Genomic DNA, 72,089 nt, shown 5'->3' with positions numbered 1-72,089 from the left:
CCATCCCCAGGTGCACCCGCCCTGGTTTTACAGAGCCAAAATAGTAGAAAACCATCTAAGGTTTTGTTGAAGTTGGGCCCTAATACTTTGCATATGCAAGTGATAATGAGAATTGGCTATTCTTTAGGTTGTGTATGTACTGATATCTAGGTACTAAGCCTTTTGTCGCCTAGTAGTTTTAGTACTGTTAACATCAAAATAAAACACCAACATGGTGGAAACTGAAATGATTGGAATGCATAAAGAACTCCTAAAGGATATGCATGTTGTTAATCCTATAGGTATCCTATAGTTCGAAGATGACAACATGGACTCAGAAGTCTTAACAATTTTTTTTGATGATGCTATGACAAGAATTAGGGACAACGACACACCTACTTTTGGAGACTTCACTGCTATGGGAAAAAATGAGTCAATGTTATATCTGAACAAAAATCTCAGTGAAGACAAAGCTACCAAATTAAAGAGCTTAAGTGGCAAAATGATGGTTGTAGGTCAAAACTACTCAGTCTAAAAAATCCTCATTCCCATGCAATGTAGGAATTCAAAATGCCTTCAAGAGCTAGAAACTAGTGAAGCAAACCATGGCAAATGGAGAGATGGTTGGCAGAGGCATCTAGTTGAAAATAGTTACTTCCTATTTTGTTTTTGAAATAGCTTTCAAAATTGTTTCTTGTTCTTGTAACTGTTTCTCATCGAAAGGTTGGGCTTTAATGGAGTTCTTTCCGGGTTTTTTAAAACTATAAATGTTGGAGCATTTAGCTAGTTAGGGTTTAGATTTTTAGTAGCCTAGATATACTTTGATAAAGTTAATACTATTTTAAGTTGATTATATGGAAATATCAATAGACAAATAGAAGTATATGTGGAAGTGCTCTTTTAAATGACTTTGTGCTAAGGAAATCTTATATATATCATATTTTGTTGTGCTCTAAAACTTGGTGTTTGAGGTGGATTCAATCATGGTTACTTTGTAAGCTGTGATGATTAGTTTTGTATGACATTTACTATATTCCTTTGTGGTTCATTTTCATTTATCTTTCTCTAAAATTAGTTTGAGCGTTGTAATGTTTAAATTCCTTGTTAAATCTTACTTGCTTGTGGAAAGACTATGAGCTTTTCATTCATTGAATCTTTGAATATGTAAATTATTACCTCAGTACCCAAGAGTACATGAGTGTCCCTTATGCACTTTCTGGAAAAAGTGTGCATTTAGTTAGTTTTGATCTTTGAACTTATTGATAAATCTTTTGTAAAGGGAGTTGTACCTATAAAATTTAGAGGGAAATGAATAACACAATGTTTACCCAAGTGTTATGAACTTTATTGGATTTTCCAAGCCTTGGGCATAGATTGCATTATTGTTTTAGTAGGAAAAAACAATCTATTCGCTAACAGATTTATATAGATCATTAGTGTCATTAATAATATCAATTAATCAAAAATAAATATTTAACTATTTATTTTTTGTTGTTATTTTTTAGTGATTATTTATTTCTAATTTTTAAATTTCCTCTACTATTACTCTTTTATATGGAATTTTGTGTTTATTTGTAGTACTTTTGAATTCTTGTTGAACTTCTATTGTTCCTTTGTCAATAGTCTTGTATTTATTTAAATTTAAATTTTGAATTGTCTTGGAGCTTCTAAGATTAGGAGAATATTTTTGCATTTCCTTTAGATTTATTTCTTGAAACATTAGACTTCCATAAATAGTTTCATCCCAAGCCATTGACTTGTATTTTCCTTTAATTCATTTCAAACCTCATTAAAGGGAGAATACTTCATTTATTAATATAGCAAGAAAAAAAAAGATCATATATAACGGGTGTGGAATATTAACTACTATGTGCTTGATTACTCTCAATATTTGTATTCAACCATCATGCTTTCTATCTCATTTTTCTTCAACTTCACTTTTACCTTGGTGATGCTCATGTGGTTAAGTTATCCCTTCATTGGTAGTTGCACAACCACTAAGAGAAATTGCTTGTTAGATTTCAAAGTAGGCCTCTCTGATCCAGTTGGTCGATTGTCATCATGGTAGGGTTACCATTACTGGCAGTAGATGAGTGTTCATTGTGACTCCCACTTATTATAGTTATACATTAAAAGTATTTACCTCATCATACCAATTCAAATAATGAATGCCCCATGATAAGACATAATTCAATTATGTTGTACATATTAATCTACATTGTCAAGGGAGTGTATTAGAGGTATTTAGTGATTATTTTGGAAAGTTCATGGTGTTACTAAATGATTTTCAAGAACTAAATGCAGTAAACACTGATAGGATTGTACCCAATTTGCACTATAGTATTGTTTCGCTTTTTAAGCATATTAGTGTTGAGATTAATTAAGTAGTCCATAGATTTTGGGGCACTAGAAAAATATAATACTTATAAGGTGTAAATCAAAGATGACTTTATAATAATTATTATATTTTCATTGATTAATATATGTAAATTAAATAATAAATGATTTTGATCACTTTATACAGCTACTAATGCAATAAATTAATTAAATTATCTCATTTGCCTTTAATAATAAAATGACATTTTAAAGTATGTTTTGATTTTGAAAAATAAAATATTAATGTATTAAATTAATAGAAATATGAAAATTAGATTTAACGTATTAACCTAGAATATCAAGGTCTACTCTATTGAAACATCTTATAATACTTTACAATAATTAAATAAAAAATATAAAAATAGGAATACTTATTTTTCATATATATGAAGAATTAACTCAAAAAAACGTCATTGTATATTTGTTCATTTTAAAATAGACCACAGACTTTGATATAACATATATAGACCACTAAGCCACAACATAACAATAACCTTTGCAGTAGGAATTTTGTCCAAATTTATGCATAAACCATGTGAGGGGCATTGGATTGTACCACAACAAGTTTTGAAATATTTAAAGGGAACTCAAACTGTTGGCGTAAAATATTCAAGAGTTTCAGATTTCCCTCTTACTGGCTATGCTGGTTCAGATTTTGATGGTGACAAAGAGCATGGGTTATCTACATCTAGTTATTTGATGACCCTAGGATTAGCAGCTATTACTTGGAGATCAAAGAAACAAACAATTCCTGTTGACTCTACAACTAAAGCAGAATATGTAGCAGCAGCTCAAGCTATAAAGGAAATTGTATGGCTGAGAAAAATTCTTGATGACTTGCAAGAGGCACAGACAGCTTCAACAACTTTATTTGTTGATAATAATTTTGCAATACAATTGGCAAAGAATCCTAAATTTCATGATTGAACCAAGCATATCAACACCAAATATCACTTGATTTGATATCATGTTGAGGCAAAAACTATACAGCTGAAACATTGTTCCACTGAAAAACAAATTGCTGATATTTTTACTAAAGCACTGGGACATGTTAAATTTGAACAATTTCGAATGCTACTTGGCATGAGAAATATCCCTTCAGATTAAGGGGGGAATGCTAAATAATCATTCGGGATATGTTGTTTAGTTCAAGAAGTAGTCCGGCAGTTTGATTATGCAATGATTAATTTAGTTTTCTCAACTGCCCGAATAGTTTTTAGGTTGTATATATTCTTTTGTTATTTTAATAAAATCTGCTCGTGTGTGTGTGCATTTTATTTCATTTCATTTTCTTTGGGCTTGTTACAATATCTAGATGTGATAAGTGGGTAGAATTTGAGAGATCTAGAATCTTACCAGAGAATTGACTGTCAGACAGATGAGTCTATGTAAGATTAATATGACTGTTGAGGCTCTCACCCCACTACTCAGATATAGCCATTGATAGGTTCACATCATCAATTACTAAGACTTCCAGGCTTTTCAGATTTCTGACCCATACATCAAATTTACTACTCTTCAACATTATCCGTGACTCATAATCTGAACCATCAGGTTCATAGTAATTTCCTGAGATATTCAAATGCCGGAAGCTCGAAAAATTTGCCAACTCTAGAGGGACTTGCCCGCAAAACCTAGCATTCGACAAGCTAAGAAAAGAGAGCTTCTGCAATTTGGAAAAGTGGGGAGGAGTAGAAATACATTGAAAGTCATTTCCAGTGAGATCCAGATGCTGTAGATGCTCCAGCTTAAATGGGGATGGATGAAGCTCCTTCTTGCTATCACTAATCCATTCACCATTTCTGTAAATTTCAGAAGATGTAGTACTCAGATAAAGATGGATGACATAGGATGTGTGACAATCGCAGCCAACACCCTCCCACTCCCAACAATTGAATCCCCGCCAAGATGATAAATTGCGAATTAAGGATGAGGAAACATTAAGACCATCCTTCAAATCCAACAAGTAACTTCTCTCATGTTGTAAACATGCATCTCTTAACAATGGCAAATGAATTATTAGGCAAAGCAGTAAGAATGCAGAGCGTAGAGACATCTTGAATGAAAGTGGATACAATATTGCATTCCTATTTTGCACTTCGCAAGTTTTCCTGTCATGGCAAGCTATAAATAATATTAACTGGATAATAAACAACTCAAGATATTTCCGCAGGGGTGAGGAAAAGGGTTCATAAATTTGAAGTCTTCTCTAACGTATGACAGACGGCTCTTTTGCAACAAGAATAAAAGTTTTATGCTGAATTAGGGTGCTGTTCTAATGAAAAATTCAGTGGGTATTGTAGAGATTTTTAGGATTATTTTAAAGTGGGAGGTCTCTTGAATTTTGTAGTGGAGTTACTTTAAAAAAGTTAAAGCTCCATAATTGATGGAAGCGGGTGGTCTCTTGATTTTTAAAATTTTAACATATCCAATTCGCTTACTCAATAAATAAATATGTTTAAAAAATTTGATTGATAAAAATTAGAAATTGGTATATGATTGACAAGTGACATAAGAAAAACCTAAGCTGGTGGGGCAATTTCTAGCCCACCATCTTTTTCCATCCGTTTAAATTTATACCTTAAAAGTACTAGAAGCTACTACTTTTGAGGAGAAGATTCCAATTAATTCCATAGGGAACTTTTATTTTATTTCATAGGACCGCCCACTCCACAAAAATAGATCATGCAGCCCCCATCATGGGACCGCACCCTTAATAAGACTAGAAAAGTCTGATGAGATTATTTCACATGTATAAAAGTTTGGTATTTAGGTTAGGGGAGAGGCTAATCTCCATCCAAAATGCACTAAAGACAAAACAAAGTCAATTTTTTTTTCTAGATTCATGAAAATGTAGTGTTTTTTTTTCCATTTTTTTGTTACTTTGGACTACAAAGTATGCAAATCATGAAGATCAAATGCTAAAATTTTCAGGAAAACTCCATGATGCTTTCGATTTTTTGAAAATTGGTCAACTGTACAGTTTGGATGGAGGATAGTCACATCCTTTAGGTTAGTATGTGTATAGAAGTAGAGGAGTCTAGTCAATAAACAACCACATGTGTGCTCGACCTTCCTTTAATGAGTGATTTTGTACATCTACTTTGTAAGACTAGAAAAGTCTGTAAAAATAGTCCACTAGTTATTTCTAAGACTAGAAAAGTCTCATTAGCTAATCTCATACCTTATATGCATTGGATTGGAATGAAAATTTAAAGGAAAAATAAAAAACTTCGACTAATAGCTCTACCAATAGGTGCATATAAGTTGCCATGTATCCACTAGCCATTTCAATCCTTAATTCTGATGCAGGAGCATCCAGAGGTATAAGGGCAATCCTGTGTCACCCAAAAAAATGTACTTAGGCTTAGTTTCTGTTTCATGTCTTTACATTTTTGGATACCCATTTGGATCAAATAAAGGTTCCAACTCTCATAGTTCAACTATCAATGCATTTGAAAATTTTGAAAAAATAGGAGCATGTATTTGGGCCATCATTTCGGTAAACTAGAAGGTGTGAATTGGCTAGATGAATGAAATCATGATTTAGAGCATTCCAGAAAAAGAATCAGGTCAATAGGCCCCACGGTTTGAAAGTTATTGCAGTTTTTCAGATTTTGGAGACCTCCTAAGAATGCTTCAAAGTCAGGTTTGGGGCATTAAATGACTTTGAAAAGGGCCAAAAAATGGGGGACGAGCAAAGCTGGTCCATAGGTCTATAGAGCGCTTCACGACCTTTCCAAAAATGTAAACAGTTCGTCAATCGGAGCTACGGTTCAAAAGTTATGCCTCCCGAAAGTTCAACTACCGTTTCTGGATTCTTCTAAATTTGCACCGACTTCTAACGCAGCTTCCAGAACCTTCTATTCCATTGGTGGATGCCTACTAGCACTTTCTAGAATGTACTCCTAGTCCTTAACCCTCCGGGTCTATTTAAGGAGATTTCTGGCATTGTAAAAGGCAATTCGGATTGGAGCTTGAGAGGAGGTGCTAAAAGGAGAAATATTCTCCAGATTTATGCTATTGTAAGCCCGTAGGGCATGTTTAGAAGTTTATTTTCTCTGCACTGTTTGTACTAGCCTCTTTTCTCAGTTAATATAATTTCCCTTTTCTATTGTGTCCATTCTGTTGTTGTTTTGTGTCCCCATCAAGTGGTATCAGAGTGGGTTTTCCTGAGTGTGTAGACAGAGCGCCGACTGTGAGGCTGTTTGCACCAGGACTGTGTGGTTGTGGGTTCGAGTTAGAAGATGCCTCCACGAAGAGAGTGTGGCGGAAGGGCCAGAGCTATTGATCCTGAGGAGGTTAGATCCCTCCAGAGACAGGTACAAGCATTGCAAGAGGAGCTTCGTAGAGGAGCAAATGTTGCCGCAGATGACAATAGTGAGGATGACAATGAAGAGGAAGTAATGGAAGTTGACGGGGAAGTTCTAAATCCTGTAGAGGAAAGGCTTTTTAGGGCCATTACTAGGTTTTGGAAAAGACCTACAATTTAAGTGGGTATATTTTTGGGAAATTTGAAACCAGATGAGTTGATCGATTGGATCAATGAACTCGAAGAATACTTTGAGTATGAGGATATAAGGGACCCAGATAGGGTTAAGTTTGCAAAGGCCAAACTGAAAGGCCATGCCAAAATCTGGTGGCAAGAGATTCAACTGGAAAGACTTAGAAGAGGAAAGGAGAAGATCACAAGATGGGATCGCATGGTGGACAAATTGAAGAAGCAGTTCATTCCTGTGGACTACGAGCTTGATCTGTTTAAGAAGATGCATGGGTTAAAGCAAGCAGGAAGATCAGTCCAAGAATATACAGAGGAGTTTTATCGACTCCTGATTAGAGCGGGGCATGCAGAAGCAAATAAGGAGAAGGTTGCTCGTTATATCAGTGGGTTGCGACCTAGCATCCAGGAGGAATTAAGTCTGGTAAGAATGACCAGCGTTGAAGATGCATACCAGTTTGCCCTATGAGTTGAAGAGAAGATGAGTAAAAGGTTTGAAGGAAGACAAAGAGGGCGTGGTCAAGGAGGAAGGGGAAGCGGTAGATCATCTGGAGGCCGCAATGAAACTCAAAAGAAAAATGAAGATGAGGGTACTAGCAGGAACCAGAGGAATGAGGGTTTCAACCTCTCCCGTGATCAAGACTTTGGAAATCAAAGAGGAAGAGGTAGAGGACGTGGACAAGGAAGAGGAGGCTTCCGTGGTACCTGTTTCCATTGCAATGAAGAAGGTCATCATGCCTTTGAATGCTCTCAACGACAAGGAAGGATAGATAGGAGAGCTGAGGGCCAAGCTAGGGTTGCTCATGTGGATGAGGATGCACAATCATCACATTCAGAGGATGCAGAAAGAGGAGAGGCCTTGGTAAATGAAAGAGTCCTACTAAGTGGTGAGAATGAACCAGGACAACGGAGGAGTTTGTTTCGTACTAGATGCAAGTGTGAGGATAAATGTTGTGATGTGATCATTGATGGTGGTAGCACTGATAACCTGGTATCTAAAGAGATGGTCTCTAAGCTGAAGCTCAAGAGGGAGAAACATCCCCAGCCCTATCGGATTTCTTGGGTAAAAGATGATCATAAGGTCCTAGTAAGTGAACAATGTTTAGTAAAATTCAAAATTGGGAGTTACCATGATGAAGTTCTCTGTGATGTTATTTCGATGGATGTTTTCCATCTATTGTTGGGTAGACCATGGTAGTTTGATAGACATGCAATACATGATGGACATGCAAACACATACTCTCTGACAAAGGATGGAGTTCGCCACAAATTGAAGCCCATGAAAAAGGAAGGTGAAAAGGTATGTAGCAGTGCTAGGATTTGTCTTGTTGATGGAAGGAAGTTTTTAGATGGCATGAAACATCAGCGTATGTGCTATGCTTTGATTCCTAGGAAAGATAAAGAAGGTAGTAGTGAAATACCATTTGAAGTTTCAGATTTACTAGGGGAATTTGGAGATATTATCTCTGATAATGTTCCAGATGGATTGCCACCAGTAAGGCAAATCAGTCATCAAATAGATCTGATTCCAAGAGCTAGCTTGCCTAACAAGGCTGCTCACAGGATGACTCCTACTGAAATAGAGGAGCTAAATAGATAGGTTTAGGAGCTGTTGAGGAAGGGCTTGATTCGAGAGAGCCTAAGTCCATGTGCAGTACCTGCAGTACTCGCACCAAAGAAGGATGGAGAGTGGAGGATGTGTACAGATTCTCGAGCTATAAATAGGATAACCATCAAGTACCAGTTTCCTTTGCCAAGGATGGATGATCTTATGGACTGCTTGAGTGGAGCTCAATACTTCACAAAGATAGATCTAAAGAGTGGTTATCATCAGATACGAATTCAAGAAGGAGATGAGTGGAAAAAAACCTTCAAGACCAAGGAGAGTCTTTATGAGTGGTTAGTCATGCCCTTTGGATTGACGAACGCCCCACGCACCTTCATGCGGCTCATGAATGAGGTACTTAAGAAGTTCTTGGGAAAATTTGTTATTGTCTATTTGGATGATATTTTAATTTTCAGCAAGACTTTGGAAGAACATTTAGTGCATATTCGTAGCGTCCTTGAAAGGCTAAGGGAAGAGAAACTGTTAATTAATCTAAAGAAGTGTGTCTTTGCAAAAAGCGAGTTAGTCTATTTGGGATTTGTTATATCACCTGAAGGTCTCAAAATGGATCCAGAGAAGGTAAAATCCATCTTGGAATGGCCTACTCCAAGGTCTGCTACTGAGGTAAGATCATTTCATGGTCTGGTTAGTTTTTACAAGAAGTTTATTAAGAATTTCAGTGGCATATGTGCACCTCTAACTGATACAATAAGAGGGGATAGAAAAGAGTTCAAATGGACTGTAGCAGCTGCAAGAAGTTTTGAATTGTTGAAGAAGAAGGTGACTGAACAGCCTGTGTTGGCACTTCCATATTTTAGAAAAGTATTCCAGGTGGACTGTGATGCTAGTGGTAGCGCTATTGGGGCTGTATTAAGCCAAGAAGGTAAGCCTATTGCATATTTTAGTGAAAAATTGAATGATGCAAAGAAGAAGTATTCTGTTTATGATCAAGAGTTATATGCAATAGTTCAGGCCTTAAAGAAATGGAGGCATTATTTATTGCCAAAGGAATTTGTTTTGTATACTGATCATCAGGCATTACAGTACCTAAATAGCCAAGGTAAATTGAATCAGAGGCATATGAAGTGGGTAGAATTCTTGCAGAGTTATACATTTGTGTTGAAGCATAGAAGTGGAAAATCTAACAGGGTTGCAGATGCATTAAGTAGGAGACAGCTGTTGCTTACAACAATGCAGGTTGAAGTAGTTGGGTTTGATGAACTCAAGAATTTGTACCCCGAAGATCCTGATTTTGCTGAAGCATGGAAAGCTTGTAAAGAACCTATTGCTATAGATAGAACCAAGTGGTTAGACTATTTGATTTAGGATGGCATGTTGTTCAAAGGTAGTCAATTGTGCATTCCAAGGAGTTCCATGAGGGAGAATCTGATTAAGGAGAAACACAGTGGAGGGATGGCAGGACATTTTGGTCGGGATAAGACCATTGCCATTCTTAGAGAACATTATTTTTGGCCTCAAATTACACAGGATGTGAAGAAGTTTGTATAGAGTTGCCAGGTTTGTCAAGTTGCCAAGGGGTTTAGTCAAAATACTGGCCTATATCATCCATTGCCTGTTCCATCAAGGCCATGGGAGGACATAAGTATGGATTTTGTTCTTGGATTGCCAAGGACACAAAGGGGTAATGACTCAGTATTCGTGGTGGTTGATAGGTTCTCCAAAATGGCACATTTCATTCCATGCCACAAAACTCATGATGCTGTCCATATTGCAGACTTGTTTTTCAAAGAGGTGGTAAGACTACATGGTCTTCCAAGGAGTATAGTTTCTGACAGAGACACTAAATTTGTGGGGTATTTCTGGAGGACATTGTGGAAGAAGTTGAGAACAGACTTGAAATTCAGTTCCACGCATCACCCACAAACTGATGGCCAAACAGAAGTGGTAAATAGAAGTCTGGGCAATTTGCTGAGATGTTTAGTTGGAGATAAGCCCAAGGGATGGGATTTGATTCTACCACAGGCAGAGTTTTCTTATAATAACTCTGTAAATAGGAGTACTGGAAAATCACCATTTCAAATTGTATATGGAAATAGCCCAAGGACTGCACCAGAATTGAGGAAGATAGAACAAGGGGAGAGAACAAGTGCTGAAGCTGAGGAATTTGCTGAACACATCAAGCGTCTACATGAGGAGGTTCAAGCACACATTATCAAGATGAATCAAGAGTATAAAGCTAGGGCTGATGCAAGGAGAAGACATAAGGAATTCCAAGTAGGGGATCTTGTCATGGTGCACTTAGGAAAAGAAATATTTCCAGTTGGTACTTACAACAAGCTAAAAATGAAGAAATCTGGCCCCTGCAAAATTTTGAAGAAACATAACTCAGGAAATGCATATGAGGTGGAGCTGCTAGATGGTATTCACATTTCTCCCATTTTCAACATTGCAGATTTAACAGAGTATCATGATGATGGTGCAGATGAGGAGCTGGTTTTAGAGCCATGTCCAATTCCTACTTCTAAGAAGGAGGAGATAGAAGACATTCTAGATCATCGTGTGGGTAAGAGTACCAGAAACAGGCAGTATGAAGAGTATTTGGTCAAATGGAAAGGACAGCCGATCGAGGACTCAACTTGGATTTCAGCAGCTGAGGTTTCCCATTTGGGATTTCCTCTACCATCCATAAAGTAACAGGGTCACTTTTCAATCTACCCTGGGTGTCTGATGCAGGAGCATCCAGAGGTATAAGGGCAATCCTGTGTCACCCAAAAAAATGTACTTAGGCTTAGTTTATGTTTCATGTCTTTACATTTTTGGATACCCATTTGGCTCAAATAAAGGTTCCAACTCTCATAGTTCAACTATCAATGCATTTGAAAATCTTGAAAAAATAGGAGCATGTATTTGGGCCATCATTTCAGTAAACTAGAAGGTGTGAATTGGCTAGATGAATGTAATCATGATTTAGAGCATTCTAGAAAAAGAATCAGGTCAATAGGCCCCACGGTTTGAAAGTTATTGCAGTTTTTCGAGTTTTGGAGACCTCCTAAGAATGCTTCAAAGTCAGGTTTGGGGCATTAAATGACCTCAAAAAGGGCCAAAAAATAGGGGACAAGCAAAGCTGGTCTATAAGGCTATAGAGCGCTTTGCGACCTTTTCAAAAATGTAAACGGTTCGTCAATTGGAGCTACGGTTCAAAAGTTATGCCTCCTGAAAGTTCAGCTACCGTTTCTGGATTCTTCTAGATTTGCACTGACTTCTAACGCAGATTCCGGAACCTTCTATTTCATCAGTGGATGCCTACTAGCACTTTCTAGAATGTACTCCTAGTCCTTAACCCTCCGGGTCTATTTAAGGAGATTTCTGGCATTGTAAAAGGCAGTTCGGATTGGAGCTTGAGAGGAGGTGCTAAAAGGAGAAATATTCTCCAGTTTATGCTATTGTAAGCCCGTAGGGCATGTTTAGAAGTTTATTTTCTCTGCACTGTTTGTACTAGCCTCTTTTCTCAGTTAATATAATTTCCCTTTTCTATTGTGTCCATTCTGTTGTTGTTTTGTGTCCCCATCAAATTCATTAACGACGAAGAAGATAGTGCACTTTCTACATTGTAATCAATTTAGTAATTCCACTTTGATGTGCAATGGGTAGTCAAATCTATATCAAAGATTAATTAAATACACACACACACACACACAGATCTATATACATATATATATACATACATATATACATATGTATGTATAGATATGTATATATATATATATATATATATATATATATATATATATGTATATAGATATACATATCTATACATACATATGTATATATATGTATGTATGTGTATATATATATATATGTATATAGATATACATATCTATACATACATATGTATATATATATATATATATATATATATATATATATATATATATATATATATATATATATATATATATATATATATATATATATAAAAGAGGGAGTTGATAAAAAATATTAGCATTACTCTTGATGAGGGCAATTATTAATTAATATTGCATATTTGGCAATACTACTTCCATTTATAGTTGCGCACTTGTATCATTGTCTAGAAATACCTTTCCTAATCTCTCTACCTCTATTGTCTCACTACATCACCTTTTCCTTTCACTCATGCTTGTTAAGTTTGTAATTGCAGTCGGATTGATTTAATCATGAGATACATTGTTGATGGTAAATCATCATTAGATAACTTCACACACACACAAAGCTTATGCTATTGAAATATATAAATATATTGACAACCTTATTATACAAATATATAAGTTTCCACATTATTGTAAAAAAAAAAAACTAAAATGTCCAAACTAGTTGATGTTATTTGTAAGCATTATAAAAAGAGTCCAAAATATGGATTGGGAGCTCCTTTGCCTTCAAAACTTTGATGTCCATCATTTTAACACTCCATCGTTTCTTTTTATTGTCACCATCCAAAGAGGCACCGCATAAGATGTAATGGACCTAAGCTAAAAGAACAAAATATTATGTTTTAATGAAATATCACATAATAATAAATTTATTTATTTATTAATGAAGTGTTTTTCTTATCACATCGCAATAAAATTTATTATGAATTTAGTTTTTCAATTATTTAATCAAATACATAAGGATATTCATTTATTATTTAATTTTAATAACAATATTCATTTGTTAAAAGATGGAAAAAGGCATTTTGATCATTAATTAATTCCTTATTAAAAATGGGGGAGGGAATAATTAAGAGACCCACCGATGTAACCTACGACCCCTCTACTATTGCTTTTCACACATTATAAATGGGCATACACGATGACAAGGAGGGACAAAATAGAGTCAAGACAAAATGGGCAGTCAGGAAAAAGGATAGTTGACCATTCCTAACATAGGGTGACATCACTTCAACGAAACAACACACATTCTTCGTTAAGTGGAATAAGATTGAGTTTAAGTGGTTTATACCACATTGACCCTGAGCATAAGTGAGTATGGATTATAATGGTTATAATTCATAAATTATGTTTAATTAAGGTATGGTTGTTTTTCTTAAGTTTAAAAATATAGACACTTAAATTCATAGTCTTTGATAGATAAGCCATGAATTATTTTAATGATAAATATGAAAATCAACTAAATTATTAATTGAAAACTATATGAGAAATAAAAAGGTTTGGGTGTTAATCTATGAACATATAATATTTAGAGCATGGAGCAAGCGAGATATTTAAGATCTCTACTACCTTCCATGGCTGAGTGTTGATATCGTAGCATGGAGCATGCGAGATATTTAAGACCTCCATAGTTGCTATGGCTGATAATCAACATCCATAATATTTTGAAGTTGTTAACATATGTATATGTGAGTAGCCTTGGATAGAGGATGCTTGTCCAAGAAGAATCTTAAGGGGTGTGCTCCCAGGATGATGGTGAAGTAGATATGAGCTATGAAGCTTGATCTAGAGACGTCTTTAAGATTGGTAATTAAAATAGAGGGTAGAATAATATAGTTAATATTATTTTTATTATGTTTCTAACATTTATTTTTGTATGTATTACTTGTCCTTAAAAAACCCTATTTAGTAGAGACATTACATATGACTATCTAGAAAACTGAAATATTCGTACCTCCATCTAATTTTAAAATACAACAAAGCAATTACAGTGGAAAATCCCACACCATCCTTCAATCCTACTACTATTGCTCACCATTTCTCTATTTCTTCATCTTCTTCCTCTTCCTTTGTTCCAATCTCTGTCTCTTCGTTCATCTCAACTTTCTTTTGTTCTATTTTCTAATGGAGGTCCATGTAGCTTTGCATTTCCTACAAAAGAAGAAGTCTCAAATGTTGAAAACTTCTTTCCTTGCATTATCAAACTGTAAAGCATGTTGTTTGAAACATCCTAAACATTAAGGAAAGTGAGGTTCAGAAGCTCAAGTGGAATTTTTCCAAACAATTTGTTCTTTGAGAGATCTAGGGACTCTAGTTTAGCCAAAGCTCCTATTAATTGTGGAATGAAACCACTCAAATTGTTTCTTGAAAAATTGAAAGCATTTAGACTCTTGAGAAGACCCACTTGTGGAGGAATATACCCTGATAGCTTGGTATTAGAGAGATCCATAAATCTAAATACCTTGAATATCTTTGCAGATGGAGTTGTCCGCCCTTTAACCCAAAGAGTAACTTGATCAGAGATTAGGACGTAATAGTACTGAGAGGCATAACCAGCTCTAACATGTGTACTGATTTAAGATTCTTCATCATCTAGTTTATTGGCCATAGCATCTAGTTTTCCTTTTTTTTTCAGGAATTAGTCCTATTAAACGATTGTTAGATAAATCTAGAATTTGTAAAGACTTTTGCTTAAGTAGGAAGGTAGGAACAACACCTTCAAATTTTTTTGAAGCCAAGCCTAGAATTCATAGACTTCTCAGCTCTCCAATGAAAACTGGGATGTTTCTATCAATTTGGTTGCTTCCCACATCAAGTACTTCTAGGTATTTACAATTTATGATAGATGAAGGAATGGTACTATGAAAATAGTTTCCATAGAGATGCATCTAACGAAAGCTCAGATTTCATAGTTTCTCTGGTATGTCTCCTGACAAATCATTCTCAGCCAAATTTAGAAACGTCATACCATTACATTTCCCCAAATTTGGAGGAATGGTACCCCTCAAATTGTTCTTTGACAAGTCTAAAATTAGAGGCTGACTTGCATCTATGTAGAATGGTGGAATTTCTCTAGTTAAATTGTTGCTTAACAAAACTAAATTTTCAGCATACATTGTGGCAAGAATGGAACCTATTAAATTATTATGTGACACATCAAATGAATATATTGTGTTAAAAAAAAATGGAAGATTGCCCCACAACTTGTTTCTTTTGAAGTCTACCATGGAGAAGCCCTTGCATATTATCGAGGATAGAGGACCTTATAGCTGGTTATTTGAAAGAATGAGCATATCAAGAGCTGGAAGATCCCATAACTTTTGAGAGTGACAAGCATGTACGATGATTGTTCATCGTGTGGTGAAATAGAACCACCTTACATTGAGGCACTGTACAATGAAACAAGACCACCATACGTTGAGGGACCGTACGATTACATCAACTACTTTGACAAGTCTCAGTGAGTACAAGGACAGGTACGTGAGTATGAGCATGGCAAGATTGGTGAGTATGGAGTGTGGGGACAGAGAGATTGGTAGCATCTATGTCATTGAGGGCTAAAACATCTGTGTGACTAAGGCATCCATGTAACTAAGGCATCTGCATGTCTAAAGGCCGAAGGGAGTGTCCAAAGGCCGAAGGAAGTACCTAATACCTAGAGGAGTGACTGTTGGATGGATGAGTTTCAAGGTTGCTAGTAATCATTTTGTTCTTGATAGTTAATGCACCAGATTAACGAATTACAAAATATATAAATGTTTCTAGAATTCATGGGGGCTGAAGTAGGGCTATGAAAGTCAGGTTGATTGTAATACAATTTGAGCTTGTGATCCTATCCAAAAACTAGAGTTTTTTGTATGTAATTTGTTTACTGTAATACAAAGTTTCTTGAGGGTTTTTGGGTGGTGGGTTTTTTCCAAAAGGGTTTCCACCCACATAAATCTGATTTCTCTGTATATCTTGTGTGCTTATTATTTTCTATGTATTATTGTTTCTTCTTCTTATCTCAATATGTTGAAGTATAAACGAGCTTTTATATTTCCCCTATAAATTGACATTTAAAAGGTATTTTCCGTAAATAACTTTCCTAACAATAACCAACTGGAATTTCCCCTTTTATTTTGTTATCTGATGGATGCAGATGTACTAGTGAATATTGAGTGGATAGAAAGGCAGAAAATCACCTTCAATATTGCACGAGCTTAAACCCCAGGGATTCCAGGTGGGAAAAAGTTTGAACCAACTTGGAGAGTTGCTAACTGTAAAGCTATTCTTAGAAAGGCTCACCTGTCGAAGCTGAGTTAAATCATCCATCAGGGAAAGGGGAAATCTCCCTGTTAAATTATTGGAAGAAAGTAACAGATATTCTAATCTAGCTGACTTTAAGAGGGTATCTGGTATTTCTCCCAAGAGATGATTATTTTTGTAGATTGAGTCTTTTCAATAGAGGTAGGTAACCAATTGAGGGTGATATATTGCCCCTCAATTTGTTTCCGGAAAGATCAATTAGTGAAAGTTGAGAAACATTCTCAAGGGCAGATCCAAACAGAGGTATATACCCTGTTAAGTAGTTATTTGCGAGAGCCAAATTATGAAGCTCAGTAAGGTTTACAAAGAAAGGTTGTATCTCCCCTGTTAAGAGGTTTCATGAAAGTTCCAAATTCTCAGTGTTTTCACAGAAAGCAGGGATATACCCTGTTAAGTGGTTATCTGAAAGAAGAAAACTCTTAAGTTGAGTAAAGTTTACAAAGAAAAGAGGAATTATTCCATCTAATCTTTTCTCCTAGAGGTAAAGGTTGGCTATTGAAGAGGATTGGTATTGAAAGAAAGAAAGGTTCCCTTCCAACTAGTTATTTGACAAGTCAAGATATCTGAGACTTGAACGATGCAAAAAATTCAGTGGGATGGAATTGGAACTATTGAAATTAGAGGAAATACTATAGGACAGATCAACGGAAACTAGGGACGTGACATTCTGAAACCAAGCTGGCAATGGGGAATCAACTCCATTCAATGAAAGATGGAGATGGGATAAGCGAGTGAGGTTCAGGAGAGAAGGTATTGCACCTGAAAGCCAATAATGATCTAATTTATCTCCCTAAGGTTAGAGAGGTTGCTAAGGGCATTACCCCATGAATCCTCAAATGCCATCGACAGATTCACACCATTCATAGATAGGTACTCCAATCTTCTTAGATTTTGTATCCACTCTATAAACCTCCGACTTTCCAAGGGGAAAACATCACCTCCTGCAAGATCGAGATGGCGCAGGGTTATAATATTCCCCAAATCCAGAGGGACTCCACCTACAAATCTAGCATTTCCCAAACTAAGTAAATTAAGCTTCTGGAGCTTTGCCAACTGTGGAGGTATGAAAGTACTACTGAAATCATTGTATCCGAGATCCAGATATCGAAGGTTCTGCAGATTAAACATTGACGGATGTATCGCTCCACTCAAAAAGTTGTTTTTGAAATGAAGGTTGATGAAAGTTATCACAATGAACACCCTTCCACTCGCAACAATTGTATCCCTTCCACGGGGACAAGCGACCAGAGGGATCGCTGAAAGCATCTTTGAAATCTAACAAGTACTTTCCCTCATCAGCTGGGCACCCATTGATGAAGGGATAAGTACTAATGGCCATGGCTAAAGTGAGATTCAGCCAGAATGAAATTGAAAGAGAAGCCAAGACGACTGTATGCAAGTTTATACTAGTGTACCAACATAAGCTTTATAATCTGTCAGTCGCACAAAATATTTTTTTGTATGATGCATTAAATTGTGTGTATATATATATATTTTGAAGTTCAAACAGGTGAATTCCTATGAAGCCTTCATTTTTCTTCTCTATAATTACCATTTAAACTCATCACTAGTTTTTTATTATTTTGTTAATTTATTCATGTGTGTATATATATATATATATTAGTTTGTTAATAATTATTTTGTTAATTTATTCAAGTGTGAATTGAGGATTATCTAATTTATAAAAAATAATTTATTTATTTATTTAGTTCAACTTTAAGTCAACTTAAATGCATATTATTAGTTTTTTAATGATATTTAAATAAACTGTTAGAAATATTTGATATGATATCACAAATTTACAATATCTTTTTATTTTATTTTATTGAATAAATAATCATATTTTAATATCTAAGTTAATTTTTCTTTTGAATAATTTTGTAAAAAAATTATTTAATAAGTAAGATGATTTTATATTCTAATTTTAAATTATTATTTTTTATTGTTATGTTCATCAACTTTTATTTTAAAACATATAAATATGGTGAACAAGTCTTTGTTTTTGAGTTTTTTTCTCTAATGATTATTATTTGCATTTAGAATTGATTGCATTATTATTATTTTATTATATTGATGTGTACATTGAAGATGATGTATTTTATAATATATTTTCTTAAATTATTTTATTTATATAAATTTGAAGTTCAATTCAACTTTGTGTGTGTGTGTGTGTGTGTGTGTGTGTTTCATTTCTTTATATTGATGTAATATGACCAATCGAATTTTGATTAGTATTTGTAAAATCAGTTTTTCCAAAAAAATCATGTACATCATTGCAATAGAAAATTCTCTACTAGAATTGAACAAGTTAAAAATAGAATGTTGTAAAATGACTAAATTATAAAATATTAAGATGATTCTCAATTCATAAGTTAATAATAAATATAATATATTACATTGAAGACTATCCAATTAAAGCTATATTAAAAGATAAAATTAATTTCTGTCAAGTTGATCTTAGTTTTGTTGGATACACATTTAACGAGCAATTACTTTGAATATATACTATATATTGTTTTATGAAAGACCTTGTCTAAATGACATAACAATAATAATTTTTGTATTCAGACTTTTAAGAAAGGATATAAGTTGTTTTAATCTCATCTACTCATGGTACCAATTTCTAATAACAACTAAATCATTTATTCACATAATCACCAAATTTACTAATTGGTTTTTTATTATAAAAACATTTGATTTCTTCAAATTTAGTAGGCTGAGAAAAATAATAGAGGTCCCAAATTGCATAGACGTTGTCATACACTAGTCCAATTGATATTAAATCACTATTTGTGGGGTTGGAGAATAGTGTTCACTAGCCTATGCATGCAAACTAAAAATCTTAAACCTGTTTCTCCTTAGGCTAGAAAGAAAATAATCCACTTTGGCTCAAGATGGCTCAACTAGAAAGTGGTTTTAACAATATTTTTATTAGGATTTGCAACTACTTATATAATTATGGAAGTGGAATGTAAAATCCGAAGTAACATATCAAAAATGATGGTTTTCAATATATAAAACAATACAAAAGCATATATGCAAATTTTAGCAACGGACATGGAAAATATAGACTTGTAGAAACTTGTGGTCAAAAGTTTGAGAAAAACCAAAGAGACTCTATTAGTGGACCAACATAGTCTCGAGCCTTCATTGATCTAATCAAGATAGTCCCAACCTTTTTTGGATCTGTGAAATTGGGTTATACAAAGCTTATGATGGTCAATCTTAACTCAAATTTGTGCATCTAACAACTACCACCAACACATAGGAAAAAAATGTTCAATTTTTAGGGGTTTGCCTAGGTCAAACCTTGACTTGGGAATTGATCTTGAAATTGAAGTAAATTGAATTGTAAATAAAAATGCATTGCAAATGATTAGATGAGTAAGATATGGGAATTGTTATCATTTTCACATATTTTCTAATTGGCCCAAGTTTTTTTTAAGGATTATGGCTAAAGTATGTGGTCAAAATGAAACAAATAACATTTCAGTTACTCATTATCTCAACCCAAACCTTGGGGTTTAAATTAATTTTTTGATTGGTGTCTCTAGTCAGTAATCATTGGAAACAATTTTCCTTTTTGGCTAATTTTCCTATAAGAGATTCCTTCATGGATACCTTAAGTATGATATTACCCCATGTGTTTATTGATTCAATTAGAACAATCTCCATATAATAAAGTAAAACTTTATCAAGTCTAAGGTGAAATAAAATACTTTTGAATTAAGTTAAATAGAAAATCTAAAGAGAAAGTCTTAAAAATTAATTCTTCTCATAGTATACACATGGTAATTTATAAGCTATATATCTCATGTTGAACAAAAAGTTATAGATTATCTAATTTATTTTATTTCTTTTTTTATTGGCTAGTCTAATTGACCAAACTTGCTAATAGATTATATTAATGACTTTAATGTGTGTGTGTGTGTGTGTGTGTTTCTACTAATTCAAAGTCATCTAATCTCTATTTTTTAAATCGTAATTTCACATGCATGTTTATATTCAAGAAGTTCAAAATACCAAAGCTTGATCTAATTTGTGACATTGAATTTCTTGTTAATATATCAATTCATTAAGTTTATTTTTTAGTTAAGTGTTATCTATGACTTTTTAATTCTAAGTCAATGAAGATTTACATTTAAAATATTATTTTATTACATATATATATATATATATATATATATATAGAAGTTTTTTGAAAAGTTAAGCTTTTTCATAGTAACATTTTTATTTTATTAAAAATATATAGCTTTACATCGAAAGTAACATAGGACCACAATGTTCATAGACCAGTACTAGTTGCACCAATAACTAGTACCATGATGGTCTTCTTTACATCTTTAATCATGAACATTCCTAACCCTACCTTCCTATCATAAACACATACAAAGACATCTCAAAAAATTTAAACAAAAATATGGTATGACTTATACAACACTCACCAAACTCTTAATAGTTGCATAAGCTTAGTTAAAAAAATTGAACCAATCGATAATTGTCAAATGCATAACACAAAAAACTCACCCAACAACTAGAATGGCTATATGCACTGGTTTTACCCTCCAATGGGCCCTCCAACCTCTAATTTCACATTATCCAATACTTTCTTATTTTTAAAACCACCTCTTACTGCATGTTTCTTCCTTAGAACCACCAATTCCACATCTTCAACCAACTCCACACTCCACTTCATTTCATTAATTTCACCCTCCCATGATTGCAAGCATAGAAATAATTTGAGAGCCTCCTAGCTATGTCATGCATTCTCAAACATTTATTTGCAATTTCATTCATAAAAACTCCACACAAACATTATTTTGAACCCTTTCCAAATCAACCAAATAACTACACAAATTTATTCCAAGCCCAAGAATCACCTTTTCCATAATGGATTCCATCCCGCCTAGGAAACTCCAAAGGAATGATGGCTTTGAACATTAAGAATGCAACTACACTCAGTTCCCCCAGTTAAAAAACCCACACCATTAACATTGGCTACAAATCTATGTTTGTTATATGTCAATTTCTTTAAACATCTCCCTCAAGATTACAATGGTACATTTTATTCAATAATCATCCTTAAATACAAAGATACCCTCCAATCAACTTTAGTTATCTAGACATGGAATGGGTTTTTCTACTTTGTTGTTGTGAAGGTGAAAGCTGTCTACATGTTCATACAATAGATCCCAAACATAGGTCTTCCAAAACACTTTATTATTCAAATATGAGCTTCGAAAGTCATTTTCTATATAAAAAATGATACAACCTACCATTAATGACTTGTCCTCACATTAATCCATTTGGAATTTTGACCACCATAATAGAAATAACTTTCTACACCCATACAATGTCATCATTCTTTATAAACCACCTTGGATTAACTTCTAAATTTTCAAAGTACTTTTAATATAGATTTTGGATTATTTTTTAGTCCTCAACAATAATATTACCTTTCTTATCAAAAGTTAGATCCCCATTTGACAAACATCTCGCCTCCTTATTTCCATCTTTGTTAACATGTATAACTCTAAATTATTAAGTGATATAGATGGACATAAAGGCTAAAATGAAATTTTGATTCTTTACTAAGGTAAGATCATCATACAATTGTAAAATACACTATATTAATCTTTACAAAGCTGCACTCTATTACAATACATTCTTCCATTTATCTTGTTATTAGAGTGATAAGGTCATATATCGCTTAGGGGCTTGATATCCCTCACTTATTTAATATCTTGAAAAGGGATTATCATTTCTATTTCTACTTGATTGAGAGTATGAATTCAAGTTCCTACTTCAACAAAAGTAGGGGAAAAATTAGGCTTGTAAATAATATCCACATGTCATTTCTTGTTAACTTAAGATTTAGTTTACATTTTCAAACTCCTAAACCTAATCATGGTTGGTTTCATCCTAGTAAAAATTATGGCTTCTTTCTTATATTCAAGAACCTTCCAGTCCCAATTTTGGCTATTATTTGGAGGATTATATTGCCCAAGAACAATAATTCTTACCAAATTCAAGGCCCAAATTTAAATCCTTAAATGAAAAGCTTGCAATAATAGGGAATTTAATCCTATATAAATATGGAATAATGTTCAAAAATTCAGAGGCATAGAGTGGTGTAAAATTAAGTGCTCCAAGTTACCCCTCATTTAAACATAAATATCTAGAATGAAAGAAATAAAGTGCTCATTTCATCAGTTCAATCAAACACCTAAGTTTTAAATACCACATGAGAAATTAATAAATAATTTAAGACATTAACGACAACATATTATTTTTAGATCTATTGTATTCAAGATAGCATCGATAATCAAATACTCCTCATGGCCTACAAACCAACCACTATTATGTTGGCTTAAGGAGGCCCCAAGACACTCCACAAAGTGAACATCAACAATTTTATGAGAATTTCAATACAATGAAGGCCTATGATGGTATTAAAATTTATTTTAAGATCTAGCCTTTTCTTAAAGACATTTCTCTTTTCTTTAAAATTTAATTTACTTACATTTCTAGGTTGATTTTTATTAATAAAGGTTTGGCCTAAGTATACCCCTGGTGCATCAACCAATACAATTTAATTTTCTATGAGTAGATGGTATATTATTGATACATTGATTGGGCTTTAGATTGAGCATTAGAACTATAGAACTCCATTTTGTAGATATGGAAAGGTTGAAAGTAGATACTAATTTGATCAATAAAGCCATGAACTTGCAATGATCTACTCACCTTTGTCCATATTATGTTTATTCAAACTTTAAGCATGCATTTCTCTATGTCCATTTTTTCTATGTTTAATTCTTAAGATGCCATATTTTAAAAAAATTGTTGTATATGCTGAAAACAATTTCTTTTAAAGCCTTGCCCTGACTTTTACATCCCTCTTCCATAATTAGTTGATAATTCTTTATTCACAAAAAATGAAAAATTGAATCCACTTTTTACCTAAACAATATTGTCTCAAGTGGATCATTATCCTTCCAAGGTGAGTGGAAGAGGTCCAAGATTTTTGTTTTGTATGTATAGACTAGAGATCTCATTTTCAATTCCTATATATTTAATGTCCATTGTTCCAATATATGGTAGTTTCCTTGCAATTTTGGACCTATACTATTTAAATTTATTCACACAAGTGAAATTGGTCAATTAAAGTTTTATGATGGGAAAAAATCCATTAATAGTTTTGTTGATTAAGTGATAATAATATTTAATTGATATTATATAACTATACCATAAGAAACTGAGGTTAAAATATACTTATATCCATTAAAAAAAGTGAGAACAAAAAATAAATAAAATTATTTAGATATAATTTAGACTTCTTCCATAAAAACAATATACAATATAGTTTTTCTAAATTCTATTTATTATCAAATTTGATTAAATGCACCCAACTTAAGTTTTAGATTAGAGCAAAAAATGGATTTTGATGGTACTTCAAAATCCAATCACTAATAGTTTTTGAGAGGTATATAAAACCTTACACAAATGATAAACTTCATAATTCAAAACATGAGCTATTCATCAGCACAACAACACCACTCTGCAAAGATAAAAGTAATGCACTAGATGAATTACCAATAGTTTAAAGCCTTCCAATATGTATAAAAATCATTTTCAAAGGATCCCTCAAACTTAAAAATATAAAGCCATGGGTTTAATTAGTATACATAATTTGAACATTATAGGTTCTAACTAGACACTTACTATGTTTATTTTTACAAGCAAGGTAAGTGCACCAAGTTGTGGTGCCAAAAGGGGGGTATAAGTGGACACCTTTATTCTGAAATCAGCAATTTCTGAACTTCAACAAAAATTTGAAGATAGTTACACTCAGAATTTTAAGATATGACAAAAATAAAAGTACTAGTCCTTCGAATCTAATTTCTAAACTACTAATTTTTTTTCAAAATGGTTTAGTTTTAGGTCCTCAAAAAAAGGGGCAACAAAAAATGGTACTATTCATTCCAAAAATACATAACATAGTACAAAGTGTGGCCCCCCTAAATTTTTTAATTTTTTTTTGAAATTCTTTAATCACTCTGGTCAAAATTTACCTAACACTATGTAGTTTATCCTAAATTTTTAAGGTAATTTTATAATGTGTATTTTATAATGAATTTTTTTAATTAGACACATCCCATAAAATGTGAAATATCTATGTGCTCCCCCTAGAAATGATTGAAAACTAATCTAAATTCAAAACTTCTTTTTTTCAAAGTGTGTAGAATGGAGTCTAGTTTCATAAAACATAAGTTGTTACAAAATTTGATGAACGAGCTAAAATCTACAGCCCAATTAGTACATGTTGATTTTTGACAAAAAATGCACATACATTCAAAATAAATTATAGATGAAAGGATTGAAATAGTTCAAATAAAAAATAAATTATATGGTTATATAGCTAACACAAAGATCTTCAATGTCATGTAACTTGATTTTATCGATGCTCAACCACGAGGAAACTTGAAGGAGAGCACACAAGAAAAATCAATCATTTTTTGTATGTTTGTAGCAAAACACATCTCAGACTAGTTCATAGACTCCAAAACTTTGGGTTGGATCCACAAGGTAAAACCAAGCCTTAGGCTTGGTAGAATGCAAAGCTTTGAATAGTGTGTGTGTGTGTGCTATAGTGTGCATGTGCTATTTAAAGCTTTTAAAATTTGAGTCTTAATAGTGCATGCACGCTTTAGTGCATGCACGCTTTAGTGCACACACACTATTGAGACCTAAATAGTGTATAGAGAGGGAAGGAGAGAGAGAGAGAGAGAGAGAGAGAGAGAGAGAGAGAGAGAGAGAGAGAGAGAGGAGGGGGAATTGGTGCACGCGCGAGCGCATGTGTGTGTGTGTGTGTGAGAGAGAGAGAGAGAGAGAGAGAGAGAGTAGGGGATGGGAGAGAGAGGAAGTGAGAGAGAGTAGGGGTGGCAAAAATACGAGATGGAAGAGAGAGGAAGTGTCAGAGAGAGTAGGGGTGGTAGAGAGAGAGTATTCAGGATGGGAGAGAGAGATTGATAGTAGGGGATGGGAGAGTGTATGGGTGGTAGAGAGAGTATAGGATGGGAGAGAGAGATTGAGAATAGGGGATGGCAGAAAGAGAGAGTAGGTAGTGGGAGAGGGAGCAAGAGAGGGGGAGAGAGAGAGGAGGATGGGTGTGTGTGTGTGTGTGTGTGTGTGTGTGAGAGAGAGAGAGAGAGTAGGTCATGGGAGAGAGTGTGAGAGTGTGAGACAGAGTAGGGGTGGTAGAGAGAGAAAGTAGGGGATGGGAGAGAGAGGAAGTGAGAGAGAGAGAGCAGGGGTGGTAGAGAGAGAGTATGTGATGGGAGAGATAGATTGAGAGTGGGGGATGGGGGAGAGAGAGAGAGCAGGTGGTGAGAGAGAGAGAGAGAGAGAGAGAGAGAGAGAGAGAGAGAGAGAGAGAGAGGAAGTGAGAGAGTAGGGGTGGCAGAGATAGAGTATGAGATGGGAGAGAGAGGAAGTGTGTGAGAGAGAGTAGGGGTGGCAAAGAGAGTACATGATGGGAGAGAGAGATTGAGAGTAGGGTATGGGAGAGAAAGGAAGTGTGAGAGAGAGTAGGGGTGGTAGAGAGAGAGTACTAGATGGGAGAGAGAGATTGAGAGTAGGAGATGGCAGAGAGAGAGAGAGTAGGGGATGGCAAAGAGAGAGTAGGTAGTGGGAGAGGGAGTGAGAGAGGGTGAGAGAGAAAGGAGGATGGGAGTGTGTTTGTGAGAGAGTAGGGGTGGCAGAGAGAGAAAGTAGGGGATGAGAGAGGAGAGAGATAGCAAGGGATGGGAGAGAGGGGAAGTGAGAGAGAGAGAGTAGGGGATGGGAGAGAGGGGAAGTGTGTGAGAGAGAGTAGGGGTGGCAAAGAGAGAGTATAGGATGGACGAGATAGATTGAGAGTAGGGGATGGAGGAGAGAGAGAGAGACTGTAGGTGGTGGGAGATAGAGTGGGAGAGGGAGAGTGAGAGAGAGAGAGAGAGGAGGATGGGAGTGTATGTGTGTGAGAGAGAGTAGGGGATGGGAGAGGGGAGAGAGAGAGGGGGATGGGAGTGTGTGTGTGTGTGTAAAAGAGAGGGAGTAGGGAATGGGAGGGGGGAGAGAGAGAGTAGCCTAAGAGAGAGAGAGAGAATAGATAGTGGGAGAGGGAGAGGGGGATGAGAGTGTGTGTAAGAGAGAGAGAGTAGGGTATGAGAGAGAGAGAGTGTGAGAGAGAATAGGGGTGGTAGAGAGAGAGAGTAGGAGATGGGAGAGAGAGAGAGAGAGTAGAGAGGGAGAGAGAGAGTGAGAGAGAGTAGGTGGTGGGAGAGGGAGTGGGAGAGGGAGAGAGAGGGGTGATGGGAGTGTGTGTGAGACATCTAGAGAGTAGGGGATGGGAGAGAGAGGGGGGATGGGAGTGTGTGTCTATGAAAGAGAGAGAGTAGGGGATGGGAGAGAGAGGGGGGGATGGGAGTGTGTGTCTATGAAATAGAGGGAGTAGGGGATGGGAGAGGGGGAGAGAGAGAGAGTAGGGGATGGGAGAGAGAGTGAGAGAGAGAGAGTAGGTGGTGGGAGAGGGAGTAGGAGAGGGAGAGAGAGGGGGGGAGGGGAGTGTGTGTAAGAGAGAGAGTAGGGGATGGGAGAGAGAGTAGGGGGTAGTAGAGAGAGAGTACAATATGGGAGAGAGAGTGAGAGTAGGGGATGGGAGAGAGAGAGAGTATGGGGTGGTAGAGAGAGTAGGGGATGGAAGAGAGAGAGTGAGAGTAGGGGGTGGGAGAGAGAAATTAGATAGTGGGAGAGGGAGTGGGAGAGGGAGAGTGTGAGAGAGAGAGGAGGATGAGAGTGTGCTAGTGAGAGAGAGAGAGTAGGGAATGGGAGAGGGGACAGAGAGTAGGGGATGGGAGAGGAGAGAGGGGGGATGGGAGTGTGTGTGTGTGAAAGAGAGAGAGTAGGGGATGGGAGAGGGGAGAGAGAGTAGGTGGTGGGAGAGGGAGTGGGAGAGGGAGAGAGAGGGGGATGTGAATGTATGTGTGTGTGTGTGTGTGTGTGTGTGTGTGTGTGTGAGAGAGAGAGAGAGAGAGAGAGAGAGAGAGAGAGAGAGAGAGATTAGGGGATGGGAGAGAGTGTGAGAATGTGTGAGAGAGAGAGTATGGGGTGGTAGAGAGAGAGTAGAGAGGGAGAGAGTGAGAGTGAGAGTGAGAGTGAGTGAGAGTGAGAGAGATTAGGCAATGGGAGAGGGAGTGGGAGAGGGAGAGCGAGTGAGAGAGAGTAGGGGATGGGAGAGGAGAGAGAGAGGTGGAGATGGCTGTGTGTGTGTGTGAAAGAGAGAGAGAGTAGGGGATGGGAGAGGGGGGAGAGAGATAGAGAGAGAGTAGGGGATGAGAGAGAGAGTAGGTAGTGGGAGAGGGAGAGAGAGAGGGGGAGATGGGAGTGTGTGTAAGAGAGAGAGAGAGAGTAGGGGATGGGAGAGAGTGTGAAACTATGAGAGAGAGTAGGGGATGGCAGAGAGAATGAGAGGAGGGGATGGAAGAGAGAGAGTAGAGAGTGAGAGAGTGAGAGAGAGAAATAGTAGGAAGTGGGAGAGGGAGAGAGGAGGGGATGGAAGTGTGTGAGAGATCTAGAGAGTAGGGGACAAGAGAGGAGAGAGAGAGATGGGGGGATGGAAGTGTGTGAGAGATCTAGAGAGTAGGGGACAAGAGAGGAGATAGAGAGATGGGGGGATGAGAGTGTGTGGGTGTGTGAAAGAGAGAGAGTAGGGGATGAGAGAGGGGAGAGAGAGAGTAGCTTGAGAAAGAGAGAGAGAGAGAGTAGGGGATGGGAGAGAGTGCAAGAGTGTGAGAGAGAGTAGGGGTGGCAGAGAGAGATTGAGAGTAGGGGATGGGAGAGAGTAAGAGTAGGGGATGGGAGAGAGAGTAGAGAGGGAGAGAGAGTGAGAGAGAGATAGTAGGCAGTGGGAGAGGGGGAGAGAGGGGGGATGGGAGTGTGTGTGAGAGATCTAGAGAGTAGCAAATGGGAGAGGAGAGAGAAGGGGGATGGGAGTGTGTGTGTGTGAAAGAGAGAGTAGAGGATGTGAGAGGGGAGAGAGAGAGTAGCCCAAGAGAGAGAGTAGTGGATGGGATAGAGAGAGTAGGTGGTGGGAGAGGGAGTGGGAGAGGGAGAGAGAGAGGGGGATGGGAGTGTGTGTAAGAGAGTGAGTAGGGGATGGGAGAGAGTGTGAGAGTGTGAGAGTGTGAGAGTGTGAGAGAGAGTAGGAGGTGGCAGAGAGAGAATGAGATGGGAGAGAGAGAGAGTGAGAGTAGGGGATGGGAGAGAGAGTAGGTGGTGGGAGAGGGAGTGGGAGAGGGAGAGAGAGAGAGAGGAGGATGAGAGTGTGTGAGTGAGTGAGAGAGAGAGTATGGGATGGGAGAGGGGGGAGAGAGAGTACCTCGAGAGAGAGAGTAGGGGAATGAGAGAGAGAGTAGGCGATGGGAGAGGGAGTAAGAGAGGGAGAGCGAGAGAGAGAGATTAGGGGATGGGAGAGGAGAGAGAGAGTGAGAGAGAGTAGGGGATGGGAGAGGAGAGAGAGCATGAGAGATTAGGGGATGAGAGAGGAGAGAGAGTGAGAGGGAGTAGGGGATGGGGGAGAGAGAGTGAGACAGAGAGTAGCTGGTGGGAGAGGGAGTTGGAGAGGGAGAGCAAGAGAGAGTAGAGGATGCGAGAGGAGAGAGAGTAGGGGATGGGAGAGATAGAGTAGTTAGTGGGAGAGGGAGAGTGAGAGAGTAGGGGATGGGAGAGGAGAGAGAGTGAGAGAGTAGGGGATGAGAGAGAGAGTGAGAGAGAGTAGGAGAGGGAGAGTGAGAGAGAGAGTAGGGGATGGGAGAGGAGAGAGAGAGTAGGTGGAGAGAGAGAGAGAGAGAGAGAGAGAGAGAGAGAGTAGGGGATGGGGGATGGTGGGCTAGGGAGAGATTTATTTTCACATAGTGCATACGCACTATGGTGCATACGCACTATGGTGCATACGTGCTTTATAGTACATATGTGCTATAATGCATACACACTATGTGAAATCACTAAAAAATGGTCACAAAGAAAGTTTGGGTCTCTGTTGATCCATATTTTTCTTTTTATTTGTTGTTCATTTTGTTGTTCCAACATATAACATGGGTTTCAAGCTGTTGGAAGTTAGCAAACACTATTTGAAGACTTTTTGAAGCTAGCAAACACCAAATTCAATCATTGGATATGCTATTTGAAGGCTTTTTGAATATTCTTTCTATAGAAAAGGTTAGTGCAATCCATTTTAAATATTGTTTGTTGATATATAGAGACAAATTTGATTATAATTTGAGATGTTGTTTAATATATAGTGAATTTATTAAAATTTGTATGTTTGAATGAATTGTTATTTGGAAATGGTTAGAAATTTGGCAAGTTGTTTAATATATATTGTGTATTCATTGAAATAATTGTAATCTTTTAATGTATTTGAATGATTCATAATTTACAAATTGTAAGTAATTCAAATGTTTGAATAATTTGACATATAGAAATCATCATCATGCCAAGGAAGAAACCAAAAATTTAAACAAAGGAAGAGAGGGAGACAGGTTTGGTAATTAAAAGAGATAGAATGAAACTACTACATGAACAAATAAAATTTCAAAGCAATAATGAAGATTTGACTTTTGAAGAGGAATAAGAACCACCGATACAAAGAAACAAAGAGGAAGAATTGGAAAGACAAAGAGAACAAATGACACTATTATGCTCAAGAAGACAATTGAATTGTGAAACTACACCATCTTCCAATGTTGGAGTCATATCATCCTCTCATTTTGAAGAGGTGTTGATTTGTAGATCCGACAATGTGCACACTCCATCATGTCATGTTGAGGGCACAACATCAACATATCAAGTAGGTGATATTCCATCTTTTGCATCCTATTTCCAAGGCACATCATCTTTGATTCAAGGTATGCAAAACACTTAACCTTATGTTGATGTTCAAAATGTTGAGGGAATGGAAGAGATTATAACACCTTCTAGAATTCATTTTAGAAGACCAAAATATTTGATTGATATTGCTACTAATATTTTGAAATCAATGTCTGGAAGATTAGCAAGCATACTTGTCAAAGAAAAGTTAATTGTATGTGGAGATTAGTCTTTCAAGAATTAAATATTATAGGTCAATGCCAATTATTTGTTGAAATGATGAGGAATTTGAAATTTAGGCCTATCATGAAGATTCTTGGACTAAGAATGATGGATGATTCAAATGAAAAAGGGTATTATAAAGAATCTAATGAGTGTTTATGATAAAGTGGGTTCTAAATCACACACCAAAGATAGTAATATCACAAGACGAGTACTTACATCAAAAATAGTAAGTACCCAAATGAAGAAAGCTCAACTCATGAGAAAGACAAGAAAAATATTGAAAATTGGCAGAGGTACTCTAAGGAGAGTCATGTCAAGGCAGGAGAGATTAGAAGATCTAACAAAAAATGAGTTATGGACATTTAGTGGTAGACTATCACAAAAGGGTAAAGAAATTAGTGAAGCTTTGAAATCATTGATTGAATATTTTTGGAAAAATAACACACGTGTTTCCCCTAATCAAAGAGATGTTGCAAGAAGGAGGATTGGTAGCCAAAATTATGACTCACATGCGAAACATTTTTTGGACTCAACTCAGACACAATTTTTTGCAAAATTTATTGGTATGTATCCTCAAATTCGAATAAGTCAAAGATTTTTTGAGATGGATAAACTTTTTTATGTGAAGATAAATCACACACATACAACTTGTTGTTGTAGGATACATATTGAATTTTCTAACCATTTTGATTTTTTAAGGCATATATGTGTGTTTTTGCATTCTAAGTTTGTTTTGAAGGATTGTGATATGAATGAGCCACCAAGATCTTCAAGGGAATTCATATCCAACATTTTATGTGAAATAGGGGATGACCAAAAATTTTACAAGACATCGTGCTTGGATGGTATATGCTTATTTTATCATTCTTTACAACTTTTATTAACTTGTGAACATATGGATAGTATACATGCAATTGGAAATGAAATAGTAGATTACGAAAAATTTAAGATGGTGACATATGCTCTAAAAGATGGGAAATAGGGTAAAAGATGTGATTTAGTCATTGAAAATATTCCAGTGTATGAGTTCATGAAGATTTTTTGTGAAAAGATTATTTATGAGTATGCAAGGCATACTCATAAAGCTCGATGGCTGGATTTGCAATTCAAGTTGTGCAAGGATATGTTTCCACTGGATACCATTGTTTCAGTTGTAAACTTTGTAGAGAACTACACACTACAACCACAAAATGAAGTGCAAGCAAAGTATTATACTTCTCAATAAGTTTCCATATTTGTTCACATAACATTCATGCATTCACCTAAAAGTACAAAGGATGACAAGAAGATTTTGAAGGAGTACCATTTTTACATCAACAATGATCAATCACATTCTATAGAGTTTGTACATGGTTATTTTCAACTATTTTATGGAGATTTGGGTAATAGTAGCACACCATATCGTTAGCACATTATTTGGTTATACAATTGCACATCTCAATTAAAGAATGCATGGATGTTCTATTGGTTGAGCAGGATGCATAGGTTGTGTAGAATTCAATATATGTGAAATTTTACAGAGGCTAGTCATGAAAAGGGAGAGTACGATGGTGTAGGCACATGCATCAAAAGAACCTTAGCTCATGAAGAACTAAAGTACAAAGATTGAGCAATATTGATAGATGTAAAATCCATTGTCTAGAGTTGTAATGCTTAAATTGGTCTAGGTAAGGAAGGTAAGTCTATGGTTCATATTTTTTTTTGTTGATACATAATACTAACATTGCACCATATGAGGATTGTTGCACACTAACAGGATCAAGTGAATTGCACTCTTTTATAAGCTCTAAATTAATTTGATTGCTTTTCATAAAACCATGGCCTCCTTTAGGCAGATCTCCCACTACTATACCTATCACATCAAATTTAATGCATTTTCATGCACCCAAGCACTCCAAACTTGTCCAATTTGATGATCATCTACATCCTCTGACTGTTCCCTATATTAGTGTGGATAATTACATATGATACATGTTAATAATCCATTCCCAAGTCATAGTTAGAACAAAAAGGGGATAGTTACATCATTTTTCTTGAAGGAAACTAGTGTAGGGAACCAAGGTAAATGTATAGTGGTCCTAGTTTTGGATTTGGAACATTAATAAGAATGTTGTAGTAAGACCAAAATGTAAGGTCAATTGGGCTCTAGGTGCCGTTATAAGCCAGAGTGCTAAATTGTACCAATGGGTCAAAAATAAGCAATTTTGGTAGCTTTTAAATGAAAATAGTATTTTTGTGATCTTGAGAAGGTTTTAATGGTCCTTGGGTCATTTGGTCAAGTACTTTCTGTATAGGAAGTTAGTTGTCAAAATTTGTCAAAAATTGCACAAATTGTCAAGAAAAATTGCAAAAATGTTGACAACTTTGAAATATGGTTGCAAAAATGGTTGCACATTGGCATAACCATTTGAAATATGGTTATGACCATTGAAGAAATAGAGTAAATTTTTAAATATGTTTTACATGGAGAGGAAAACATGATGGTATGGATTGGTGAACATTTGCATGAATAAAACTCTGATTTTCTTCCATTTTCACTATTTTCTATGTTGTAAGGAACTGTATGGATTAGGAGAAGGGATTCGTTGACATGGTTGGATATATTGATGAACTAGGCTTCATTTTCTTTTGGTTTGAAGGATTTATCTTTCCATTTGTTCAAGTTATTGCATTTTTTGTTCAAGTTGCTTGTTTGAGGCTAAATTTGAGGGTTTTGGCAAACATGTGCCTCTAACTTGCAATCCCACTATTGGAATTTGATTCCACTTGGAGGGATGCAAGTTAGGGGAGTGTAATTTGATATGGTAGAGTTTTATGCCTAGAGGAGAAGGTTTCATATTTTTACCAGCTAGCCCTAGGCTGAACATATCTATGTTTTCAGCCCAGATTTGTAGGAGAAGTGGTGATTAGGCTTCCAAACCAATTGATCTAACCTAGGAAAAGGGTGAAATTGAGATGTGGCATGGAGAGAAAGAGTTCCATGTATTTGTGCTAGTTCTATGAAACCATTTCCTAACACTTGCTTTGGAAAGCCAACCTAATTAGGCCTATTAGGTCTATGAACCAAGTGGGAGTTAGGACATGCTAGAGTAGGTTCAAGCCAAGATATTTTGGACTTTTCAAGAACTTGGTAAAGGGTACTTAAAAAGGTAATTTTTTTGATACCTCATTTGGAAAGTTTGAAAGTTTGCCATGGAAAACTAAAAATTGACCTTCTACGATTTCTAGGCCTAATTTTGGGAATTTGGTCTTTTGAGGGATTTAGAATCCTAAAAGTGCATGAATCTCTATGGTATGAACCTAGTGATGTTGATCCTAGCCTAAGTTTGGAGTTTGGAAACCAGATTTCACATTTTGCCTTATTTGGCCTAGTTGAGGGCTAATGTCACTAAAACCTATAATTGACCCAAGTTTGCTAAGAGCTCTAGAGAAGGGGAAAGACCTTAGAAAAGTGGAGTCCACTTGGAGAGACAGTGGTCAGCATTGGGTAAAGGCTGGTCAGCCTGATTGTTATCTTGCAGTGGGTTGGGTGCTCTTAGGCACTTAGGAAGCTTTTGGTGAAAGATGGTTGTAAGCTCTGCATCAGAAACAATGTGAAAAAGACTATCTATAGCACTTCATCTAAATAAATGAAAATTTTAAATTGGACCTAGGTGTAGTAGTATGGTTATTGGATGCCATTTATTGAAAACTTGCAAACACAAAGAGTTTTATTACTGCAATTCACCAATCTCACTGTGTCCATGGTCATTGTTCTATTTTCATTCATGTCTAGGGGTATGTTCCTAGTGCATAGCACCAAGACACTTGGTTTATATTTTGTTCTTCATGTTTTGTTTACCTACTTAGGCTAGAATAAACAAATCTTGGATGAGAAGTCCATGGTTGCCAAAGAAAGACACCATTTTGTTTGCTTAAGACACTTTATGCAATTTATAAGCAAAAGTTGCTCATTAGGAAAATTCAAGATTTTTAATTTTTTGGTCAAGAAATCCTAAGATTAAGTTGTTTTTAATTAGTTTTAGGTATGTTGGAACCTTTTCCAAGTCCTAGAAGTGGAATCAAGTGAAAAATGTAAAAATTGCACCTTTTTGTGCAAAGTTGCATTGTTGAAAGTTGTAAAAGTTGGTCAAATTTGTAGCTTAGTGGGAAAAGGGTTATAACTATTAAAATATTGGTTCTAACCATTAAAATATACATTATATATATATATACACACCTCATTTGTGAGGTCTGGAGGGTATTAATATATGGATTGGAAGAAGTTGCAAAGAAAGAAATTTATTTTTCGAGTCATTTTTACTGTTGTTTTCATGCTGCATGAAATATATGGAATTTTAGACTATATGTGATGGATTTTAGAAATATATCTTTGAATCAGCTTTCTTTTGCTTCTAGTCTCATCATTCTACGTCTTTTCTAACTCAAGTTATTGCATTTTTAGTGAAACTAGGTTTATAGGACAACATTTTGGTGCACACAGCAAAAATGAGCCTCTAACTAAAATTTCTTTGGCTGAAATTTCATGGCCACTTTGCAAATGGTAGTTAGTAGGTTCCTTTTTAATATTTAAAGGTTTCAAGACTAGAGGATGTGTTTTGTGATTTTTCCAATCAAGCCCTAGGTCAAGTACCATGAAGGATTTGACCTCTTGTAGCATGTTGATTTGTGAATGGAAGAACTTTGAGAATTGGTGAAGGGTTGAGCATTTAGAAATAAGTTATTTTAGTGTTTCCAAACTATCTTGATTATTGATTCCATTTCCATGACCCTGTTTCCTACTAGTTGCTTTGTAAACCAATCATCTACTGGACTGGGACATGTTTGGGAACTAACAATCTCCATTTAAGCTGAAGTCTCCATTTAAAGGTGGAAATGAGATTTTTGTTTCTTTTTTAAGATCATTAATATGTTTTGGTGAGAAATTTGAGGGATCATGCCCAACTTGAGTATCCTAGCTTCCTAAGTGCTGCAAATGCAAAGTTGCAATGTTGCTAAAAAAGTTGCTTGAGCAACTTTTGCAATTTTTGTAAAAAAGTTGCAAATGAAAGTTTGGGAAGTTGTAACTATCCATGCTCAGGTATATGACCATGGGAGACATTTTTTTGAAGGTTAGAAGGTTTCCAGTCAAATTTTCATTTTTAAGCAACTTTTACAACTTTTACAACTTTTTGTAATTTTACATAAAAAGTGCAACTAATGTAAAAGTTCACTAGATTTCACTTCTAGGACTTGGAAAAGGTTTCAAACTATTAAAGAACAACTAAAAACACCTAATCCTAGGCTATCTTGACCAAAAACTCAAAAAGACTCAATTTGGCTTAATTAACAACTTTTTCTCATATCTTGCACAAAGTGGCCTAGGCATACATATCTTGCTCATATATCTCTCATCATTCGTCGTGGGATCAACTTGTCTATTCTGTTAGCTCTGGGTGGCCAAGTAAACCCTAGCCCCAAGCTCATCCCATCTCATTGAGTGCTCAAATTTTCTCGGGCATGCCAAACCAAAATGTCCCAAAGGGTCACTAAATGCCATAGGGCAGGGATCTTTGATGGAGCATATCTTGGAGCTCATGTGAGGTATGGATGCAATTCTAGGTCCTATAGGACTGTGTTGTGGAGACCTACAATAACTTCTCTAACTTTTTGGAGATCTTACTCCATTTTAATTTTGTGATGCCATCTCAGGTGATGCTAAAACTCATAGTGTTGTCCAGTACAAATTTTCCAACTGCCAAATCTCCCTCACTATTCATCATGGGATAAAACTATCTATTCTATTAGCTCTATATGGCTAGGTAAACCCTAGTCCCAAGCTTGTCTAGTCTTGTTGAGTGCTCGAACATTCTTGGGTAGACCAAACCAAAACGTTCCTAAAGGTCACTATATGCCATAGGGCAGTGGTCTTTGGCAGGGCATATCTCAAAGCTCGTGCAAGCTATGGATGTGATTCTAGGTCCTATAGGACTACATTGTAGAAACCTACAATAGCCTCTCTTGCTTTTTGGACATCTTACTTTATTTTGATTTTACGAGTGATGCTAAAAATCGTAGTGTTGGCTAGTACAAAGTTTCCAACTACCAAATCTCCCTCATTATTCATTATGAGATTGAACTATCTATTTCATTAGCTCTAAGTGGTTGGGTAAACCCTAGCCCCAAGATTGTCCCATCCCATTGAGTGGTCTTGCATTCTCAGGAATGCTGAACTGAAATGTCCCTAAGGGTTACTAAATGCCATAGAGCATATCTTGGAGCTTGTACAAGGTATGGATGCAATTATAGGTCCTATAGGACCATGTTGTAGAGACATACAATAACCTCTCTCACTTTTTGGAGATCTTACTCTGATTTGATTTTTTGATGCCATCTCGGGTGATGCTAAAACTCATAGTGTTGGCTAGTTCAAAGTTGCCAACTACCAAATCTCCCTCATCATTCATTGTGGGATCAAACTATCTATTTTATTAGCTTCGAGTGGCTCGCTAAACCCTAGCCTCGAGCTCATCCTATCCCATTGATCGCTCAAACATGCTCGAGAATGTCAAACTGAAACATCCCTAAGGGTCACTAAATGCCATAGGGTAGTGATCTTTGATGAGGCATATCTCAAAGCTCGTGTGAGGCATCGATGTGATTCTAGGTCGTATAGGACCATATTGTAGAGACCTACAATACACTCTCTCACTTTTTGGAAATCTTACTCTGTTTTGATTTTGTGACTCCATCTCGGGTGATGTTGAAACTTGTAGTATTGGCTAGTACAAAGTTGCCAACTGCCAAATCTCTCTCACCATTCATTATGGGATCAAACTATTTATTCAATTAGCTCTGAGTGGTTGGGTAAACCCTAGCCCTGAGCTCATATAGTCTTGTTGAGCACTCAAACATTCTTGGGCATGCCAAATTGAAACATCCCTAAGGGTCACTAAATGCCATAAGGCAGTGATCTTTGACGGGGAATATCTTGGAGCTTGTGCAAGTTATGGATACAATTCTAGGTCTTATAGGACCATGTTTTAGAGACCTATAATAACCTCTCTCACATTTTGGAGATCTTACTTTGTTTTGATTTTGCAAGACCATCTCGAGTGATGTTGAAACTCGTAGTGTTGGCTAGTACAAAGTTGCTAGCTGCCAAATCTCCCTCACCATTCGTCATGGGATCAAACTATCTATTATGTTAGCTTTGGATAGTTAGGTTAACACTAGTCCCAAGCTTGTCCCATTCCATTGAGACCTTGAACATTCTCGGGCATGCTGAACTGAAACATCCCTAAGGGTCACTAAATGCCATAGGGCAATGATCTTTGATGGGGCATATCTTAGAGCTCATACAAGGTATGGATGTGATTCTAGGGCCTATAGGACTATGTTGTGGAGACCTACAATAACCTCTCTCACTTTTTGGAGATCTTACTTTGTTTTGATTTTGTCATGCCATCTCTGGTGATGTTGAAATTCGTAGTGTTGGCCAGTACAAAGTTGCCAACTATCAAGTCTCCCTCACCATTTGTCGTGGGATCAAAGTATCTATTCTGTTAGCTCCAGGTAGCTAGGTAAACTCTAGCCCCAAGCTTGTCCTATCCTATTGAGTGCTTGAATGTTCTTAGGCACATCGAATTGAAACATCCCTAATGGTCACTAAATTCCATAGGGTAGCAATCTTTGATGGGGTATATCTTGGAGCTCATGCAAGGTATGAATGTGATTCCAAGTGCTATAGGGCCGTGTTGTAGAGACATAAAATAAACTCTCTCACTTTTTGGTGATCTTACTCTATTTTTATTTTGTGATGCCATCTTGGGTGATGCTAAAACTTGTAGTGTTGGCTAGTACAAATTTGCCAACTACCAAATCTCTCTCACCTTTCATCTTGGGATCAAACTTTCTGTTCTGTTAGCTCTGGGTACTTAAAACATAAACAATAAAAACAAGATATATATTATGATGGTACCTAATATAGACAGTTTAAAAAAAATTTAATTTATGGTTTCAAAGCACTTTGAACTAAGGTTCAAAGTAGTTTGAAGTGGTTGAAAGAGGCATCTTGCATGTTCAGTTCAAGAAAATTTTAGAATCCACATTTGATTTAACACTAGAATTTAGTGGTTGTCAAGATTGAAGTTTAGCCTCTAATTTCAGTCAGAATTCAAAAGGCTCAAGAGTCAATGTTCAAAATATCAAATACATAGTTTTTCTCAATTCCATGTGTGATGCCATTGAAGGAGATTCAAGCTAAGTGTTAAGAAGAAGAAATACATTGAATCTTCATATACAAAGCAATGTAAATTACAATTGTCTATCATGAGATGATTGGGCATTGATAACTTATAGAGACTAAGAGTAGAAACTCAAGATCTTTTTTAAAGATTCATGATACCAGTTGTGAAGACCAAATTCATGAGGTATGCTAGGAAAATGGACTTAAAGAATATGTAGAACTATCACAGTTTGGAAGAAGATAATAAAGTGCATTGGCTACCATTAATATCATGAGAGGCACCAAAAGCATTTATACATTCACTCAACAAGCAGTGAAGTTTTAAATACAAAGTAGATGAATCCAAAAATGTGAGGAATGATGATGTCAGGTTGCAAAAAGAGACACTCATTATTCTGGGATGTATTGATTATTCCCTATTTTTAATTCCTATGACCAGATATAACAATGCAAATATGCTCTTTCTTCATCATAACTTATTTGTTTGAATATTAGTGGAGATTCAATAGAATGAATAAAGATAATAGGGTACATTATCTCATGAATTGAATCACTCTAGGGTGATTAGCATCCCGATATCCACCAAGCCATTCACATGAAAGATGTAGGTTAGTTGCCCTACCAAGTATGGGAAGACATAATATAAAGCAACGCCATTCTACGATGACTAATCGAGACCCCCAATCCCCTCTAAGAGGCACAAATTGGTTTGGTGGTTTTTAACACGCAAATGAAAATCAAAGTTTATAATTTAACATTAAAAGGTGAGATTCAACACCATCATCTCCATGTTCAAAACACTCACAAGTAGAATCATGAGTGTGAATAATTGTAAATTCATATTCACCATTTGATTGGCACATCCTAAGTTGAGAAGTTGGACTTAACATGAAGCCTCGGCAAGGAGGAGTCTCAAATTTCAATAAAAGAAAGAAGACAGATGCTCATCCTCTACTGTGAAGAGGCAAACTTTGCTAGGGAGAATTCAAAAATCTCACCACAAAATCATCCCTTCTTGCTCTACACTAGTCTGACCATGGTTTAAAAACAAAGCTAGTGACCCAAGTGCAAAAAATGAGCATTCAATCAAACTTATTATGATGAATCCTCTTTCAAATACCGACATCATACACTCTCCATTAATGGGATTCGATCAAGCCTTGCATAGACAAATTAAAGTTTAACCCACATCCATCAAGTGTTGGTTAAAACACCTATGCAGTTGCATTGAACATGATCTGACCTTAAGAGAACCTGCAGGCAAAGTAAAAGAATGTGTGCTGGATTTCATGGAAGGTTCTCCAAGCCATAGAAGAAAACCACTGTATAAGCGACAGAGTACTTGTGAACTTGAGGGAGATATGAGTGTACAAGAAATTTTGAACTAGCATCAACTAATGTATTTCCCTTTGTCTCAAATTGGACTAGCGGTGAAAATGGTTCAGTCATTAATACAAATTTTAGAGGAGAAATGTTTGGGAATGGGCATAGACATGGCTATAGAGAAGTTTGATGATCATAAGCCATCTTTAGAAAGAATATTGAAAACCTTCACATGCATAAGAATATCATAATTCATTTTCAAAATTTGTTAATATGGATAAGCAGAAAACAAATGATTTGAAATACTGACTCGTACTATCACAAGAAAATGACACAAAATACTTAGATGAAAGATGTAGTTAAGGATGTAATTGAGCTACTAAGATGGTTAGCATCGTCCCAAGCCAACACAAAAAGACTTAAAGCCATGGTATTTAGATAGAAGGTGGAAGTTTTTCATGATAGGTCAAGATACCTTTAAAGTTCTGATTCTTTACTTTCTCAGGATTTTCATTTTCTTTGTAATGGAACATCCAGGCAAATAGAATTTATGTTATTTCCTGTTCTTTTCTTTTAGTCACTTAGTTTCTGCATCTATTTCATGTTTACGAGTAGATGTTTGTAAACCTTTTGTGCTTTCTAGTTAAAAGCATCCATATTTAATTCATTGTAAATCATGTACACGGAGTTGTACCTAATAAATTTAAGAGGAAAGTTATCAATTCAATGATAACCTATCCAACTATTAGTGCCGATTTAATCTTCCTATCCAGGTTTTTAGAGTTAATTTGTATTTATTTCTTTGGAGGAGAATATGATCACTAACATATGATAACCAATAATGTCATACATGAACAAACATATAATATACAAGGTTGCATGGGGACAAGGGTACTTAAGGTACGAGTACGGGTATGGTTACAAGGACAACTATTTTTTATAATAGGGGATGGGCATACTTGGGTATGTCAAACTTTATTTTTAATTATACTTTTATATTTATAGAAAACTTGAATTTATGAGTCATGACAATGATTTTTCAAATCAAGAATAGTGATAAAGTTTACAAATGTAATATTTTGTTTTCAGTTTTAGATTTGTTATATGTTTGTAATAATAATTTATGATAAATGTTTAGATGTAGAACATAGAATGCAAACTTGAAACATGAACAAGAAGATCATAAATCATATGGCAATGACATATTGCAAATGAAATTTTTTTGGCTTTAACACTAAAAAGTTTATTGTTGATCAATATTGTATCAAAGTTTCAAACTGATTAGTTATTGAATTAAGCTTGATAAACAAATAATAAAGAAGGAAAACTTCAAACATGAACAAGATCATAAATCATATGATGATGACATATTGGAAATGATAAACTTATGCTTGAATAGTGATAATCTTTATTGTTAATCAATATTATATCAAATTTTTAAACTGGTTAGGTATTGAATTAAGCTTGATAAACAACGAGCTAATACACAAACAAAAAATTGAAAAAAAATTTCAGAAATCTCAATCAAGGTCCTTAGCTATGATGCTCTCCACCAAGTACCTAGTACTTGGGATACATGTACTCAGTACTTGGGTACATGGATATGAGTACCAGGGGTGTGGGTACAAGTACCCATGCAACCTCATAATATATAATGATAACCAATAATGTCATACATGAATGAACATATAATAAATTATGATGAACAATAATGTCATATATGAATGAACATATAATATATTATGATAACCAATAATGTCATACATGAATGAACATATACTTTATTATGATAACCAATAATGTCATACATGAACAAACATATCATATATTAACCAATAATGTCATAAGTGTAATAATGCCATGCATCAAATATATGTTATTAATCAAATATAAAATGTCATATATACATCAAATGTATATCGAATATGTCCACTTACATAAAATCCAACATATATGTCCATTGATGCCTATACATGTGTGTCTATCAACTGTATCTTCTCCTTCCCATGAGGGGAAGGAAACAAATCCCTAGAGGCCTTTGGTCATCATGTGCAGGGAGATGATGGGGATGATGGGGTCTTCTTCACACACTCGCTCATCCTCTTGTTTAGTTTCTTCTCTAACTCAAGTTGATAAAAACAAAGTAGATATGAATCAATACTTATTATACATTGAAATCAAATATATGTACACACAAAATTAATTATTTTCTTACCACCATCAAATAGTCACTCTGCATGTCCACCTCAAGGGCTCGTGGATGATCAGGTGTAACAAGGCCCTACAACAATTCAATCAATATAATCACTTATAAATAAAATTAGAAATTCTGAAACTAACTATTATAAAAAACAACTAAAACCAAGAAAATCCTTTCATATCTCAGTGAATGGCTCTAAACTAGCCTTTGCTATAGCAACTCCATGATCGGTGGACTGCCAAAGATGATGAGGAGTCTCAGATGTCAAGAGCTATATGTCATACAATACAAGTTACATGAAACATGAAATATGAAACAAATATAATCAAATTAATTAAATTAACATGAAACAAATGTACCTCTACGAAGCTCATATCATGCCTAGGCTTGGAGTCCCTAGTGAATATCGATGGTCTAGTAGAGAACTGATGCACATGCATAAATTTTTTTCTCAATCTTTTATATGATTACTTAATAAATATATGTAATAATATAAATGATTAAACCAACACATACCTCTGGACTCATTGACGAGATGAAAAATGGGGTCGGGGGATCTCTACTAGGGCCACTAACACTTTGACCCTAAATTTTGAACAATGTCAATACATGCTAATTAATTAGTCATTCACTATACATATGAAATTTTATCAAATTAGTTTATTATAATTGTAATTTACTTTTCTATCAATGCCAAATGTCTCACTCAGGATTTGATTAGTGACTAGCCCATCATCCATACTATCTCTAGCATGACTGCCAAATGTGCATAAGGATCCACATGATGTGCACATGTGACCATGATGCATAGAAGGCTCCTCCTCAACTAATGGACTTGTGTAATGAATGAGAGTCTGTGTCAAAACATTAAAAGTCCCTAAAGCACCGGTCTCTACATGTTCCTTCATAACTGAAGGAATAATCACATGCTCACCCTTTGGCTTGACAACAAGTGCCCTAACTAAATTAGGTTTATGACGTGCCCCCCAACCTCTCAAATGATGACTCCCCACCTCTACCCTGAGATTCTAATATATCAAAATAATTGGGGATCTCCCCAAGGACAAATTCACAATATGATTTCCTTAAGAAATACATTGGGACCTCATGATTATTGTAGGAAGGGGCATCAAAGACCATCCACCATCTATCCCAAAAATTATTTCTAATACCATTGTGTATGCACCAATGGATGGGGAACCATTTAGTTGTCTCTCTAATAGTATTTTTTCACCAGGCTTTCTAAATAATGCACAAATGCTACCTTTTGATATTTTTTTTTCCTTAACATCTTGATATGATAATTTGTTTGCATAATATCTTTTTTGTTCCTCCCTCTTAACCTACCAAATATCCAACTAAACACTAATAGAAGCTACAATGGTCATAATGGACTCAAGGGAGAATGCCAATTGTGCTCTCATTGGATTGGTTTGTCCACAAGCTTTCAACCTTCCAATGAGTACTCCTAATTAATTTTTCCCTCTTTCTATTTGATTTATTATGTTGTCTTGTTTGCTAGAAGGAGGTCTTCCAATCGGTGCAGGTTGCAAAATTTCTTGTTCTTGTTGTGGAGGGTTTTGATTCTCATCTTGTGGAGGGTTTTCATTTGGATCTTGTGGAGGGTTTTGGTTTTGATCTTGTTGGGGATTTTCTGGTTCATTATTCACATTTCTTGATAAGAAACTAATTGCAATCTAAATAAATAAACAAATTTAAAGAAAAATTGGAAAAAACCTACAAAACAATGCAAATACATACAAAACAATGCCAAAACAAGGGTAGAAAACATACGCATGATCTCGATGTCAAACTTTGTTGACAAGGAGGCATTTTGAGTAGGTGGGTGGTAAAAATCTTCAATTCCTTCAACTCATGTATGCACTGTGAGGAGGAAATCTTGCAAAATGAAGTTAAAATGAAATGGGTTGTGGGTTTGAAGCCCATTTATTTATTTTTTTGTTTTACAAAGTGTGTACACACTATAGCATGTAAAACTAGAAAAAAAAGGTGTCATCTTTTTGGCACCGCAACTTGGTGCACTTAGCCAACACCTAGTTAAATTAATCTTCACTTAGTTTTATAGTATGTAAGAACCTCCCAACTAGAGAAGAGGACCCCAAGTCCATGAAAGGATTCCCAAACATTTTTCATGGGTTTTGACTTGGATTTTAAAAGTAAAATGCTCCCAATAACTAAAGTTCCCCATCAAAAAGTTCATAACTCCATTAGCAATCTCCTCTTCTTCTAGATAAACAATAATAATTCATCAATAGGATCAATACAGAAGGAAAATAATAAATTGAAAATATAAATGACATTTAACCCCATATGTAAGTATTCATAATGAATAAGCAAGCACATCAATATAACACTTATATTACACATGAAATCAAGATAAATATCCTAAATGAGGACACCCATGGTCCATACACTATTAGTTGCAACATTCAACTATAGATGTCAAACTAGAACCAACATCTCCAAACTATGAAGATAAACCATGATGCATAACATCAAAGAGACAATGAGCATTAGTATTGCATTCACATAAAAAACCATGGCATTTCAACTCTTGTAAAATACAAGTAATCTACATGATACCATTATTGCTTCCTAGTGAACCTAAATAAACAACCATTTTTCTTGGATCTCTAGAATTATAAAGAGTATCTATGACACCATGATTAAAAACTATTATATGATCTAAATTTCTATGTGCCCAAGAAACATCTATCACACTATAATCACTATTGAGTATTTTGCTAATCTTAGATTGGTTTTGACATATGAGTGAGAATACACTTAAGTCATTTATTAGATAGAACTTAGTTCATGCCGAACAAGTAATATATGCTGAGCATAATTTGTTAGATAGATTATGCTGAGTGAGATATATAGTATGTGTCAAGTAACTACTAAGTGTTGAATCACTCAAGTGCCTAGCAGATAGTTGATGCCATGTGATTTAGATGTTGAGTGATCAATGGATGATGAGTCATTTAGAGGCCAAGTTACAAAATTAAAGATACAGTGGATGTTGAGCATTAGAAACTTCAAGTGCTGATTAAAATACTTTTGGACATAGTTGTTTGTAATGGCACAAACTTCTATGTAAACCATTTTTGAGCCAACTTAAGGATTGTTTTACAATCCTAGATGATAAGGAATAATCTATAATGAGGATGCCTATGTATTACATGCAACTAATCAATTAAAGGGATGGATTAAGTGAAAAAATGGGTGAATCACAATCATTGATTCATACCTAACCCTAAGTCACCTAGGTCCTCTTAAGGAAGGAAAAACCTAAAACATTGTATGTGTAAAGAGAGAAGTTTCCATGCATAGAAAGAGCATTCATGGTGGCCAAGGAGCTATAAATCAAGTTATACATTACAAAATCAAATAGAGGAGCATGGAGGAAAGAAGTTAAAGCACAAAAGTGACACATCTAATAAGAGAGGATCAAGGATACATGCAAAGAGGTGATATGTTATCTAGTAGCAGAGTGCTAACGACAGGATCATCATTGAGACATTCTAGCAGGTGAATTAGTTAAATCTCTTATCAGAGTAGCCCTAATAAGCTATTGTAAATTCTTTAATGTGGTGCTTCCTTCATTGTCAATTGAAGTAATTTAATCAGGAACACTTCTAATAGAATGTTGAAATCCTTTAATTAGGTAAGTTCTAATAATCTTGTAAGTCTTTAATAGGCTAGACCTTTCACAGGGTAGATCATAGTTTATGATCAAACATTGTAACCTTCATTGGATACACTTTACAACTACAGTAGTGAATATTTGTCATGTCAACCCCACCCCAATTTTACCTTCTCATTGGAGTGTTTCTAGGTATCCAAATATCTTTTGTCATATACGTGCTGAATGTTTATTTGATTTCATGCTATGAATGAACATGTTTAGTTTGGTATTTTAGTTTACATGCAAATTGTGAGATGGATGTTTGCTGAATGGATTTATCATTAAAGTTTTGAAGGACTGATTCACCCCCCTCCTAGAGTTTACTTTCCCTACTATATTTCTAATAATTCGTATCAGAGCCTTTTTCTCTAGAAAGGAAAGCTTTTCATCTTTTAGGAAAGATCTTGAATATGAAAGTCTACAAGTTGGAAAGACTATTGAGAATCAAAAGATTGAAATATAGCTTTCCCTACATCAGGTGAATGAAGTAAGAGATAGTTTAAAGTGCTCATTGAAGAGAAAAATATGATAGCTATTGAGGAGAGTGACACACATTACCAAGAGAAAGACACCATTGAATTGTTTGCAGATAGAAACATAAGTGAATTTGATGCAGGAGTTACAAATTTGATGGAAAAGAATGGTACTCTAACCAAAGATGTCAAAAATCTTAAGATAGAACAAGAAGTCCAATAAGTATTTCTATGTGAAGTGACTGAGCAGAAAAAAAAAGTTGAGGAAGACAAAGTCATGATTGAAGATGACAAAAGGATACTAACCAACAAACTGGAAGAAAAGACATTATAGGTGAATGAGATTTCTCACATGAAACTAGAAATAATGAATCAAATGATGATTGCCAATCATGAATTGAATAGAAAGGATATTGAGATCACAACCATAAAGTTTCCAAATAAACAACTGAGAAATGATCTAAAAAGAGAAAAATAATTTGCTAAAAGTTTTAACAAACCTAGTGAAGCCATCAAGTATTTTGAGCAATTGATGAGATCTCCTAGATCCAAAAGTGATACCACTAGATTGGGTTACACCAACATTGAAGAAGAAGAATCATCTAAAAGTGGTGAACAAAGAAGCAACAAAGCTAAAAGAACTAAAAACCTACTTGTCATAATTGTGAAAAGATAGGTCATACAACAAATGTGTGCAAGAACAACAATGCAAATCAGAACCCTAAGAAGAAATTCATGGGTAAATGTCATAAGTGCAACAATCAAGGAAATTAGTGCAAGACCAAGGCATCAAGCACACAAAGATTTGAAGGTTACTACTACTACTGTAAGAAGTATGGAGATAGAGCATATGAGTATAGATCCAAGCCTAACTAGTTATCAAACAAGCAAGCTAAGGTAAACCATATTGACAGATCCTACAATTGGGATTACAATACAAGTTATAATTGTCACTATTGTCAATAGTATGGACATGTTTCTGAAAATTGCATTAGAACACATTTTAGAAGTAACTATAGTAGATGGTTGAGTCAAACTACATGTTTTAGCTATTTGAATTCAATAAAGGAAAAGGAAAGGTTGATGTTGAAGAAGTCAAAGTTTAGATGAACAAGACATGGAAGAAAAAGGAATATTTTAGCACATCAAGTTCAAATGTGATCACTTCATCCACTGGATTAGGTGATCACACCACCCCCAACTAGGCTATCAAGAGGTATGTGTGGGACTGATATTTTTAAGTTCATTTATACATTAGTTCCCAAGATTTAGTTATGAAAAGATAATGTATGCATGAAGTAAGATGCAAATTATTGGTAAGAACTAAGAATGAATCTATAAGTTTTCATGGTACTATCGAGCATAAAAAGTTTCTCTATTGCTACTGAGTAAAAGTTTAGTTGATGTTGAGCTATCAAAAGTGATAGTGTTGGCCGAGCTCATTGTGGTTACCAAGAATTGTAGGAATTACATGGAAGTGAGTGAGTCAAAATTTCTATTGTAGTTGAGCTTACAATTGTGTAAGCACTAAGCATTTATTGTGAAGTTTCAAGGGCTATATGGTTCTTTTTCAACTCATTTGTGATCATTCAAGATTGAAGAGAGCACAAAGAGGATAAGGTGAATTAGAGAAATTGATTCAAACAATTTCATACTAAATTCAACTGCTACTTGCCACCAAACATTGTATTTTCTAAGGTATTTATTATGTGCCAAGCTATGTTGTTTGAATTTACACAAACCCTAGATAGTTGTTATGGTGTCTACCTCTTTTGTTGCTATGGTTAAGGAAGGAAATGAAGTTTTAAATATTCAATTGATTAGTAATGAGATTAAACAACCACATTTCTGGGAAATTCTTGATATTTCATACAAAGTAGACCCATTTGGTGCATTATCTATGATACCACCACAAGTTTTAATGATACAATATGTAAGGTGTTGCTACACTTGTAAGGTAGGGAGTATAGGAGACATGGAAATTAGGGACTTGTATGGAAAATTGTGTGGAAATAGAGTGTTGAAAGAGGAAAACAAAATTGTAGAAAGAAAAGGGTTAACCCTTGCCCTAGATTTTCCTAACATATTCAAGACAAAGTGGATTAAGATAGTTCTCAGCCAATTAGATGACAACTCTGTATGGTTAGAAGAATACCCTATCAAGATTACAAAGATGATTATTAAAAAAGTAACAAGGTATCCTACCCTAGATAGAACAAATACTATAAGAAGTGATGCAAAAGAGGCAATTGAAAAGAATATAGGGGCAATGTGGAACAAGAGAGGGATGACCATAGATACAATCATTGATACCCTAATTGCATTTTTAGTAAGGGTCATTGCACATAACTTCTTTCAATCTAGAAGATTGAATAGTGTACCATGTATAGCTCTAGATTTAGGCTATAAGATAGTAAAGAAGGACCATTCTTATAACCTTGCCAAGATAAAACTCCAACAATTATCAGAAAACTTGGGAGCCATAAGAAAGACAAGAAGTGCACAATGCAAATTTGCTTCAATACTTGTTTGTATATTTTTCTATGTGTAGAAAACTTTTACCTCATTTGGAAAGGTTTCTTGGAAGACCAACAGGTCTATTGCAGTATAGATTGGAGAATACAGAGAGCAACTTGGAGACAATTTTGAGACTGTAATGACAAGTTATTTTGAAGACTTCAAGAAGTCAACGAACAAAGACTGATAATACTAGTATCACTAGTAGAGAAACATTTTGATGATGTTCGTTTTCTAGTTGATGTTGATTTCACTTATGTTCAAGCTGTTGTTCCAAGGGATAGATGGCTTAGGCCATTGCCTTCTAAAATTAATGCAAATGCGACATCTATAACCATCACGACTTTAGTGGTAGAGGAGGAAAATAAGAAGGCTACTAAATTTGGAAACTATGATGTAGCCAAGTTTAAGATCACAATGGACTTGAAGAAAACTTCTGTGAGGAGGAAGAAGAATTTTTTTTTGAAAAAGCTTAGGGAACAATTTGGTGAAGAGGTAGAAGGAGACGAAGAAGAAGAGGATAATGAAGATAATGAAGAAGATACACCTACCCAAGCACCACTTTCTCTCACACAAGGTCAAGGTGAGGACCAAGGAGAAGAAGAAGCAAAATTTGATTAAGGTTTCAAGGGAGAAGAAGCCAATGAAGCACCTATTGCTACAGAAAATAAAAAGAGAAAAGAAAAGAAGCTAGCAGCAAGCAAACCCAAGAAAGTTGTGAAACCTTCACAACAAAAGCCTACAGTTCCTATCATTGGGTCTAGCAAAACAGTTACTGCTAAGAAGACTCAAGAAGTTGAGAAGTCTAAAGGAAATAGGGCTAGTACAACTACCAAGGAAGATGAACCTGAGAAAAGGAAAAGGAGGAAATATATAGCTCTAGCTAAATCAGATGAGGAGAGGATCAAGTCATATGAGAATATCAAATTCAAAGTTGTAAGTCATAGTCCCTCTTCTAATTTGGACAACTTGTGTGATAATATCAAGAAAAACGTTGATTTATCAAGGTTCACACATGTTGAATTTGATAAACTTGGGAAGGTAGAAATGAATAAAGTAGAAGAATTTGTGTATGCATTGATGAAAACTTTTAAGAAAACTCCAATTGAGATTGCCAACTCTTTACCAAAAATTCTATATGATAGAGTTGAGAAAAGGTGGTAATATAGTCTAGGAACATCAAAGAGACTACTCTAGCAAGAGTGATGCCAAACTTGGACAACTCTACAATGAAAAAGGCAATTAATAAGCATAAAGGAAAATTTGCTAAAAAATATAGAGCCTTTAATATTTTATAGAACAAAATTGGGGATGTCCAAAAGACCACCCAGCTATGGAAAGTGATATATGGGGTAACAATAGATTATTTAATCAAGAAAAAACCTATGGAAGTAGGTGAAGAAAAAGTAGAATAAGAGGTTGTTAAGGTAACAAAGGATGAATTTGTAAGGGAAAGACATGAGAAAGGCACTATAAAAGAAGTAGATACATAGGCTATAGTTGAGGAAGAGAAACAACAAGATCAGAATGTACCAAAGGTACATATGCTAAGTGTTAGTCCCCCTCATGTGGACAAAGAAGATCAACAAGAAGAAAAAGTAAGATCAAGGATGTCTTTGACAACTCCTATTAGAACATTAATCCCTTAATAGAGGAGGATATGAAGAAGATATTGATTGATACCATCATCAAGGGAAAACTATGCATCCATATTGTATTGGTAAGTGTGGGTGAGATTGAGAAGGTATAATTGGTATCTACAGGGGAGAAAAATCAAGCATTATTCATTGCCCCCCTCCGCCCTCAATCTATAGAAGTGAAATCTACCATGCCTATGGAAGTATATCAAAGGAAGGACACCATGAAATCACATGTCAGCACATTGGTGCCAAATGATTTACTACATGTAGTTTTAATAGTTAAGAAAGATGGGACATCAGTCCAAACAAGCCAGGAAGCCAATTATGTATCTACAACACAAGCAGTATCAGTAGCAGTATTAGGGTGATACAGAGATCATAGAAACGAAAAACAATAGGAATGAAGATTTAGTCTTGACTATGAAACTAGAGGAAGTGATAGCAATTTTGAAATTGGATACCCTACCAGATACTACTACTCTTATTCCTAGTCAAGCACTTCATAGGCCAAGTGCAGAAGCTACACCATTTCAGTCATCAAGGCCTAGTCCTAGAACATCTAAGGTTGACAAGGTTACATCTTATGGTGATATCAACTTAGATGAGGTGATTGAACTCCCAAATTTTGATCTTACATTAATCACCATAGAGGAAAAATAAATATTGTAGGATGCTCTAGCCATAAAGAAATACCAAGAATTGCTCAGAAGGGAGCATAGGCAGAAAAAAACACTACATGACACCAAGGACATATTTCTTGATGCATTCAACCTACTTGCACCTAATGAAGCAATGCCAATCATTGAGTAGTTAGAAAACATAGTGGAGAAGGTAAATGATGACGAACTTAACACAAATGTCAAATTACTAGAATGGTCTTAGAAGAAATTTCATGTCAAGGTAATTGATAAGATATCAAGTGCCATTGCACTTAGTCAGGTTGAGTTAGAAACCAAAATTTATGGTGTGAAGGTATTGGAGAACATTTTATCTCTTTACACCAAGTTGTGTGATGTCCTTTTTTCACACAAGAAGTGTAGAGATACATTGGCCACCTAGAGGGAGATTCAAAGTCAATAAGTAAAATCCTACAATAATCTCCAGGTCAAAGTCAGTCTCATTTTAGAAATTTCTTGTTAGCACAAGGTCAATTAGCAACATTGTAAGCTCAAGATGCCAACATTTGTGCTACATTGATCAACACCAATCTATTAGTTTGTTGTGACTGATCAAGCAAATACCATACACACTTCATAATTTTGGTAATTTTATTAATAGTTTTGGGCCAAAATATTGTAATTAATTATAAACCTAAAGTGAAAAAAATACTTGTATAAAAAGGGCTTAGGGTTAGGGATTTTTCCATAAGGTGTGATGCAAAATTGCATCTTGTTATGGTATTGAGTTGTAAGGGATTACAGGTTGTAATCAGGTTGTAGTCACTAGATCGTAATAATGTTGGATCATTTTTTGGTAGTCATAGCCTAGGGATTGGGTGAACCACATTAAATCTTGGTGTCTTGTGTTCTTTTCTATGTGATTTAGTATTTTCTTATATTGTTTATATTTGCATGTAATTTTTATTTTTGTCTACGGTTAATCCTAAAAATATGATGGTGTGATCAATATTATTTTGAGTGAGGAAAATCAAACCTTAGGTAGATCTACAATAGAAAGTGCTTTGAATGCACAAATTAGAGGCTGGACGACTAAGAGAGGATATGACTTGGAAATCATGGGAAATAAAGAGGAAAGTCAAAGGGGAAGAGATCTCAATCCAAAGGACCAAGAGATTGTTGGTACTATAGGAAACTAGGGCATAAGAAGAAAGATTGTTGGACTCAAAAGAACAATGAAGCAGACAAACTAGAAGGGAACAAGGAGGAAAATGTGGTAAGTAACAAATCCAAAGAGGATTCTTTTTTTCCATCTTTAGAAAGTGTTGATGATTCATGGGTTTTAGATTCTAGTGCTTCATTTCATGCTACAGCTCATAGAGGTTATTTTATTGATTATGTCCAAGGAGATTTCGAGCTTGTTTATTTGTTGGATAATGAACCCTTTCATATTGTTGGAAAGAGAAAATTTAGATTAAGTTTTTGAATGGGAATCATTGGCTACTACATAAGGTAAGACATGTTCCAAGGCTGAGTAGGAATTTAATTTCAATAGGACAACTCAATTATAAGGGTTGCGTAGTTACTTTTAATGATAAAAATTGAAAGGTTTCAAAAAGTTCCCCTTGTAGTAGAAAAAGTTGTGAAAGTAGGCACCTTATATCTTTGTACAAGTCATACTATTTAGGTTCTACTTTGATTGTTTCAGAGAAAAATGAATGTTTAGGAATAGTTGGTGCAGTTGAACATGGTGAACAAATATAGCTGATGTAGATTTTGATACAACACTATGGCACAACAAACTTGGGCACATGAGTGAGAAAGGTATGAAAATAATTCATTCAAAGAATTTTTTACCAGGTCTAAAATTGTTAATATCGATTTCTATGAAAGTTGTGTTCATGGAAAAAGAAAAAAGAATGAGTTTTGTGAAGAGTGGGAAGGAAACGAAAAGTAAGAGATTAGAGCTTGTACTAAAAATGTATGGGGACCAGCTTAGGTATCTTCGCATGGTGGCTCTCATTATTATGTTACATTTATTGATGATGCAACTAGAAAAGTATGGGTTTATTTCCTTAGAAGGAAATATTACGTATTTCAAACTTTAAGAAATGGAAATGCTTGGTTGAAAATGAGACCAGTAAGAAATAAGAATGTCTCAGATATGATAATGGTGGTGAGTATTGTAGTCATAAATTTGAAGCTTATTTCTCTAATAATGGTATTCATAGATAGAAAACTATTCCAAGGACTGCACAAGAAAATGGAGTAGTTGAAGGGATGGATAGGACAATAATGGGGCGTGCAAGGGTCATGAGGTTACATGTTGGGTTGCCCTTAAACATGTGGGTGGGGGCTATCAATACTATTGTATATTTGATTAATAGAGGTCTCTCTACTTCTTTGGGTTGTGGTATTCCAAAGGAAGCAAGGACTTGTAAGAAGGCGAGTTATTCTTTTCTCAAGACCTTTGGTTGTGAAGCATTTGTTCATATAGATTTTGAAAATAGAACCAAGTTGGAAGCTAAGTCAAAGAAATGTGTATTTGTTGGATATGACATTGATGAATTTGGTTATAGACTTTGGGGTTTTGAAATTTATAAAATTGTAAGAAGTAGGGATGTCATATTCAATGAGAAAGTGTTGTACAAAGATCTATTGCAGCAACATGAGAAGAAAGAAGATGATTATGTAGTGAGATCTGTCAGATTTCCATAATCCATGTTAATGTTTTCAAATTTCTAGATTTGATTGTGTATAGTATATATATATATGTGTGTGTGTGTGTGTGTGTGTGTGCACATGTATACATACCTATATATATTATATCTATGTATTATATCTATAAGTGTGATGTGTGTGATGTGTATGGGTGTGTGCGCGCACGCACGTGCATGCACATGTGCGTGCGTGCATGCATATATAAAGGAGAAAAAAAGGTTCCATTAAAACAAGAGAAAGCACAAATAATATAATGATAAAAGAAATCAACACACTGAACATGAGAAATCACCATGAAATATGAAGTAAATGAAAATGACAAAATAAGTAAATCAAAAGACCAAACAACAAGGAGATACACTGTACACACACACACACACACACACACACACACACACACACACAGATACATACATCTACATATATACATACAAGTGTATACATAAGCATATTGTTGCTCCCATTCTCTTTATACATACATGTAGATATATATGCATACATATACATATATGTGTGTGTGTGTGTGTGTGTGTGTGTCTATATATATGTACATACACACACACACATATATGTACATGTATGTAAACATATATACACACACACACCTATACATACATACATACATATGTACATACATATATATATGTATGTATGTATATGATGTGAATGGATATATATATATGTGTGTGTGTGTGTGTGTGTGTGTGTGTGTGTGTGTGTGTACACCTATTTACATCGCGCGCACACGCGTGTGCACACACACACACACATCACACTTATAGATATAATATATATAAGTATGTATACATGTGAACACACACACACACACACACACACATATATTACATGTATAATATATATGTGATAGACATGTACATGCATCTCTATGCTAGATATGCACACACATATATATATATATATATATATATATATATATATATATATATATATATATATATATATATATATATATATATATATATATATATTTTGCTTATTATTATAATATATGCTTTGTGTCTTGTTCTTTACTCCTTTCTTTCTTATTATTTATTTATTTATTATTTTTTAATTCTTTTATTTTCTCCTTGTCCTCTTTGTCTTGAGGGCTATCAACCTTCTTTTTTATCTTTATTTTTTTTCTTTTTTTCTTACTTATGTTCATAGATATAGGTATATATTTATAGACACACAAACTATCTTAATTTATTAATTTATCTATTTGACTTTTCTCCTTTTGATTTGTTGTGCCCACCCTCCCACCCCCCATGGTCTATTATTTTTATTTATGTTTGGGATTGGGTCTTGCCAACTTTGTGTTGTACATTCTCTCTTCTCCCCTACCCCTTCCCTCTTCCCTTCTCCCCCCCCTCTTCAAGGTCTGGTAGATCTGTATTCTACTATCTTTTGTTGTTTTCTCTCTAGTATCCTAATGATGGATCATGTAGTATGATCTGAAACATTGATGTAAAAAAACTATACATAATCAAATATAGAAATTTAAAAAAATGGTTATGTATTGCTAGATGATACTCCTAAAGATGATGTTCCAGCAATTCCTCATGATATGCAATGACCACAACAAAAAATACCACACACATGAATGAATGTTAGATGGTCAACAAGGCTAGACCTCCAGAAAGATTTTCTCCTTCTTTGTACTCTATTTTACTAAAGGATGTTGGTGAACTTGAATGTTATAATGATGGCTACATTATTTTATGTTATATGTTGATGATATTCTTGCAGCTGGGTCTAACATGGGTCACATTAAGAGGTTGAAATGCCAATTAGCACATGCATTTTCTATGAAGGATTTGGGGAAGAAAAATAAATCCTTGGTATGAAGATTTGTAGAGATAGGAAGAACAATAAATTGACATTATCTCAAGTTGATTATATTGTGAAGGTGTTTGAACATTTCTATATGGAAAATGCTAAAGCTTTCAGCACACCTTTACCTGGTCATTTGAAGTTGACTAAAGAGATGTGTCCAAAGGCACAAGAAGAGGAGGATAAGATGTCTAAGGTACCTTCTGCTTTAGTTGTAGGAAGCTTGATGTATGCTATGGTATGTACAAGGCTAGATATTGCAAATGTAAAGGGAGTTATTAGTAGATATATGAGTCATCTAGGGCTTGAGCATTGGAATGCAGTTAAATGGATTCTCAGATATTTGAGAGGAACATCTAGTAAGTGTTTGCATTTTGGGGGCTCTACTACTGATTTAAAAGAATACTTTGACTCATATTTGGTAGGGGATATTGATACCAAGTAGAGTACTACATGTTATGTATTTAGTATTGGTGGGGTAGTAGTGAGCTAGGTTTCTAGGTTACAGAAGGTGAACACTTTATCCACTACAGAGGAAAAGTATGTTGCTACCATAGAGGTAGCAAAGGAGATGATATGGCTTCAAATATTCTTGGTGGAATTGGGACACCCAAAGAGGAATAATTATTTTTTTACATATAGCTAGAGTGTCATTTATCTTGCGAAGAATTCTGCTCTATATTCAAAGACAAAACACATTCAGTTGTGGTACCATTTTATTCGGTTAGTTTTGGATGATGGATAGTTAAAGCTAGAAAAGATATATACAAATGACAATTTAGCAGATATGTTTACAAAGGTAGTGACAAGGGAGAAGTTGAACTCCTCTTCAACTTTGGTTGGTCTTCTAGATTGAACAAAATAAATGAATAGCTGAGTCCAAAGTGTTTTGATCTAGTGGGAGCCCTATGTGATAGTGGTATTTCTATAGGATTAGTCTCCAAGTGGGGGATTGTTGCATAGTGTGGAGCCTGATTAGTCCCCAATTGAGAGATTGTTAGTTTGTAGTAACTACTCAGGGAAGTACTGCAGATAATTCATAATTCTCTGGGGTTTGGGGCACATGGTTTACGTAATACCACTTGGTGGTTTTGTGGGACTTGCTACTATATTAGTAGCCACAACGGCAGTTTTTGTAGTAAGATAGAAGGAAAAAAGGAAAGATTCAAGCAGAACAAGGCTTGACAGGTTATTCAAGGGAGCATTTGTGAAGGTTGGAAGCATGGCACAAGATGTGTGGATTCATGTTTGTTCACTCTATGTTGACCCCTCACATGGAGGTGTTACATATAAGGAACTAGCCTTTGCAAAAATATTGATAAAGAAAGATCCCCATCTTTCTACTCATGAAGACTTAGTTAACCTTGCTACCATGATAGCTATTCAAATCAAATCTCTAGAGGTAGCATGTGACAACTTGGATGCAACACTAAAGCTCATAATAGAGGTCCATCAATCATTCTTAGACAAACACACTATTCATGTACCACCCATGACATAAGTGCTAAAAAGGGGGAGAATGAATTTTGAATAAGACACAAGGGGAGAATGAATAAGTTTTGGGGGATTCCAAACTAAGGCAGAGCCATTATAGAAAAAGAGCACAAGAGTTCAAGAAAATTTACTCAGTAGGAGTATTCAGATTGAGAAAAGAACAATCAACTCAAGGGGAATTATAAAATTTTGAGGTATGATTGATAGGTCACAAGTTTTGCAAAATTTTGAAGTTTTAAAATTTTATATGTAAAACAAGTACTGAATAGACATTATCTAACTTATGCTCATAAGTTAGGAATATTCAAGCATGACAAGGTGCTTTTGCCACTCATGCCAAAGGGGGAGATTGTTAATATCATCTTGGTTTTGACATATGAGTGAGAATACACTTAATTCATTTATCAAATAGAACTTAGTTCATGTCGAATAAGTAATGTATGTCAAGCATAAGTTGTTAGATAGTTTACTCTAAGCGAGATATATAGTATGTGCTGAGTAACTAGTAAGTGTTGAGTCACTCAAGTGTCGAGAAGATAGTTGATGTCAAGTGATTCAGATGTTGAGTGATCAATGGATGCCAAGTCATTCAGAGGCCGAGTTATACCATTGAAGATATATTGGATAACGAGCATCAGAGACTTCAAGTGCCGAGTAAAATAGTTTTGGACATAGTTGTTTGTAATGGCACAAACTTATATGTAAACCATTATTGAAGAAACTTAAGGATTGTTTTACAATTTTAGATGACAAGGATGAATCTATATTGAGGATTCCTATGTAGTAAATGTAACCAATTAGTTAAATGGATGGATTAAGTGGCAAAATCGGTGAATCACAATTGTTGATTCATACCTAACCATAAGTCACCGAGGTCTTCTTAAGGAAGGAAAAACCTAAAACATTATATGTGTGAAGAGAGAAGTTTGCATGTGCAGATAGAGCATTCATGGTGGCTAAGGAGTTGTAAATCAAGTTATACATTGTAGAGTCGGATAGAGGATAACAAAGGAAAGAAGTTAGAGGACTAAAATGACACATCTAATCATAGAGGATCAGAGATAAAAGCAAAGAGCTGATATGTTATGTGGCAGTAGAGTGCTAACTGCATAATCATTGCTAAGACATTCTAGCAAGTGAATCAGTTAAATCTCTTAATAGAGTAGTCATAATAGGCTCTTGCAAATCCTTTAACAAGATGCTTACTTCATTGTAAGTTTAAGTCCTTTGATGAAGCACACTTCTAACAGGGTTTTGAAATCCTTCAACAAGGTAAGATTTAACAATCTTGTAAACCTTTAATAGGGCAGACCTTCCATAGTGTAGATCATAGTTTATGATAAAACATTGTAACCTTCATTAGATACACTTTACAATTGTAATAGTGAAGATTTGTGGGTATAATCCCCACTCCACTTTTACCTTTTCATTGGAGGGATTCTGGGTAGCCAAATATCTTGTGTCATATATGTCTTAAATGTTTATTTCATTTCATGCTATGAATGAACATGTTTAGTTTGGTATTTCAGTTTACATACAAATTGTGAGATGGATGAGTTGTGAATGATTTTATGGTTAAAGTTTTGAAGGGCTAATTCACTCGTCCCCCTCTCAAAGTTTACTTTCCCTATTGTATCTCCAACATATTTTTGCCCCCGTTTAGCCCATCACAAATAATTGGTCTAACAAATTTTCAATGGGCTATAATTTCTCACGGTGGGTTAACACATCACGTTTATGGCTAACTTTGATGTTGTACCTTCCTACACTATTTCCACTTGTCATCATTCTATTTAAGCAATGATAATGTCACACTCTATCAAGGTTAATGTCCCATTTTTTCTTCTACCACATGTCTCCATTTTGTTAAAGTAGTGGTAATGCAACATATTTCTAGGCTTTAAGGTTCAAAATAACGCTACGTGGAAAGGTCTTAACATTTTGATTTGTCCCTTACCACATTATCTTTTGCCATTTTTTATGGGAAACTATGTTGATTATTAGTTTCAAAGCATTTTTTTTTCTGCCAACAAGTGTTGTGGGCCCATGCTAATGTCACGTCTATGAAGGTTTTATGTCTTACATATTTCTATAGTTCTTGCAAATTGGAAAAAGTCAACATGTCAACTCTACATGTGTGCACAGCTAGGATAACACTTCATATTATCCCATCCTAATGTTTTCTTATAGAAGGATGATTTGATTCTTTCTAGCCATGACATGTCTCCATAGATATCTCTTTAATGCTGAGTGACTTTCTTGGCCTTGTATTCATAATGCTAGTGCATCTCTAGCCTATTTATTATTGTAAGCATTTCCTTAGGTTAGATTTATCTTTCCTACTATCAAATGCATTCTTATATACTTTTCATGTCACTTCTAAGATCAAATTTCTATAAAAATTAGATTTTCTTCTAATACTTATTTATTTCTCTCCTCTATAATCAAATTCTACTATGGTTATGGATTGAAGTTTGTGTAAAATATGTGTTATGCTTGGACTATATAAAGGAGACTTTTGTAAAAACTTTTGAGGTTCTTCTATATTCTGTATTTTGTAGTAGCTTTATTCTTTGCAACTGTAATTCCATTTGCCTTCTCTTAATGAAATACTTGTTCTACTTATCCTTCCATTTATCTATCTTATGTAAATTAATGCCTTATGCTGGATGCACATTTTTATGTTCTTAGTTTTCATGTTGTTTTTTTATGCTAGTAAGTTTTGTGTTGTGAAGATTTTCTTCCCTTCAACATTTTATTGGTTTCTAACATGCATACAATTTCTTAGGATATACATTACAGTTTAGACATGTGTATCTAGACATTTATTACTATTTAGTTTATTCATAGGCATAGAGTATAACCATATTTCAATTTAGTACATCACGTCCCTTTACATTTTAGAATTTTAATTTCATTCAATCATCTCCCTTTTCCCTCAAAAAAATAGTTTAGGTGCATCATGATTGTAACCTGAAGCTTTCCTTCTCCAGAGATTCAACCTCAGAGTGTATGTCCTACACTTGGTAGTTGTTTCCATGTTACAAATGGTTGCTTGAGGATAACATGTCGGGCATGGGTGCAGACTTTTTTGTCAACAATTTTGGTCATGCCTAGTGGGACACATATTCAACTACATAAGTCCATTGGTAGCCATTATAATATCTATTCATTAATAATTTGGGTGTTTTCTTAGTGGAATCTTCCTTTTGAAGCAGTCATGAAACAGTGTGGGGACTTTAAGTGTCTCTAATGGTTTTAAATAAACCAAGTGCTAGTATGTGAAAATTGTCTATGATCTTTTGTTTTGTTTCAAGTTCTAGATAAGAAATATTTTATTTGAATGCCTAATCATGAATCTATCTCATAGAAATACCTCCCACTTTGCCCCATATCATGGATAGGGATAAATTTAAGAAACCCCACTTTGTAAAAAAATATAAAACTTTGGCAAATCTAACATTATTTTTAGGGGAAGTTTTTAATTTCTATTGGCGATTTGTTTTTCTAAAGTAGGAAAATTTATAATTTTATTGGCAATTTTTTTTTCAATCCTATTGAAATTCCATTAAATGTTGGTGAATTTTTCATTAATGAAGAAAATCAAAGCTAGCCATACTTTCATAAGTACACATACCTAGAAACTATTATTCTATTATTATTATATGGAGCCTAATTAATTATTAGACTTCAAAGTTAATTGAGCCTAAGTTAATATTATATCATATAACATATAGAAACCCTAGTTTTATAACTGTTGGATAATCCTTAATCAATGGACCAAATCCTATTTCGGGAAAAACTTCTGAAAGATACCAAGTTTTAGAGAATGCTCCCCAAATAAAGACATGCGTCTACAATAAAATCTATTTCGAGACAAAGAGAAATGATATAAGGTTCCAAAGAAACTCTCTGGAATAGAGACATGTGTCATATATATGTACTGAACCTGCAACCTAACTTAAATTTAACCACACAATGGTGAATATGACTATCGATTTAAAAAACCCTTGAAAATTGTAGGTGAAAATATTTAATGTATGGTATGAAAAGATTAAATTCTATTAGTGAAGACATTAATAATTTTTAAAAATGCATCATTATTGGTTATTGGCTGAATCATGGGAACCAATTTTCATAAAGTGTGGGTGATATGATCGTCTCGAAAGTACTTTTTTTTTGCCAAATTCAATGTCCTTAGTAAGTGAAATTTGCCAATTGGACTATTGTCATCAGATGCATTCTTTCAATATTTCTAAGCTTGGAAAGGTTTTTAACTATGTTGGAAATCCAAACCCAAAAATAGAATGTGGGAAATTTTCTTGTATTATGCTCCTTATGACTTCTTTCCTCAAGGAGTTGAAGGATGACAGGGAGATATGGGAGGATGACCCTTATATTTGTAGCATGGTGTTTGAGGTATTCAATATTTTCAATGAGACTCACAAGGCCCTCCTCAAGCTGCAACAGTAAAATGAACTAAGACAAAGGCAATGTGAAAAGGAGACGAGGCTCAATCTTGCCCAAATCTATGCAAGTGAAGCACAAGAGCCTTCAAGACATTAGTTTGTTAGCTTCAAACAAAGCAGGCAGCCTCCAATCTGCAAAATACGATTATTATTATTATTATGAGCTAATCATCTAAGTTGATGTAGAGGACGATCATATATAATAGCTCAACAGGATATGAAAAAAACCTTAATTATTATTCACCTATGGCTTAAATCAAAGTGAAACAAGGAGCATATGAATTCTTCTAGTAGGGATATTGTGAGGAAGGAAAATGATAGTCAACTATTTTCAACTCCATAAGTAGCAACCAATTAAGTAGAAGAACAACCTAAATTTTACCGCGTCTACTAAATTAGTAGGTCTTCAGCAATATTGCCTGACAGCTTGTTGCTAGACAGGTCCATAAATATAAATTCCTTGAATATATATTCATATCGACTTGGCCGTCCTTTAATCCAAAGAGTAACTTGATCGCAAAGCACGAGTTTATACTTAAAATTTAAGACATCGGAATTACTAGTTTCAGGCGAAGTAAACTCTTTTTGGAGATCATTTCGAGCAAGAGATTCCGCTCGTCTGCTGGACATGCATCTAAGCATCGACAGGGTGAAAGCGAGATTCAGCCAAAATGAAACGGAAGACATGCCCATTCAATTATTAGGAATGGTCTTCCTCATTATTATTTTTTTAATCGTACAATACGAGTCCTTTTTCTTTAAACGACTTCACAGTTAATTGAAAAGCATTTTATGTCGCATTCCAACTATTTGTATTTTATATTTTGTTTGACTATTATCTTGTTTTCTTTGGTCCAAAAAGTATTATTATTAGTCCATGTCTATTTATAAGCACGGAACTAATGTTTTCAGTTGTTCTACATTTAATTAGTTGTATGATAAAATTATTCAGCTACTAAGATTTGAAAATACATTTATTTTTAAATTATTTTTTTATTTCTAATTTCTTTTTTCTAATTAGTTATAATTTTTCCAAGGGTTTAATTATTTTTCCAATTCAAAAATTAACAATAATTATTTTTGGTAACTTCTAATTCAGAAAGTTCAGTTTGAAAAGCTCATGGCCCCTGAGACCGTAGAATTTTCTAGTTGTGTTCTCTTTAAACTCCACAAGACCAAGACAATTGGGCTCTACTTCAGGCACTCCATTTTCTCAGTCGATTGGAGATACTATGGCAGGATTCCCCGCAGGTGGGTCTGGACATGGCGATTTAGAAGCTCTGTCTTTGTTTACAGTGTGTAGAATTTCAAAGAAAATAGTTTCTAATGCATGGTTTGTTTTTATAAAATTGTTTTGGAAGAGACAGGCATGATTTTGCCCAAATGTATATTAATGTATGGTTTTATTTGCATCCCACTTAGCCATCTATGCAGAACTAGTGTGGTAGCCAAGTTTTCTAAAATAGAGGTTTTTGGTGGACAGTTTGACTATGGAGGAGAGCAAAACTAGCAAAGGGTGGAAAAAGTAGGGTTCTACCTGCATATTGTTATTGAATTGCTCAAGCAGAGGAGCAACATCTATTCTTTGGATTTATCTTATTTGTCACCAAATGGGTCCACTCCCAAATCTCTTCTTACTTAACCAGATTGGCTCTCTACACATCTTACACAACAACCAATGGTTAAATCCCTTTAATAACAAAATGTTTCTAAAATACTTGAGCAATTATAGGATTTATATTTAGTCCACCATTGCCACCAAGATCCCATGTGAATTACCCATTTTGACTGTATACAATCAGGGTTAACTAGTGTGAATAAACTATAGCCTTATATGGTAGATCATTTTAGAGTGAGGAAGCACACAATTTTAATAAACAAAACCACTGAAAATGAAATTTATCATCACTGATTAATAACACCAACTAAAATTACAGTATACAACACACTCTTATGATTCCACTTTCTGTGGAATACTTCATCATGGCCTCTCTATATGACCATGTTCTAAAAGTAGCAGAACACCGACAAGAGGGAAATGAAAAGGTTTTTATTGGAGTAGTGGGAATTCATATCTCAACCAGTGGCCGAAAGCTCTCAGTTTGGGATACTTCACTCATCTATTCAATCCAATGGTCAGTGGAAAATAACCTTCACCTTTGTGTGCATTGGGTATCAAATGGAGTTCTACATAGCTTTGCCACCGACAAAGATATTGTACAAAATTCAATTTTTAATAATTCTTATTTATAAAATTTTACATTTGCTAATAATTCTTAATTTTATATATATATATATATATATATATATATATATATATATATATATATATATATATATATATATATATATATATATATGTATATATATGTATGTATATATATATATATATGTATGTATATATATTTATATATATGTATGTATATATATTTATATATATATGTATGTATATATATTTATATATATATGTATGTATATATATGTATGTATATATATATATACATGTATTTATACATGTATATACATGTATATATACATGTATATACATGTATATATACATATATATATACATGTATATATACATGTATACATGTATATATACATGTATATATATATATGTATATACACATATGTATATATATATACATATGTATATATATACACACAAATATGTATATATATAGATATGTATATACATATATGTAAATACATATATGTATATATACATATATGTATATATATATCTATATACATATATGTATATACATATCTATATATAATTTTTCAATATTATTTGGTATATCTTGATATTTAAAAATTATTAATTTTTCTACTTATTGTTTTCTTTTTTTATTCATATTTTCAACTTTAAAAACTATTTCAATCATTTATTAAATTTTGTATTGAACTTCATCTACTTTTTGACATACATACTTTCTATCATACATAAGGCAGGGACTTTGACTCCTTAGAGCTCTTGTTATTATTATATTATATTTTATATTTATATTGGATTCATTTGTAAAGGAATCATAATATTGTATTAAAAAAAAAATATATTTTTAGCCAACTTAAAGATTGATTTGATGTAGTGGACCAAATCTCTATTTTTCTAACAACTTGATGATGTATACCTGTAATAAAATATTGTTTTGAAAATAAATATAAGAATACTATAAATTAGTAAAGTCGTAAATATAATGTAACTTAACGACTTCTTTTTTAAACTCACTAATATAATCTATTTGAAAGAATATCAATTAGGCTACCTAATAATCACAAATAAAATATAATTAAATTTAATACTATTAGCATATCATTCAACTTGTAATATATAGCTTATAATTATCATTTCTCCACATCAATTCTAGTAATATCTTAGAAGTCAATAAATAACTTCTTTAAGACCTTTACTTTGAACTTAGTATTTTATATAATTGAAAAACATATCATTTAACCTTATTCTTAAAGAATATTTATTGATTAATATAAATTTTTACTTAATTAAGATTTCTTTGCTAAATTCACGAATATAATTCATTCACTGCAAAATTAATTAGATTACCTAATAATCGCAAATTAAAAAACTAGATAATGATTAACATACCATTGAACATGCAATATATATATATATATATATATATATATATATATATATATACATATACATATACATATATATATATACATATACATATACATATATATATATATACATATACATATACATATATATATATATATACATATACATATATATATATATACATATATACATATACATATATATATATATATACATATACATATACATACATATATATATATATATATATACATATACATATACATACATATATATATATATATATATACATATACATATACATACATATATATATATATATATATATGTCCACTCCACTATCATTTTAATTAAGAAATAACTTTTTATGACATTTCTTGTTGTCTTGCTATTTTGGTCGATTTAAAAGTACTATATTTAACCTTACTCTCAAAGAAAATATTATTTTATCAATCTAGATTAAAAAAATTCTTTAATGGAAATTTTTGGTAAAACTATCAATTTTGGCAGGAATATGCACACAAATCTACACAACCTATGAAAAACCTACTTAGCTTATACAAAAGGTAGAAAATCTTACATTTTCCACAATTCAAAGGGTAGGGTCTTGTGTAACAAACAAGAAAAATTCTTGCTCTAATAGTTTTGAAATTCTCTCAAAAATCACAAAAGAGAAGTTAAGGTTTGTATCTCAATATAATAAAATTCATGATAGCCAAAAATGATCTACAGAGATGTCTACCTCCTCAATGAGGGGGGTTAAATATAAAGGGGTGCAAAAGAAATGTAATTTCTTCACACTCTACGAAAAGAAATATTTTGACTACTCTATGGTAAAATACAACATAGAAATCACAAGAAATGGGTGTACCATGGTGTGTAATTGTCAACACAAGACTACCCTAACTACAACAAAAAGGAAAATAAAAATCTAGCAATCATACCCAATAGCAATCAAGTTGTAGCATTAGGGGATACCAAAATTCCTTTAGAAAATCATAGAAGGTTTTCATTATTAACAATCAAGCCACATGTTTTATTTAGTAATAGGCTTGGGGGATATTAAACATAATCAATCGTTGAGCATATCTTCTTAATCTATCTCCTTTGTGAATAATTTTATCAGACATCAAGAAAAGAATTACCTAGATGATAAAGATCTAGGTGTTGGAAAAACCCCTCAAAAAGGGTTTCTTCCAATCACAAAGTAGAAATTTATGCTAGGGAAACATTCTCATTGTTGGTGTAAATACATATTTACTATTTACGCTTTACTTAAGTTTACTTAGGTTAATGCATTATTTTATTATTTATTTAGGTGAGACACTTAGGAGTTTGCATACTCTCATGAGTTGTCATGTTGACAACACTAGAGTAAGCAACTCTAATTTAGCACATGGTGTCTACAATATTAGAGTTTGCATAATTAATTGAGTTGTCATGTAGGAAACATAGTTATTCACACTCCCATTTTAGCACATGTTGTCTACAACATTATTTTGTGTCCCACACCTTTGTAGGCTTATCCTCTCATCATCGCACTTACTCCTGTGCTTAATGGAGGATAACCCATATCTAGTGGACATGTGCCTAGTTGTATGACTTATCATGTTGTTAATTCTTATGCATTCTAGAGGCATTCCATAGGCCTTTATATATAGGCACTCCTAGTGTACTTACATCAAATATTGAATGAATATTATATCATCATTTTGATCATACTCTTTTTAGTCTATTGTTGTGCTTGTGTTTGAGTTCCTTGGTCTTGGGTGAATTTTTTCCTAATGAAAATTTTTAAATGGTATCAAAGACCAGGGAGATTCTCTTCACATAGCCATTCGAGACCATTGTTGCTTTAGCACCTTGACCCAGATCTAGAGTATCACAGAAATTGAGAGTGTCTAGAGCCAAAACGGACCTTGCCATTGAATCCAAAACATCAATTCGATGAAAATTGGCTATAAATTTGGCTACCCTAGGCCAAAGTCAATTTTGAGGCAATTTCTTTTTGCAAACCAGAACTCAAAGGCCTGATTTGCAAGTTCAAGTATGATTTTTTAAATCTACAATTTAATTTTATTCAGATATGTATTTAATTTCTCTATATTTTTGTCACAATATTTTTGCATGTTTTTGGAATTTTTTTCAGCCCAATTGGGCCAGCAGAGAAATATTTTTTATATAGGTACCAAGCAGTGACACCCTAGCCCTATAACCTGCACAGAATATTTTTTGGCAGTCTGCAATTACACAATGGCTAAATCTAACCACAACCACAATATTTCAGCAACAATATCTGACCATACACAATTTGGGAACAGTCCCAACATTCAGTTGGGACACTTGCTTTGCATTTTATTTTGCAGCTTTGTTGTTACCATACCTTGTGCTATGTATTTTAAACAATCCGTAGAGCATTATCCCCATGAATGTGGGATTAAAACAAAAATCTTGGTGCCCCACAAAAAGAATTTTTGGTGTTTAAACTATCTTTCGACACATTTGCATACTATCGGCGGCCTGTACATACCTTTTAGCACTATTGAAATTTTTTGGCACGGCAAAATCCAGTAGCAAAAATTATTCTACAAAAGCCAGGGTAATTAAGTAACATTGTTCATTATGGTGGGAAGAAGTATGAAAAAATTAATATGGTAATTATAAGTGATAGATATGAAAGGGTTTGTCACACCATTATAAGAAACATGGTCTATATTCCTTTTGAAGTGGCCATGTTTCGTCCATTTATAGCATTGTTGATTGGATGTCCAAGGATTTCACCAACTAGATTAATATCACTCTACTCTTGAATTCTTTCATCTATTTATATTGTAGAAATAGAACTTTCAAAATTTCACTATTAAATGGTCCATTAACTTTGTACAAAGGTTATTGCATTAAGTTTTTAAAATGAAGATCTAATTTTAATTGAGGAGATTTTGCTTCTAAATTTATTCCTAGACGAGTTATCATTAAAAAAATTCCTACTAAAATAATGCATAGTAAAATCCTTAGATGTATATGTAATTTGATTGAAGTTCTGATAGGAATAGAAACTACTTATCTAGAACTCTTCAAAGGTGAAATTTTTAATCAATTTAAGATTGCACATAGTAAATACTAAAACCCTAAATATTGTTTAAAATGTTTATCAATTGACAACCTTATTCTAGTTGTGATGTGGAGCCTAATAAGATTCAGAGGTTTGTTCAGTGTAATTTCTCCCCAGATTATTTCTATGGTGGGTTTGGGGGCAGCACCCCTAAAATGACTCTAATATTGTAAAAGGTGTCAACTATTATTTTTCTATTGAATGACTTATTCTAGCCATAATTTTGTAAGTGACAAAATCTTGTATAAAATGGCTTAGGGTTAAGGATTTCATAATGTATGATGGTATTGTAAGTTCTTGTGGCAATATTGAGTTGTAAGGGATTGTGGATTGTAATCATAGGATAATGGTAATATTGGAATAGTTGTTAGTGGACATAGCCCAAGGATTGGGTGAACCACGTAAATTCCTTGTATCTTGTGTTCTATTCTATGTGAGATTTATTAGTTTCTGATATTGGATATATTTGTATATAATTGTTATTTCTGTTTATGGTTAATCCTAACAATTCTCATTATTTATAAGTGTTATACATAGCTGGAAATTGAGGAAAATAGTCAAGGTAAATTTTATAACTTAGCCACAAGAACATCCAAATTAAAAGAAAGATTTTCCTGTAAAGTTCAATTAGGTTTAGGAATAGGGGAGGTCTTTTTCTCTAGGAAAGCAAAGGTATCAAAACCATTAAGAATAATATCTCATTTGCCAATAATAATACTATTTTGATTCCTTCAAATTAGAATTTGAATGCTACATCTATGATTCCCTTTGAACAAAAAATTCAAGAGGGATAAATAGATGAAGACAACAAGGAAAATAGAGAACCCTTCATTGATAACCAAACATATATAGGACATGAGAGAATAGATACATGAGTCTTGATCAAAACTATAGGATATAAACCTCATCTTTTAATATTATTGAAAAATTGATCAACCTATTGTTGAGATTAATACATGGAAGAATAATATATCAACATATCCAATAGACCTATCTTTAATAACTAGAATAATCTTCCTTTGAAAAACACATACAAACATATAGCAGGTTTAAGCAATTTTAATAAAGAAGAGTTAATGAGTGAGGTCAGTATCACAAACACAAACATTCAAGGTGGAGTAGAAAAGCTTTGTAATGACATTCTAGAAATGGTGGAAGAAAGGATCTCAAAATAAATGTATGAGGAACAAGATATTAGAGAAAAAAATGCATTATCTTTCCTTTACCTATTAAAAATAATTTGACTCATACACATGAAGAGATTGTTATAAATGGAAGAGAATATGGGATTTTTAGGTGATATCATGAATAATTTTACTATTTTCACAATGAAATCTATGAGAAATTATTACAATGACATGAACTTGATGAAGCTTCTAATATACTAGAAGAAGATTCACTAGCCTTTGCTATCGAGGTCCTAGAAAATAAACAATACATAATGGACATCCCTTAAACAAAAAGGAAAAAAAGGAAAATACCAAATTAACTCTAGAAATAGAATCCATATATAATCAATCGGGTTTATCTCCAAATTTAGAAAAGGAAACGATAATTAAAGAATATGGGGATTGTTTTAATAACCTTAAGGGGAACTTAACTAATAATTATATAGAGAATAATGAAGGGATTAAAATAGAGATAGACTTAAACTAGGAAACAAAAGCCTCAAATATTGATTTTTTTAGTTAAACTTGAAAAGAGCATCAGAAAATAATGGAACTAGAAAATTAACAAGATATCATGAATCAATTGAAAGCATGAACAATATAACTAACTCAGAAAGAAAAATAAGCCTTGTTTCTACTATTGAAGGAATATATTCTATAATTAAATTGCTAAAATCCTTAAGAAAAATGGAACAAAATCTCTAGTTGAATTAGGAAACAAAGAAAGTGCACTAGAAAACTAGAAACTAACTATTTTTATGTAGGGAAGGGGAAGGACATTCCCAAGAGCTAATGAAGACCACCACTTCAAATGTTAGGGACCTAAATGTCCCAAAAAAATAATGACTTACAAAACATAATTTAAATTTTTTAAAATTCAAATCTCTTTCTTTTATAGGAAACTAAAATAAGTAAATAAAAAACAAAAAAACTTTACTCATAAATTGGGAAATTTGAAGTCAGATTAGGTAGAGTCAAATATATTAGTCCTATGAAATCCTAGAAATGTGGACTATGAAATAAATTAGTAAATTAAATTGGATGACATGCATTATTAGTAGCATGAATAGTCAGTTAAGATTCTATATTAGCAATGTATATGGTCCCACTAGTATTATTAATAAAAATGATTTATGGTTAGATATTGAAAGGAATATAAATGACAATAATCAAGCCACCCACATTTTAATACAATCTCAGACTATGGTTAACAATTTGAGGCCCTAATTATATATGAAAATACTAGAAGGAATTTAATAATTGGGTTAGAAATAGTAAATTAATGGATTTAAAAATAAGAAATGGATTATCTACATGGAATAATAGAAGAGAAATCTTTAGTCAAATTAAAGAAAGATTGGACATATTTCTATTCAAATGTGACTTAGGCATATTTGATTTTGCATTCGCATATGATTTTTTTAATGTGATTGATAATAGGCCTAAGCCATGAGTAATTATAATTATTTATTGTGATTAATTATTATTATTAGTTAATGTTGACTAGAATTGAACGTAAGACCTCCTAGATAAGAGGATCACAATTTACCATTGTGTTGTAGGATTTTGCCTATTCACATATGACATATTAATTAATTCTAGATCAGATCATTTCACATTTAGATTAGAGATCATTAAACTTGGTAAGATAGTCAGAAATCCTTTTCAATTTGAAAATAATTTTTCCAAGACAAGGACTTCATGAGTTTATTAGAAGGATGGTGGAAAGATGAATCTTTTGAGGGCTCTAATATGTTTTGTTTTATTTTGTTAATACAAATACATGAAAATAGAAAAAGTACATTAAAAAAACTTATAACTTTGGAAGTGGTAGATTATCCATGGTATCTTCTCAACTTCATCCTCCAAAAAGGTGTGATATAAGGCTATCCAAATAAATAAAACCTTATAAGAACCTAAACATGGTTGAGGAATCCATATCTTACACATAACCCTAACTGGACTGGTAAAACAAACCTTCTAAACCTCTAGTTGCTACAAATGAATAAGGGAAGTCTTTTGTTGCAACAAAAGAAAGGCCAAGAGAAAAAGAGAACAAGCTCTTATTATTGAAATTATCTTAGAGGAGAAGAAGCTTAGTTGAGGACATAAAATCTTGATAGAGATGAAAAAAAAGAAGAAGAAATAATAGCTCAAGAGAAGCCTAAGAACAACCGTCAGTCAACTAGTTAAAATAAGAATTATTTTGCATCCTTCTTTTCAGAGACTCTAAAGGTTATCATCTTCAAATATAAAAAATTAGAAGATTATTACAAAATTGATGAATAATTGGATATCCTACTTTAGAAATAAACTTAAAAACTCATTAAAACTCAAGAGGAGTTTGTAGTACATGGAATTGTACCATATTTTTTTGGGAGGGATTCAAATCTCCTACTTTGAGTCATGTTTTGACTTGTGCATCTCCTTCCCTTTTAATCTCCACCTT

The 72,089-nt window shown here is 34.2% G+C and overlaps 1 protein-coding gene and 2 pseudogenes across 1 annotated transcript; 1 reads left to right on the top strand and 2 right to left on the bottom strand.

Moving 5' to 3' along the window:
- The first annotated feature begins 2,877 nt into the window (after nucleotides 1-2,877).
- LOC149544613 (secreted RxLR effector protein 161 pseudogene) lies at nucleotides 2,878-3,282 on the top strand (annotated as a pseudogene).
- A 496-nt stretch (nucleotides 3,283-3,778) lies between these two features.
- On the bottom strand, nucleotides 3,779-4,411 carry LOC149544612 (receptor-like protein EIX1). The gene has a single exon (XM_089795991.1). It carries the CDS (start codon nucleotides 4,409-4,411, stop codon nucleotides 3,779-3,781), a length of 633 nt encoding a protein of 210 aa, XP_089652117.1.
- A 9,615-nt stretch (nucleotides 4,412-14,026) lies between these two features.
- On the bottom strand, nucleotides 14,027-62,466 carry LOC149544611 (uncharacterized; annotated as a pseudogene).
- Between the last annotated feature and the right edge of the window lie 9,623 nt (nucleotides 62,467-72,089).

The sequence above is a fragment of the Cupressus sempervirens genome, chromosome 8 (genome assembly GCF_028749045.1).
Source record: "Cupressus sempervirens isolate cs-2001-9-10 chromosome 8, ASM2874904v1, whole genome shotgun sequence".
Classification (NCBI taxonomy): Eukaryota; Viridiplantae; Streptophyta; class Pinopsida; order Cupressales; family Cupressaceae; genus Cupressus; species Cupressus sempervirens.
Note: the sequence above shows the minus strand (reverse complement) of the source record. Positions and strands in the feature narration are given on the sequence as shown.

Excerpts from the sequence above, each read along its gene's own strand:
- LOC149544612 (XM_089795991.1), bottom strand. The coding sequence starts at position 4,411 with ATGTCTCTACGCTCTGCATTCTTACTGCTTTGCCTAATAATTCATTTG.